The 72,089-nt window shown below is 34.3% G+C and overlaps 3 protein-coding genes across 5 annotated transcripts; 1 reads left to right on the top strand and 2 right to left on the bottom strand.

Annotated features, from left to right (window-relative positions):
- Nucleotides 1-19,308: 19,308 nt before the first annotated feature.
- On the bottom strand, nucleotides 19,309-22,551 carry LOC136210564 (flavin-containing monooxygenase FMO GS-OX-like 4). Its single transcript, XM_066001886.1, has 7 exons — nucleotides 21,863-22,551; nucleotides 21,228-21,298; nucleotides 20,569-20,721; nucleotides 20,366-20,448; nucleotides 20,122-20,257; nucleotides 19,856-20,023; nucleotides 19,309-19,744 (listed from the first exon to the last, which is right to left on the bottom strand). The coding sequence occupies exons 1-7, from the start codon at nucleotides 22,419-22,421 to the stop codon at nucleotides 19,538-19,540; spliced, it is 1,377 nt and encodes a 458-aa protein (XP_065857958.1). The 5' UTR covers nucleotides 22,422-22,551; the 3' UTR covers nucleotides 19,309-19,537.
- Nucleotides 22,552-29,449: 6,898 nt separating this feature from the next.
- On the bottom strand, nucleotides 29,450-32,636 carry LOC136210562 (flavin-containing monooxygenase FMO GS-OX-like 4). Of its 2 annotated transcripts, none has more exons than XM_066001885.1 (7): nucleotides 31,902-32,636; nucleotides 31,335-31,387; nucleotides 30,646-30,798; nucleotides 30,442-30,524; nucleotides 30,217-30,352; nucleotides 29,948-30,121; nucleotides 29,450-29,835 (listed from the first exon to the last, which is right to left on the bottom strand). In XM_066001885.1, exons 1-7 carry the CDS (start codon nucleotides 32,548-32,550, stop codon nucleotides 29,626-29,628), a joined length of 1,458 nt encoding a protein of 485 aa, XP_065857957.1. In that variant the 5' UTR covers nucleotides 32,551-32,636; the 3' UTR covers nucleotides 29,450-29,625. The 2 variants fall into 2 exon arrangements, with proteins under 2 accessions (XP_065857957.1, XP_065857956.1); XM_066001884.1 differs by having other exon boundaries at nucleotides 31,335-31,405; nucleotides 31,902-32,635.
- Nucleotides 32,637-57,429: 24,793 nt separating this feature from the next.
- Nucleotides 57,430-62,550, top strand: LOC136210561 (uncharacterized). Of its 2 annotated transcripts, none has more exons than XM_066001883.1 (4): nucleotides 57,430-57,612; nucleotides 58,656-58,835; nucleotides 59,330-59,849; nucleotides 59,991-62,550. In XM_066001883.1, the coding sequence occupies exons 2-4, from the start codon at nucleotides 58,701-58,703 to the stop codon at nucleotides 61,262-61,264; spliced, it is 1,929 nt and encodes a 642-aa protein (XP_065857955.1). In that variant the 5' UTR covers nucleotides 57,430-57,612; nucleotides 58,656-58,700; the 3' UTR covers nucleotides 61,265-62,550. The 2 variants fall into 2 exon arrangements, with proteins under 2 accessions (XP_065857955.1, XP_065857954.1); XM_066001882.1 differs by having other exon boundaries at nucleotides 59,988-62,550.
- The last annotated feature ends 9,539 nt before the right edge of the window (nucleotides 62,551-72,089 follow it).

Raw genomic sequence — 72,089 nt, 5'->3', positions numbered from 1 at the left:
GAACAAGACATAAATCTACCCAAGGAGATAAGAGTCCCAAGAGGGCATTCAGAAAATGCAATTCTTGACTCAGCTGGAAATACGCTGATGACAAGAAATCAACTAAGAAAGTATCTCGGCAATGTAGCTTTTGTCTCAGTACAGGAGCCGAAGAACTTTGCCGAAGCTGAGAATGACGAATTCTGGATGAATGCCATGCAAGACGAACTCAATCAATTCAGGAGGAATAATGTATGGGAGCTAGTACCACATCCTAGGAGCCAAAAGACCATTGGAACGAGATGGGTCTTCAGGAACAAGCTGGATGAACAAGGAAACGTAGTCAGAAACAAGGTAAGACTTGTAGCTCAGGGCTACAGTCAGCAAGAAGGTATTGACTACGGTGAGACCTTTGCCCCAGTGGCAAGGCTAGAAGCAATTAGGATTTTATGCGCATATGCATCATATATGAATTTTAAACTGTTTCAAATGGATGTTAAAAGTGCATTTCTTAATGGAGTAATAAACGAGGAGGTCTACGTCAATCAGCCTCCAGGGTTTGAGGATTCTAAGTTCCCAAACCACGTTTACAAACTCAAAAAGGCTCTGTATGGCCTCAAGCAAGCACCACGTGCTTGGTATGAGAGGCTGACCAACTTCTTACTGACTAGAAATTACGTCAGGGGTCAAGCTGATACAACCTTATTCATTAAGAGAAAGGGTAAAGATACCCTGCTGGCACAAATATATGTAGATGACATTATATTTGGTGCTACTAATGAATCAATGTGCAAGGAGTTTAGCAAACAAATGCAAACTGAGTTTGAAATGTCTATGATGGGAGAACTCAACTTCTTCCTCGGTCTTCAAATCAAACAAGGAAAGAATGGCATCTTCATCAGTCAAGCCAAATATGCCAAGGAGATCTTAAAGAAATATGACTTGGAAAATTGCAAGCCAATATCCACTCCTATGGGCACTGACACTGTCCTTTGTGTTGATGAAAATGGTAAGTCAGTAGACAGCAAGTTATACCAAGGTATGATTGGCTCTTTACTTTACTTAACAGCAAGTAGGCCGGACATTCAGTTCTCAGTATGTTATTGTGCTAGATATCAAGCTAACCCTAAGGTATCCCATTACATAGCCGTAAAAAGGATCCTTAGATATTTGCAAAGCTCAGTAAATGTAGGTTTGTGGTATCCAAATACTCATGACTTTACACTCATTGGATACACTGACGCTGACTATGGACGAGACAAGCTGGAAAGAAAAAGCACCTCTGGAGGATGCCATTTCCTAGGAAGCTGTCTTGTATCTTGGTTCAGCAAGAAGCAGGCGTCAGTAGCCCTATCCACAAATGAAGCTGAGTACATTGCTGCTGGAAACTGTGTTGTTCAAGTCCTATGGATTAAGCAACAGCTTGAAGATTATGGTGTTCAAGCAAAGACAATTGAAGTTAAATGCGACAACAAAAGTGCAATTGACCTCTCAAAGAACCCAATCCAGCACAGCAGGATGAAGCATGTCAGCATAAGACATCACTTCATCAGAGATCATGTACTCAAGAAAGAAGTTAAGCTGACTTATGTACCAACAGATGAGCAGCTCGCTGATATCTTTACAAAGCCTCTAGCACGAGAGCAATTCAGCATACTGAGAGAAGCCATTGGTATGTTTAATCCACTGTCTTAAATTCCTAAGTAAAAATATGATATGATGCACTATGAATGAGTGATACCATGCTGTGTGTCTAAAGATTGTATTCAAAATCACATGCCTAGAAATAAATGCACACTGAGTGAGTTATCTCATGTCGAGTAACTAACCTCTATGACTATCCATTGAACAAAACTGACTACTCAGAATATGAAACGGTTATATCAACAAACGCTGAGTAAAAGCACTTATTAGCATTCAATGCCACTACACGTGAAATGACACCTGTACTGCGCATGTGCCGAATACGTCTTAAAAGTGTCATAAGTGTCAGGGTTTCTGCCGATTGGACAACCCAAGGGCAAAAACGGCTTAAATTCAAACGGAACCCTAAACTAAAAATCCATAAATAGTGAATATTAACCCACTACCCTCTCTTCATGCGCACTGAACTTTAGAAAGCTTCAGAATTTTCCTTAAGCACTTAACAGCTTCAGAACTTCAAAAACGTCCTTCAACAAAAGTACCTTCTCTCCAAACCTAAAATCCACTGATCAGGATATTCGTACTGTCCCCAGAAAGGTAAGGCTAATGGAAAGAAACAAGAAGAAAGCTGATCAGGACCTAGCTGAGTCAGCTCAGAAGAAAATGAGAACAGAAGAAGAAACTGTCGCTGAGCCCAACATTACTCAAGGGAGGTCTCCACAAAAACAAGCCTCTGTTCCTCAAAGTGAGAAACAAGCCAAAACCCCTGCTAGTCCAAAAGAAGCTCAACTCCCACCTCACAGCAACTCAGCACCTGAAGTCAACACACCCCGTAGTCCTGTTGCTAATCAAGGCACTCAGTGCGAGCCCACTCCTGCCAAATTTGCACACCTAGGTGCTACTGAATCAGGACGGCATGTCATTGCCTCAGCTAACAACCTGCTTCAAGAACAAGCTCATCCCCCACCAAATCATGACCAGTCCTCTCATCCACCTGTAACTCACCAAATTCTCCGTGAAATTCATGACCTGATCACCCACTTCTCTTCGGTTCAGACGCAGCAACCAACACAAGCTCAGATGACCAAGATGACCGCACTCATGTTGACTATGGTCAATCACATGAATTCGTTGGAGGGTCAAATTCGTCTGCTGCAAGAACAATCCAAGTCTCCTGCCCCTACCGTCAATTTGCCTACTGCTGATGCTGGCAAAACGGGGGATAAAAGTGGCAACTAAGGAGAAGGAACTCTAAGTTAGAAACTAGAGAGTTAGAAGATAGAAGTTAGGAAGAAGAATTTTTTTATTTGCCTTGTCCTTATTCTTTTCTGTTTTAAAAAATTCAATATGCCTAGCTTCTGTTACTTTTGGAATACTTGCATTACTATTTAACTATATGAATGCATGCTGCGTATAAATGTTTGAACTTGTCAAATATAAACCATTGAACAAATAATTTACTCAGCGCTCTGTCACTATACATTACTTCCGCTGAATACTGAGTAAAATAGAATATGTCCCATAAGCTGACCTATATCTGAAAACTGACCTTAGACTTATTCAATTAAACCTTAGAATGTTTAGAATAAAACTAAGTCAGTAGCTCAGCCCTGACGGGGGAGTTCACTTAATCAAAAAGGTCAACTATCATGGGGGAGCTCAACGCTGAGTTCCTTACTGATTAGTTTTGCCAACATCAAAATGGGGGAGTTTGTTGAAACACCTTTCCACAGGATTTTGATTTGACAAAATTAATTAAGTGAAATTAAAATATTCTATAACATATTAAGTTTAAATGCTTTGATTTATTGTTACTAATGTGTTTGTTCAATGTTGAGTTTATAATTGTTATAAGACATAAAGATCATAAGGCCCAAGCCCTATATGGAAGTCAAGGCCCAAGTCAAACAAGCCCAAGATCACTCAGCCCGCGTATCTCCAAAACGCTGCCGTTGAAGTAATGAAACGCATGCTGAGCAAAGAAGGATCGAGAAGATCCACGTAGACAACTTCGGTATGAAGCTGCTGAGCTGTCTCGACAAAGCGTACAAGACAGCCGCTGACTACAAAGCAACTTCCAGACCAAGTATTTCCTCTGTTGGTAAAGAACAGAAGACGCAGAAAGCTGTCTGTTTGACATTACCCGATTTGGAGGAACATACTGCCACACTGACCGAAGAACAGAAGATGCTGGAATCTGATTGGCTAGGAGAACTGCTGAACAGACTGAGTGAAAGCGACATGAAGCCGTTTCCCTCCAACGGTTATTTCGAAATTCAAAATAACCAGAAGCTCTCACAGCTCTCTATAAATAGAGCATTCAGAATCCACATTCACAAGAGAGAACTTTGAGCAAAAGTCGTTACGCTGACCAAACGTGTACAAAAGTTCTCCATCAAAAGCAAAGCAAATTCTTACACTACAAGTTTATTCATTTGTGTAAAAGTCTAGAGTGATTGATCTTCAATCATCTAAGGTGTTCTAGCAATTGTTGTTTAGGACAAATCTTTATCATTTCTAGAAGTAGAAAGGAGAGGCTGAGTACTCGGTTTTAAGTACTCAGTGGAGAGATTAGGATTGAGTAGAAGTATAGAGGAAGGTACTCTTGTCATACTCAATTGCTGATATTGTAAAAGGTTTGAGGCTCTACCTTTAAAGAGCTCAGTAGAGGATTTGAAATCTTGGAAGTGTTCCGGGGACAGGACGTAGGCTTAGAAGAAGCCGAACCTGGATAAATCTGCTGAGTGAAGTATTTCTAAACCTTAACTCCTTATTTACATTGCTTGCTTAAAACAAACTAAAACTGACCAAGTAAAAGAGGTCAAGCTGAGTTGTGCACTACCAACGAGTTGGTTCAGGAATAGACTCTAAGTGCTATCTCCTGACCTAAGCAACGAAGCTGTCCTAGTCACTAGTTGACTAAGCCAGTGTCTTGCTGATTGCTAAGCGCAGCTGTTATATAATCTTTTCTCAAAGAAAAGAAATCTGCCCTAATTATTTTTTTTTGAAAAAGGTAAAATAGTTCCTAACCCCCCCCCATTGGAACTATATTTGCAACCTTACAAGGGACCAACACGTGTCCCATGGTGCACATCAAGATTGGCACAATCTCTCCTAACCAATCATTTCAAAATGAATGTGTCAATCTTGAGGGAAATTTCTCCCTATACAGGAAGGAAAGTCATCTCCCCTGCATCCGAGGACGCCGCCTTCCAGAAAGGGATGTTATGTAATCACACCTTCAGGAAAAATTAATCGTGTTAGGCAAAGAAAAAGACGATTTTGGCTTCGCGAAATGAGGATTAGTGAAGCATGCGAATGTAAATGTGCAGGAAAAGAGATGATTTTAATCCGCTAATCGATGTTTTAGCGAAATTTGCGAGGTCTGAAACGTGACGATCTACGTCGCATATTGATGCTTTCGCGAAGTCTACGAGTGAAATCATGAACTTTTCTACTCGCAGACTTCACGAACTAATCGATTTGCGAAGTAGATCGTCACATTTCAGGCTCTTTCTCTTCGCGAAATCATCGACTACGCGAAGTGTATTCATGGAAAAACACACAAAAAATAGCAGATACTTACATTTTTCGCGCCTTTCACCCTTAAAAGCGACAATAACAGTATGATAAACTGGAAAAAATGATGGAAATAACGTAGAATAACCATTTCTTTGATGGTAACAAGAAGAAAGAAACCAAGTAACGAGCAGGAACAGGAAGATGAAGAACCATGGCTTCATTTTCTAGGATTAGGAAGTTACAGAATCAAGAGGTGAAGAGAGGAAAAAGAGAAATACATTGTGATTTGGAGAAATGGTGCAGATTTCGTGCAATTTAAAGGAAGATAGGAAGATCAAAAGTCTTGGAATCATTAATGGAGGAGCCAACAACCGTTTCACGCACCCAAGGAGAAGATGGGAGAGAACGTTCGCGTAAGGGGGAAGTGGGAAGGTTAGGGGTATTATGGAAAAGTCACACAAAATCAGTCTAGATATGTAGTAGGTTGAGTAAATGGGTTAAATATGTAAATGGGTCTCCCATTTGACCCATTTTTTTTTAATTTACCCTATAATATAATCACAATTGTAATACAATTAAAATCGTAATGTAATGCAATAGAATAGTGATTTCATTATTATATTTCGCTGTCGATTTTTTTAAAAAAAATGGATGAATTGTAATTACTATTATCTTGATTCTTCGGTGATACGAAATTAAAAATGATAATGCATTGGAAAGGTGTTAAACATATCCTTCGCTATATTCGTGCATCACATGACTATGGAATTATATTTTCCAATATCTCGTTCGCGATGTCCATTGCTACTCAGATAGTGATTGAGATAAGTACCCAGACAATCATCATTTCAATTAGTGTCTTTTGTGTTTATCTCGATAAGGATTTGGTGTCTTGGCACACCCACAAACGGTTGATCATTGCTCGCTCATCCACTCGGAGTGAATATAAGCTCGTGGTTAATGTCATAGTAAAACTTATTTGGATACAGTCTTTTCTTCATGAGCTTCAGTTTCCTATTCTAAAGCCTATACAGTTTGTGGTGTGACAATGTGGTAGCTATCTATCTCATAGCTAAACCAGTTTTCCATGTTAGGACTAAGCATATTGAGCTTGATTACCATTTTGTATAGAAGCAAGTGACCAAAGAGTTTCTCTCTGTTCGGTTCATCCCTACCAAAGATCAGGTGGCGGATATACTTACCAAGCCGGTCTTGAGTGCCCGATTCTCAAGACTTTGCCAACACTTGTAGTTGTGGTCTCGATCTCGGTCTCGGCTTGTGGGGGCATGTTAGTGCTAATATTTTCCTCTTTTGTAATTATCTTGTTTTGTTTTGTATTTACCTTTCTCTACTTAGGATAATATTTGTATTTAGGATAATACTTTCTATCCTAATCACTTTTACTCTTAATCTCATTAGACTCTACTTTGTAAATCTATTTATACGTATTATTCTGTATTCCTAATTAAGAGGGTGTTTGTTTCAGCTTTTCGGATGAGCGTTTAACGTTTCACTCAAAACCGCAGGAAATATAACGTTTGGTTAGGTTTATATAACCTCAACGTTTAGCATTTTATCTGGAAACTGCAGCGTTCTGGAGCGTTTCACGAAAAGCTTCTATTTGGAGCTTTTCATAAATAGTTGTTTATAGTTATATGTTATTGACAAAATTATCCTTCTTATTTCCATAAAATATGTTTATTCTTTAACGTTATTTATATTTCTACAACATAATTACCGGAAGAACAAGGTTTTGTTGTGCTCAATAATTTTTTTATTTTATATATAGATTATTTTTATTAATTTACGTAACACATTTTTTATTTTATAATAAGATAGAGTGCAAAAATACTTCTAACATTTATAGCTAGGAGCAATTTTACCCTTAACGTCTAAAATGGTGCAATTATACCCCTAATATTGGCAGTCAAAAGCAATTTTAGCTCTAACATTGACAAATTGGGTCAATTTGAGAAATAATTTATCAAACTGTCTTTTTGGTCATGAATATTGTCATCTACACACTATTTTATCATCGTTAGTAACAGATCACATACATATGATTAGACGTGAATTTTTTTTAAGAAAATAAAAAAATATATTACCTTTTGTACGAGTTGGACCAAAAAAATTCAAATATTTCACCAAATTTATAAATATTAATTTTCAATTTTATTATTAAATCACAAAAAAAAGATATAAAGTCTCTTTTTTAGAACTACTGATACGTGCAATTGGTGTAGAATAAGAAATAAAATATCTATGTTTTCTAATAATATCTGAAATCGACCTAACTTGCCAATGTTAGGGGTAAAATTGCTTTTAGCTGCCAGTATTATGGGTAAAATTGTACCATTTTAGACGTTAAGAGTAAAAATATTCCTAGTTGTAAACGTTATGGGCATTTTTTCACATTTTCCCTTTTATAAGTTCATTATTGATTAATTTAAAACATGTCCATTTTAGACATTTTAAATCCGAACAACGACAGTTCAATATAATTTTAGCAAACACTAGTAATTAAACAGTTAATAACAGCAACAACTAACAGTTTACTGCAACTGCAAACAGCTAATAGCAACCGCAACAGCTATTAGCTAACAACTGTACCAAACAGTCCTATTACATTCTCTTCAATCAATTAACAAAAAAAATATACATATATATAAATATAAATAAAGATGAACCAAATAATAAATTAAAAAGACATATATAAATAAATGGCTTAAAAAGCTCAATTTAGCTCTTATTCAACTGAGTCTTCGATCTCTTGAAATCATTAATTAAGTCCTTATTTTAGGTTAAAAGTCGCAATTGGAGTATTTAGTTATTGGTAAGATTATAAAATCATGAAATATTTTCTGGAAAAAAAAACTAAAATATTTGAAGAGGTTAAAAATCATTCACCTCATATCTTTAGATTATGAACACCTTGCAAGTGTAACGGAGAAAAAGTTTAAACACTATTTGCATTTTCTCTCTTACCTATTATTTTTTTACATTCATTTTGTTGATCTTAACAAATATTTGTGTTTTTCTTCTGGATATATTATCTTACTAAATTAACTTCCCGATGTATAAAAACCAAACACATTTGATCGAGTTTAGTTAAAAAATAACGTGTTTGATGAAAGCTAATCGTGACATAATTGTTATAATATTTTATCAATTCTTCTCCACCCGATCACACGATTTATGAATCTTTTTATATGTATATACAATTTTCTATCTACATCAGATCAAATGTCATTGATTGTTATACTTAAAAGTCAATATCACATTTTTTTTTTTTTTAGGATAGAGACCAAATACTACTTAAACCCCCTATTAAAAACGACAAAGATGTTCTCTCTCAAAAAATCAGAACAAAGATGTGGTGTTTACCTTTTTGGTAGACTGGTTCCATTGTGTACAATAACCAACTACTATATCCAGCTATTAAACATATGCTTATGTAAAGGAAAAACTTGTAGTTATATATATTTATGGATTTCAAGAAAACCGTTGGCCAATATTTACTGCATAACTTAAGGACAAACCTATATTGGTAATACAGTTGGTGGGTTTCATCACATCATAATAATTGGACAACAACAATATTTATTAATTCGTTGCTTTTATTGTTGAAATAGTTTTTGTCCTTTTTAATTTCAATATTCTATCATATTCCAATAACAGCACCAGTGGTAGAATAGTACCCTGCCACGGTACAGACTTGTAAATTATGGTTTTTTTTTTGTGTAAATTGGAATTCAACAACTCCGCCTGTGAGGATCACTTGGTGGCCTTTACAGCCGGTCTCAAGCCCGGACAAAGGAGGAGGGTTGCGGTAGGTTTGTGGCGGCCAGCGTAAAACTTAGCCACATCTTATGACATGAACCATAATATAAATACCGTTGGGGCGTTCCATACTCAGCGACGCGCTGCACTTCCTAGACCCGGGTGTAGTGATAAATGTGCAAGGTGATGTGATATCAAAAGCACAAGAGCATGGAACAAAGGAGCTTGGAGTTAAGGAGCCTAGTAGAAGCATGAGGGATCCATTGGAGCTGTCAATTGGACCTATGACGAAGAATCGTGCAAAGAAAGACCAACAAATGCTTAATGGACTCATCTTGAGCTTCTTTAAACAAGGAATGAATTCTAACGAAGTCATTAAAGATGGTGTGTTTTTGTGTTGTATCCAAGCCCAAGCCCATAATGGTGATATGTAAAAAGGTTGATCATATTTTAAGAGAAGCTTTGGACTTGCATGTGTTTGGCATGTGCAAAACCCATTGGGACTCATTAAAATTAATGCTATAACCTTATAGGTTTGATTGGGCTTATTTCTAGCTAATTAAAAGGCCCAAATAATGTTAATTAATGGGCTGAAATTGGGCTCTAAAGGACAAAAACGAATTTAATGTTTTTCCTTGTCTAATTAGGATTTCTTTTACCTTGATGCACTAGGATTCAACTTTCTTTTTAGTTTAGGTTTAGGTTTATTTTGTAGCCTATATAAAGGCTTGTATTCTTCATTATTTTCATCAATCAGAAATCAATATTTTTATGAACAAAAGTTCTTTTTTTTCCTTTGGGAATTATTTTCAATCCGGGATTGAATTCTTTATTGTGAGCTTGAGAGACCGGGTCATCATTCTTGCAATATTATCTTGATCGTGAACAAGTATTTTGGTAAGGTACTTGTGAATCGTCAAACACTCAGGTTCCAATTTAATTATTCGAAGGTGTAAGGTCAGATCTCCTTTCATTGTCTTTAATTCTTTGGGATTGGTTTGTTATCACCAATTTATGTTTGTTATTTGATTCTATTAATTCCTTAAGATAGATCGGGAAAACTTGTTGATTTGGTTATTATCTCTTTTTCATAACCAATATCACATCAATTGGTATCAGAGCTTTGGCTCTTAAGGAATTTGTTGTTTTTGTTTTGTTTGTCGAAATTAAAAAAAAAAAAAAAAAATTACCCCAATCTAGAGTCTTTAATTATTGATCGAGTTCCTCATATCTTTGCATCTAGTTATTTAGGTTCTTAGTTGTAGCGAACTGATTATTTTTGGATTCTATTCTTACTAGCCAAACCCATTTATGTGTGTGAATTTCTTCAATTTTTTTTTGCATGCTAAATCATTAGTGCAAGTTTAATTTGTTAATCAATTCCAATCTAGTTTAAAAAAAAAAAGGGAAAAAAAAAAGAAAAAAAAAGGAAAAAAAAAAAAAAAATTCGGCTCATTGTTTGTACTAAAGTTACAAGTTTTCTAGAATTTGCATGCTAAACACACATTCTTAAAATTTCTTTCAAACATTTGTCTCTTCTTCGAAAATCGTCTTTTATTCTATTCTTAGTGTGCTAAACTTTGGTTATCGTTACAATATTAGTCTTCTTTGCTTCTAGTTTCTGCTCTACTTTATTTTGTCATTCTTTTGCTTCATTGGCATTTATATTACCCGAGATAATCCTTGTGATCTATCAAGATAATATAAAAGAGTGATTGAACCGGTTGTGAGGTACTTCTTTTACTTTCTTTTTCTTCTTTTCTTGCTTTAGACTAGATTTCACTTTTCTTTCATTCTTTATATATTTTGTCATGTCTAACGAACCTAAAAAGGACAACGTTAACGATGTTGATTCTAAAGAATGGCAACAAGCTATTGTAGGTGAGATGAAGAGGTTAGGGGCTATTGTGGCTGATTTGGTTTCAAACCAAAAGAAATCAAGCCAAAAGAAAGGAGGACGCGGGAGATTGAATTTTGATGATGAACTATCCGAGTCTGAAGAGGAGGAGCAGTTTGGATACCGAAAAAGGGGTAACGATCGAAAAGATAGTAATCTTAATGCTATCAAACTTAAAATGCCTACTTTTCGAGGAGCTAGTGACCCAGAGGCGTATCTTGATTGGGTACGAAAGGTTGAAACAATCTTTGACATACATGAGTATTCCGAGGAGAAGAAGGTGAAACTTGTAGTATCCGAACTAACTGAATATGCGGCTGTTTGGTGGGACCAATTAAAGCGCACAAGAAAAAGAGATGGTGATGAACCCATAAGAACATGGGGTGAATTGAAGAAGGTCATGAAAAAGAGATTTGTGCCGGCTCACTATTATAAGGAGTTGTTGAAAGAACTCCAATCCATGTCTCAAGGTAACCAATCTGTTGAAGATTATCACAAACAATTGGAGATGACACTAATCCGAGCTGATATACAAGAAGATGAGGAAGCTACCATGGTTAGATTTCTCATGGGAATGAAGAGGGAGATTCGCAACCCTCTTGAGCTACAAACTTATTTCCACATGGACGAGATGCTCCATAAAGCGATAAAAATTGAGAGACAACTTCAAGAGGTTGAGAAAGGGAGATCAAAGTTCAAAGGCACTACTTCCACTCCATGGAAGTCAGATCCAAGAGGTAATTTCAAAACTAAATCTGAATTTAGCTCTAAAAGTGACCAAACGCCTCAGGTTGATTCAAAAGCATTTGGGAAGTTGCAAATTGGTGGAACTACTCCAAAATACAAAACTACTGAAAAACCCACAAGAACTCGTGAAATTGTGTGTTTTAAGTGCCAAGGGAGAGGGCACTATGCAAGAGAGTGTTCGAATCAAAAGGCGATGGTTATGAAGCATGGTGAGTTAATATCCGAAAGTGAGTCCGAACATGAATCAGATGATATGCCCACCTTAGAAGATTGTAGTGATATAGAAGAGGTGGATAGTAAAGGAGGACATGGAGTTAACTTAGTCACTCGTAGAACATTGAAGATGGGAGTGAGTGGTGACATTGAGCAACGAAAGCACATCTTTCATGCTCATTGCAACATACTTGGAAAAACATGCTTACTAATTATTGATGGAGGAAGTTGTTGCAACGTGGTAAGCAATGTGTTAGCAAGCCGATTAGGGATATCAACAATTCCACATCCCAATCCTTATCGGTTACAATGGTTGAATGATAGTAACGAACTCAAAGTTACTAAACAGGTGCTTCTGAACTTTTCTATTGGTTCTTTTTCTGATGAGGTATTATGTGATGTAGTACCTATGCAAGCATGTCATGTGTTATTGGGGAGGCCTTGGCAATTCGATCGATCAGCACTACATCATGGTCGAACAAATAAATTTACTATTGCTAAGGATGGGAAGAAGTATATTTTGCCACCTTTATCACCTGCTGAAGTGTTTGAAGATCAGCTCTACATGCAAAGAATGTTACAAGAACAATCTGTGAGAAGGGAAAAGGTTAAGGCGAGAGAAAATAAGAGTGATAAAATCAGTGAGGGTGTGAAGAGAGAAGAGGTGAGTGAAAAGGCATTAGTGAGGTCGAGAAATGAGGGTGAGAGGAGAGAAAAAGAGAGGAGCATTAACAAAAGCCAAAATCTATCTTTATATGCTAAATTGAGGGATGTAAAGCAAGCTGATTTTGAAAACAAAAATTTATTATTATTTTATTGTAAGAGTTTTTGTTTATCTTCTGTAAGTCAGTCTAACCTTCCTTCTAGTATTTCCCCTCTTTTGCAGGAATTCAAGGATTTATTCCCCGAAGAGATGCCTAATAAGTTACCCCCGATTCGAGGAATTGAGCATCAAATTGACTTTGTTCCCGGAGCACAAATTCCAAATCGACCAGCCTATAGAAGTAACCCTGAGGAGACAAAAGAACTACAAAGGCAAGTCGAGGAACTAATGGCAAAAGGGTTGATTCGTGAATCTATGAGTCCGTGTGCTGTACCAGTCATCCTAGTACCAAAGAAAGATGGAACTTGGCGGATGTGCATCGATTGTAGAGCCGTCAATAAAATCACGGTAAAGTATCGTCATCCTATCCCTAGGTTAGATGATATGTTGGATGAATTAAATGGGGCTGTTATTTTCACTAAAATAGATCTTAAGAGTGGGTACCATCAGATTCGCATGTCATTAGGAGATGAATGGAAAACGGCTTTTAAGACTAAGCATGGTTTATATGAGTGGTTAGTTATGCCTTTCGGTTTAACAAATGCACCTAGTACTTTCATGAGATTAATGAATCATGTTTTGAGAGAGTTTATAGGTAAATTTGTTGTTGTTTATTTTGATGACATTCTTATCTATTCTAAATCTGAGGCAGAACACATAGAACATGTTAATGTTGTATTAGATGTTTTGAGAGAACAGAAATTATACGCTAACCTTTCTAAGTGCTCATTTTGCATGGAGAAAGTTGTGTTTTTGGGTTTTATTGTTTCAGCACAAGGAGTTTCTGTTGATATTGAAAAGGTGAAAGCCATTCAAGAGTGGCCAACGCCAAATTCAGTTACCGAGGTGAGGAGCTTTCATGGCTTGGCGAGTTTCTATAGGAGGTTTGTGAAGAACTTCAGTACCATTGCCGCACCACTAACCGAGGTAATAAAAAAGAATGTTGGCTTTAAGTGGGGCAAAGCACAAGAGGATGCTTTTGAGATGCTTAAGGCAAGACTAACTTCTGCCCCCGTTTTAGCACTTCCAAACTTTGATAAATCGTTTGAAATTGAGTGTGATGCGTCGGGAGTAGGGATTGGTGCTGTTTTAATGCAAGAGGGTCGACCTATAGCCTTCTTTAGTGAAAAACTTAGTGGTGCAACCTTAAACTATCCCACTTATGATAAAGAACTCTATGCATTAGTTAGGGCTTTGCAAATGTGGCAACATTATTTATGGCCTAAAGAGTTTGTGATCCACACCGATCATGAATCCTTGAAACATCTTAAGGGTCAACAAAAATTGAACCGAAGACATGCCAAGTGGGTGGAATTTATAGAGACGTTTCCTTATGTGATTAAGTATAAGCAAGGGAAGGAAAACGTAGTTGCTGATGCATTAAGTAGGAGAGTTAGCTTATTGAATGTGATGCATGCTAAGTGTTTAGGATTTGAGTATATCAAAGAATTATATGTTGATGATCTAGACTTTGCATCTATTTATAAAGCTTGTGAACTTACTGCTTTTGGAAAATTTTATAGACATGAGGGCTACTTATTTAGAGATAATCGATTATGCATGCCTAAATGTTCACATAGAGAATTTCTTGTGAGGGAAGCCCACGGTGGAGGCTTGATGGGGCATTTTGGGGTTGCTAAGACTTTGGACATGATTTCTGAACATTTCTTTTGGCCTCATATGAAACGTGATGTGGAAAGAATATGTGCTAGTTGTATTAATTGTAAGAAAGCTAAGTCTAGAGTTATGCCTCATGGTTTATACACTCCATTACCTGTGCCGAATGAACCTTGGACTGCTATATCCATGGATTTTGTGATGGCTTTACCTAGGTCTAAGAGAGGTAATGATTCCATATTTGTGGTTGTAGATCGCTTTTCTAAGATGGCACATTTCATACCATGCCATAAAACTGATGATGCTATTAATATTGCTAACTTGTTCTTTAGAGAGGTTGTTCGTCTGCATGGGATGCCAAAGAGTATAGTTAGTGATAGAGATCCTAAGTTTTTAAGCTATTTTTGGAAGACTTTGTGGAATAAATTGGGGACTAAACTGTTGTTTTCTACTTCTTGTCACCCTCAAACTGATGGTCAAACCGAAGTAGTAAATAGAACTTTAGGACAACTTCTTAGGGCAGTTATTCAAAAGAATCTTAAGTCATGGGAAGAATGCCTACCATTTATTGAGTTCGCTTATAATAGGGCTATACATTCATCTACTAACTTCTCACCATTTGAAATTGTTTATGGTTTTAATCCTTTGACACCATTAGACTTGATCCCTTTGCCTGTTGATGAAAGGAAAAGTTTAGATGGAAAGAAAAAGGCAGAAATGGTGCTTAAGTTACATGAACAAGTGAAACAACAACTGGAGAAGAAGAATGAGCATTATGCAAAGCAAGCTAACAAGGGTCGACAATGTGTTCTATTTGAACCCGGTGATTGGGTGTGGTTGCATATGCGCAAGGAAAGGTTCCCCGCTCAGAGAAAATCAAAGCTACATCCTAGAGGCGATGGTCCATTTCAAGTAGTCGCACGAATTGGGGATAATGCCTACAAGCTCGACTTGCCAGGTGAGTATAGTGTGCATGCAACTTTTAATGTGGCTGATTTATCTTTGTTTGATGTAGGAGATGAAGATTTGAGGACAAATCCTTTTCAAGAGAGAGGGAATGATGTGATATCAAAAGCACAAGAGCATGGAACAAAGGAGCTTGGAGTTAAGGAGCCTAGTAGAAGCATGAGGGATCCATTGGAGCTGTCAATTGGACCTATGACGAAGAATCGTGCAAAGAAAGACCAACAAATGCTTAATGGACTCATCTTGAGCTTCTTTAAACAAGGAATGAATTCTAGCGAAGTCATTAAAGATGGTGTGTTTTTGTGTTGTATCCAAGCCCAAGCCCATAATAGTGATATGTAAAAAGGTTGATCATATTTTAAGAGAAGCTTTGGACTTGCATGTGTTTGGCATGTGCAAAACCCATTGGGACTCATTAAAATTAATGCTATAACCTTATAGGTTTGATTGGGCTTATTTCTAGCTAATTAAAAGGCCCAAATAATGTTAATTAATGGGCTGAAATTGGGCTCTAAAGGACAAAAACGAATTTAATGTTTTTCCTTGTCTAATTAGGATTTCTTTTACCTTGATGCACTAGGATTCAACTTTCTTTTTAGTTTAGGTTTAGGTTTATTTTGTAGCCTATATAAAGGCTTGTATTCTTCATTATTTTCATCAATCAGAAATCAATATTTTTATGAACAAAAGTTCTTTTTTTTCCTTTGGGAATTATTTTCAATCCGGGATTGAATTCTTTATTGTGAGCTTGAGAGACCGGGTCATCATTCTTGCAATATTATCTTGATCGTGAACAAGTATTTTGGTAAGGTACTTGTGAATCGTCAAACACTCAGGTTCCAATTTAATTATTCGAAGGTGTAAGGTCAGATCTCCTTTCATTGTCTTTAATTCTTTGGGATTGGTTTGTTATCACCAATTTATGTTTGTTATTTGATTCTATTAATTCCTTAAGATAGATCGGGAAAACTTGTTGATTTGGTTATTATCTCTTTTTCATAACCAATATCACATCACAAGGGTTGCTAGGTCGTCGCCCCGAAGCGGCGCGCCACCCCAGGACCCGGGGGTGGTGTCAAATATGCAAGGGTTGCGGGTAAATAAGCTAGTCCACGGTAATGGTAGGGGTAGGGGTAAGGGTAGTAGGTTACGCTTTGGGACATGGAACATAGGTTCTTTGACAGGAAGATTAGCTGAAATTATAGATGTTATGAAGAGGAGGAGAATAAATATATTATGCCTACAAGAAACCAAGTGGGTTGGAGCCAAGGCTAGAGAGATAGCTCCTTGGGGTTATAAGCTTTGGTACTCAGGAAAGGATAAGGGTAGAAATGGAGTAGGTATTCTTATTGATAGGGAGTATATTGATGAGGTAGTAGCGGTGTCTAGGAAGAGCGATAGAATTATGAGTGTTAAGCTAGTGATAGGGGATGAGGTTGTGAATGTCATTAGTGCATATGCGCCACAAATAGGATTAGATGTGTCTATAAGACAAGCTTTTTGGGATGACTTAGAGGAAGTGGTGCAACAGGTTCCTAGGGATGAAAAAATGGTACTAGGGGGTGATCTCAATGGACACGTGAGTTCTAAGCGAGATGGGTTTGAGAGTGTTCATGGAGGGTATGGTTTTGGAGATAAGAATGAAGCAGGAAATGATATTTTGGAATTCGCATCAGCCTATGACTTGAGTATCATGAACACATGGTTTATGAAGAGAACATCCCACTTAGTGACTTATCGGAGTGGCGGTAATGCGAGCCAAATTGACTTCTTCTTAGTAAGGAGTGCTTGGAGAAAGAGTTATATTGATTGTAAGGTGATCCCTGGTGAGAGTACGACAACCCAACATAGAGTAGTGGTGCTAGATTTTCGAAGTAGGAAATGTATAAGAAAACAAACACCTCAAGTAGAGACTAAGATTAAGTGGTGGAAATTGCAAGGGGAGAATCAACAAAAATTTGTGGATGAGATGACCAAAAAAGATATTTGGACTTGCAATATGGATTCAGATATAGATTCGATATGGAATAAGATGGAGCATAGTATAAGGGAAGTAGCGAAGGAAGTTCTAGGGGAATCTAAAGGTAGCATGCCACCGGGTAAGGACACATCTTGGTGGACAGAAGAAGTACGACAAGCAGTAAAGAGTAAGAGAGAATCCTATAAACTATTGGGGAAATGTAGGAGTGACGAGAACTACGAAAAATACAAAGAGGCTAAAAGGGAAGTAAAGAAGGTCATACGAGATGCTAGAGCAAAGGTGAATCGGGATCTGTATACAAGATTGGATACGAAAGAAGGGGAAAGAGACATATATAGAATTGCTCGGATGAGAGATAGGAAGACGCGAGATCTCGGAAAAGTTAAATGTGTGAAGGATGTGGACCAGAAAGTCCTAGTTGGAGATAAGGATATCAAGGAACGATGGAGGTCCTATTTTGATAACTTATTTAATGGAGATCGCCAACAAGATGTTGGAGATATAAGTATCCATCACGATATGATAAATCATGAATGCCTGCGGAGAATTCAAAAGGGTGAAGTCAAAATGGCATTAAGTAAGATGAAGTTGAAGAAAGCAGTAGGACCTGATGGCATCCCTATTGAGATTTGGAGATGTTTGGGAGAAAGAGGAATCGAATGGTTGACGACGTTCTTCAACAAAATTTGGAGAAACAATAAGATGCCATCAGAATGGAGGAAAAGTACCTTAATCCCTTTGTATAAGAACAAAGGCGATGTCCAAGATTGTGCCAACTATCGGGGAATCAAATTAATGAGTCACACTATGAAACTTTGGGAGCGAGTGATTGAACAAAGGCTAAGGAGGACGGTGAAGATCTCGGAAAACCAGTTTGGCTTTATGCCGGGAAGATCAACTATGGAAGCCATCCATCTAATGAGACAATTAATGGAGCACTATCGAAATAAGAAGAAAGACTTGCATATGGTTTTCATTGACTTGGAGAAAGCATATGATAAGGTACCAAGGGAAGTACTTTGGTGGGCCTTGATAAGGAAAGGCATTTCGCGGAAATATATTGACATCATAAAGGACATGTATGAGGGAGTATGCACGAGTGTACGTACTAGTGTTGGGAAGACTGAAGAGTTTCCTATTACGATTGGAGTGCATCAAGGTTCCGCACTAAACCCATTTCTTTTTGCCATCGTTATGGATGAAATAACAAGTTCACTTCAAGATGGTATACCATGGTGCATGCTGTTTGCAGATGATATTGTGTTGGTTGATGAGACGAAAGAAGGAGTGGAGATGAAGTTGGAACTATGGAGGCAAACTCTAGAATCTAGAGGCTTTAAGTTGAGTCGAAGTAAGACAGAATATTTGGAATGTAAGTTTAGCGGCCGTAGGAGTAGGGAGGCAGGGACAATCACCCTAGATGGGAGAGCTGTTCAGGCCTCGGATTGCTTCCGGTATTTAGGATCTATTATCCAAACGGATGGAGAAGTAGATGGAGATGTTGCTCATAGGATTAAAGCTGGTTGGTCGAAGTGGAAGAGTGCTACGGGTTTCCTTTGTGATCCCGGCATGCCTAATAGATTGAAGGGAAAATTCTACCGGACGGCAATTAGACCAGCATTGTTATATGGTACGGAGTGTTGGGCAGTGAAACACTGCCACATCCATAAGATGTCGGTGGCGGAGATGCGTATGTTGAGATGGATGTGTGGTCACACGAGAAAGGACCGGGTGCGTAATGAAATAATTAGGACAAAAGTAGGGGTCACATCTATTGAGAATAAAATGAGAGAAAACCGACTAAGGTGGTTTGGCCATATGAGACGTAGAGCGCTTGATGCGCCGGTTAGGAGAACCGAAGAGTGGCAAAGGGATGTAGTGGTGAGGGGTAGGGGAAGACCTAAGCAAACTTGGAGGAGGGTGATCGAGAGTGATATGAGTTTATTGGGAATTGAGGAAAATATGGTAGTGGATAGGACGGAGTGGAGGGAGCGAATCTGTGTCGCTGACACGACTTGATTTTCACGGTTTTATATGATGGTTCATGTTAGCCGACCCCGAATCATTTCGGAACTAAGGTTTTGTTGTTGTTGTTGTTGTAAATTGGAATTCAACATGGTTTCACATACATAACATGAGTTAAAGAAGATAGAGAAATTAAAGGTATGTTAATTTAGACCATTGACCCGTCCAAGCCCGCCCTTCATGGGATGGGCCTGAACATACATTATCAATAATAAAACTTCAAAAGAAGAAAAGATGCAAAGACAATCCAGTTCATTCACTTAACATAAATTTAACAGTCCAATGGAGCAATGTAGCATGAGTAGTAGCAGATGAATTGGAAGCAAAGCCAAGAATAGTGTTACTATTTGTTGAGCGATTGAAAAGCAATGGATATGTATTTGGAGAAGTCCTGGTAGGCTTCCGCAATGAGGCCATCATCTCCCCATTCATCACGGTAGGTATCTGGCATTTGGAGAAATCCTGGTAGGCTGACGCAGAACATTTTCTTTCTCCATTCTTCATATCCTCCACACCCGCACTGAGCACCAAGCCAGTCGTTATACTCAGACTGCAAAAATTATAGGACATTGAATGAACAGTTCAGAACTTCTCTGTTGTTGCCAGATGATATGGAGATATGTTAACTTTGTTATGTAAGGAACTACCAAATAAGGCTTACCAGATCCACTACATGTGTGTATCTTTTGGGAACGTTTGAAGCTTCGAGTGACAGGTAAAAGGCTTCGGTATCCTCCATCATCTCCTCTTGTAATGGAAGCAGAAGTCTACCGGATAAAACACCAGCAATCCACTTGCTTTGGAGTTCAAACATTGGGAAAGGGGCAACCTTGAATTGATTACAGCCAACATTTATGTAATTAATTTTTACCAAGAAACAGAATGTTAAATTAGATCAATGCACTACTACATCAAATAGAGTAGAACCTTCATTGGCACCCCCACAAATGAAAGACAGGGGGCCAAAGCTGGTGGGAAAACATGTTTGTATAATGGTCCTACACGGTTATCATCGACAGTCACAATGCCACTGGTCTCGAGAAAAGGGAAGTTATATTGGTACCTTAAAATAAGAAGAATAAGTACATTTTCAGTCCCATTTCTTCTGGGAAAACCTGATCTGCAGCTGTGAATGTGTAAATTATTTCAACATAAACGAAATCAAAGTTACCCAGTGCAGTGTAGAATGACATCGGCGAGGACAATTCTCCCGTTTTGAAAAACCACAGAACCATCTTGATGTACGCTTTCTATCTGCATTATTCAAATATTATCGATTTGGATCAAGTAATTCTCGCAGCATCAGGTCAAATAATACCTGCACTGCACAAACATCTAATGAGAAGTCACTCACTCTTATGCTGGATGATTTACCATAGAATGAAGCCACATATTATTATATCCAGGCTTTTCTTCATATGTTTCAGCTGCAACTGATCTCGACGCCATATGGACCTCTTTCGCAACCCCAGCAATTTCCACAGATATATCAGTAGCACTTACTGAACTGCCAATCAATACTACCACCTAATCATTGAAACAACCACGCATGCAGGTAATAAATATAAATATAATTGACATCGAAAAAAGAATGAAACTGGCTTAAATCCTAAGCAAAAGGAGAACATCATGAGCATATCATATCTACTCAATAGAACAAGACACATGCTTGGAAATTTTGTAAGCAGGAAGGAGATGAAATAGGAAAAGAGTTCGGGCATCTTCACACAGAGTGTCAATACATTTATCAAGAAAAAAAGCATGAACTTGATAATTATGATCTTTTTTTTCCCGAGTTCCATGGGGCGTGATGCATCATTTGCATTTCCTGAATGTTTTTGAAGACTGTTCTACATTCTGATAGGATAACATCCTTGTTCACGCGGATAGCTAAACTAAATTGACTATGTAAAGCAAAATGAATCACATGGATAAAAAAAAACAGAAGGTTTTACAAAGCTGGTGCCTGAATGCAGCAAATACATCAAAATGTAGAGAATTAAAGAAGAGGAAAGGTGGAATTTGGCACATACTTGATCTCGGAATGGCTCAGGAACACGGTAGTTGTGGCTATGGATTTGCTTCCCTGGCCAAGCACTGATGCCTGAATCATAATTATGTTATCATCATATCTTCCAGAACCAAAATAGTGACTATTCATGATTTAACATAAAATCTGAAACAACTGACAAAAACATCCTTTCAAAGTAGATTCCAGTTTCCAATCCAACATTTTACCTCAAATGTGAAGCAAAAAACAAAAAAAGTAAAAAGAAGATAAAAAGCAGGTCAGACCCAAGGAACAAAGCTGAATGTTCCTAAAAAAGCTGACCCAAATTCAATGGGAACAAAAAGTGAAAGCCTAAAATTCCGTAGAGGAAAATGCTATATATGCCAGCGACACCAGGTTCAGTTAAAATTTTGCTCATTGTAAACAATGAAAGCATCATAAATTTCATCACCAGAAAAGCAATGCCTGAAAGATCAACTTAACATAGTTATTTAGCAAAAATCTAAATCAAATAACAAAAACTGAAACTAGTTCATCCTTTACTTGTTTCAATTGCAAGTAAAAGAAAGAGGAATTGCAAACGGTACTAAACAAATCAACCAAAATTGAGAGTTCTCAAATAGAATTGAAAAAGTAATTGCACAATCAATCGAGTACCTGGAATTTCAGCAACGCGAGTGTCAGTATAATGCCCCTTGCAAATAACCACAGCATCATAAAGTTCATCATCAAAATCAAATTCACAATCATCACCACCTCTCTTCTTCTTCTTCGATTTAACATTCCATTTTTTACAGTCCTCCACCAACCCAACATAGATCACTTCAGTCTCAAACCTCACCATATCCACGAGCTCAAACTCCCTGGCAAAATCTTGCAAGTAAAGTAAAACCTCTTTGTGACCCGGATACCGTCTCGAATCTCTCGTTTCATCGTTCGTAGGAACAAACGGGTAATCGCGGAAACCCATGACTTCTCTAGGGAGATTGGTGCGGAGGGAGCTATAGAGACTGGTGTGTATGATGGATCGGGTTGGATTGAGGCTCAATGGGTCTCCTTCAACTCGGTGATCATAAACCCAGGTACCTCCGATTTGGGATTGTCGTTCAAAGACTACGACCTCGTGACCCTCGCGACGGAGCTCACGTGCGGCGACGAGACCGGCGGCTCCTGCCCCGATGACGGCGACATGACGAGAGTGGAGAGGTGTGGACATTGTCGTGAAGCAATTGAGTACAGCCGGGAGAATCGTTGGAAGTATTGAAGAGAGAGAGATGGATTGAATCGATAATCGGTGACTGACATTTTGTACAGTTGACTTTTTGTATAACTGATAAATTTCCCTCCAAAAAAACGGAAGTCCAGATATAATTTCCCCTCTAATAAAGGAAATGTTTCCAAACAAAGATGAATTTTATCCGTGTATATAATAAATAATTTAAATATTATCGGTTTACTGTAAATTTTGAAAACTTACTTGTAATGAAATTTGATTATGGCAATGTCTTTTTAATGTAAATTTGTTGTAAAAGGTAAATGATTCCAACTTTCATTATGAGAATGACTTTCTAAAATGTAAAAGTAAGGCAAAATAAAAATTTGATTCAATGAATAATGTGGAAATGAAGAAAATAATATAAGATTAGTAATTAACTAGCATGAACACCCGTGCAATGCATGAGATGTTTGAAAATTTTCTTCATTGATTCAGATATAAATATATTTAAATAAATAATAAAAAATTTAAATTTAATATGTTGATAATTATCATGAATGATTAACAAATAACATTATCCCAATAAACTTGATGATGTCAAAGTAAGACAGAACGAAAATTGTGTTTATTATTAAAATGAATATTTATTTCAGTTTATATTTCACCATTTAAGTTATTATTATTCAATCCAAAAAAACTTGATTTATATTTAGAAATAACAATATATGTACACAAATATTTCTCATGGTTACGATAAAACTTGTGCATCACAAACTCCAATAACTTCTCATGGTTATGATAATTTTTATGTATGAATTAATTTTTTTTATTAATTTGAAAGAAAGATATGCCATTTGTGAGATAATGGTTTTATTAGTTTAAGAAGCTTACAATCTAAGCAATGTCATGTAGCAAAAGATTTAGCAAACATCTTGAAATCATAATAGACATGCTTGAAATCATAATAGTCTAAAAGACATGATTTAGTTGTCTTAAAATCATAATATTCTAAAGTGTTCCAATAGACTGATGTTGTTATATTGAAATAGTAATATTTGTTTTTTCACTTAAAACATATTCTAATGAAATTACACAAGATGGATTACGGAAAAAGAGTAGAGATGTGAATTGAAAGGCGTCTAAGAAGGAATGCAAAAGATAGTTAACAACATAAGTAGAGTTTCAAGATTAAAAAACAATGACAAAATTATTACCAGGCACTTAAAGTATGAATAAGAGGTAAGCACCATCACTTAATCAACATCTCATAATCTCATAGAACTCACCACCACCACCACTACCACCACCAAGGATCCTAATTTCATATCATCCACGGAAAAATGAAACATTAATAGCAAGGATCCTGATCTTCATTTGTTTTCTTTGAAATGGTTTCTCTATTTGATCAAGTTTCTCCAGTTTCTGTTATTAGCAACGTTTCAAAAAGAAAAAAAAGGAAAGGTTTAGTAACCAATTGAAGTGGAAAAAAAAATAAAGGGAAGATGCCAAACCATGGCTACAACATAAAATTTCAATTGATAAAGTTACAAAATTCATACTTTAACTTAGACAAAGATAACAACACCTAATTGCAAAGATCGTCAGAAAATTGAAATATTTTCACTCTAGCGTGAAATGTTTGAACAGACAGACAGACGAAGGAACTGAAGATGCGGAACAGATGGACGGATGAACAGAACATGGACAATGGAGCCAGGAGTTAGAGATGAATATAAGAATCAGATTAGAGAAGCAGCAGTTGAAAAGCAGTAATTGAGAGTGGCGAAGATTGAGGAAGAAGTGGGAATGAGAAGTTGAGTTAAGCGTAATCTGTAGATTTGAATTATGCTGGAGATAGAAATATAAAAAAGTTTAAAATTTTATAGAGACGCCACATCAGCTTCAGTGTATACATATAAGGACACATCAGCATTTGTTCTACTGATTTAGTATTATTTATAGATTCCGTTTTTTGGTATGAGATTTAATTAGAAGTGGGTTAAAAATGTTAAAATAAAAACTTTGTATTGATAAATGTGTAAATACTAATAAAGCTAAAACAGAAGATTGATTTTGAGAATATTTTTCCAAGCGAATATAAAGTAAAAGCAAATGTCATACTTAACACGATGCTGGATCGATGTTGAATCAAGATAAATGATAGCTACTTAAAGTTAATCAGGGATTGAAGATCTTTGGATCTGTCAAGAGCATGGTTGTAAAAAACGCTAGTACTAGTTGGGAAGACAGGCCAGAGATTAGCATGAGATATGTCGTAAATTAATCGGATTTGTATTTTTTATTTTTATTTTATGTAAATGCAATTAAAATATTTATTATACTATTTAAAAATAATAATATGAAATGGTTTAATATTTAAAAATATGTATATTTGTAACATACGTTAAAAAAGCAATTCAACTAAAATATCAACTGAAACAACTAAAAAATAATGTCAATAAGTAATACTAATTAACTGAAAACTGAAACAATGTCATTAAATTCTTCAATTATATCATGAAAACAAGTATTGGACGCAATTAAGCAAAAATATTTGAAAATAATAAACGTAATTTGCCAAAAATAAAAAATCAAGGGAAATGAATTATAATAAAATAAAAAATCAAAATAATAATGAAAAGAAAGTATTTTTTGTTTTGCTCGCCATCCTGACAGTCCTTGGGTTGCTTCCAAAGTGTCTAAAGGCGACTTAGGCTTTGATTGGATGAGAGGTTTTGAATAGGGATGGCAACGGGTAGTGTACCCGCGGGTACCCGGCACTACCCGACCCTAATGGGACTACTCGTATCCTGTATAAAAGGGTATGGGACGGGTATGGGAATACTCCCTAGGGTACCCGGTACCCGTTACCCGTCATAAAAAAATTTATATTAATAAATATCATTGTTTTTTAGATGTAAGACGTGAAATTTAAACCCCAACCATTTATTTTTCAACAATTGAGTGATACCACTAAGCTACTTTATTCTTATCAATTAAGGTTCAATTTATTCAAATTTTAGATTGATGATTTATTAAATTTATAGTTTGTTAAATTTGTAATAATTTTTTTATTTATTGATTCTTAACGGGTAAGGATACCCGCGGGTACCCGCGAATTAAATGGGAAGGGTATAAGATGCAAAAAGTATACCCGTTAGGGTAATGGGACGGGTACGGGTAATTAAAAAATAAAAGGGTAAGGGTTTGGGAATGACATTACCCGCGGGTACCCTACACGTTGCCATCCCTAGTTTTGAAGGGTAATTAAAGGGAGGGTAGGGAATGGTAAGGAAGGGGAAGGAGGGGGAGAAAGGGTATTACCCTTACCCTTATTTAGGAGAAAGGGAAATGTTCATCAAAACCCTTCCAAACCCACCGATTTGGTGGGTTGAAATTCTATTAAAAATTTATTGATTTTGAACCCTTCAAAACCCTTTATTAATCTTTCAAAACCTTTATCCTCATATTTTTTTAATCTTTCAAACAAGGGTTTCCACTAACTCTTCCATACTCTCCCTTTAATTGCCTTCAAAACCTTTCATCCAATCAAAGCCTTAAACGACATAAAAAAGAAGGTAGAATAGAACTATTATATGCTTTGATATATCTTGAATTGAGAGAAATAAAAAGAAGGGAAAAGTATAAAAATAAACCTTGTGGTTTGGCCCATTTTCGAACTGCACTCATGTGGTTTAAAAGTTTGCAAAGTGGTACCATGTACTTCATTCCGTTAGCAAACACATACAAAATTGACTTACGGTGTTAAAAGTCAAAGGGAAAAGAGTTAATTTGGTCCTTATATTTATTTATTTTATAAATTAACACCCGTTATTATCTAATTATCACAAAAAAACCCCAAAATTAAAAATAAAAATCAAATACACATTCTTCTCCATCTCTCTAATTTTTTTATTTTTCTTCTTCTTTCTCCTTCTAAGAATACAAAATTAATCAATCTTCAATCTCCAATCTCCAATCTAATTTGATTTTTATAAATTAATCTCACTTATTATCTAATTATCACCCTTATATTTAATTATCACCCTTATATTGAATCCCCATCTCTGGATTAATCAAAATCACTTCCGTACTGTTTACCCTCTGATTTCTCCATTTTCGCATCCATGACCAGTTCACCCTGTTGGAAAATAGGCTAACGTATAGCAGCGGAAATATAAAAATTTTAACCTATTTCCATAAACCACATGATCCGTTAATCGTTATTTCATATAAAGAGGGATAAAAGAAATACATTTCTGAAGTTCTATCTACCGTTGTAAGTGAAGTGCCCACAACTCTTACTTCGAGTTCCCGAGCATAGAACAAAACAAATATAAGATCAAGTTAGAATCAACCGTTGAATAGCAACCAAAATAGATTGCCTCTAATTAATCAACACAAGATCAAGGATAAAGAAAGAAAGATGAAATCAATTGAATCGGTAGGAAGCGGTGGATTGTTTCGTCCTCAACAAGGGGTGTCGAAATTCTCTCTCCCGGTTGCACTGTGTATTTCAAAAATTACACTAGGGTTTTTGCTTGGTGGATTTCGAAAATCCTATAAGGGGGTTATTTATAATCTCTTGTATCTAATCCCTAGTTAGATAGAATTAGGTTATTGAAATAAGAATTCTATTCTGAATAGAATTCATAATCATTATCCATTAATATATCTAATATATAAAGGATAATAATAATAACCTTATTGGATAATAATAGGAGTAATTTAATCTAATTAAAACTCCTAACTCATTTATCCTTTAATTAATTTAATTCATAATCCTAATCTAATTAGAATAGATAAAATCAAATTAATTATTTATGTATTTATATACATAAATTTCGACCCCCTCTATTACTGGGCCTTACTGGGCTCAGTTGGGCTTCCGTCAATTAATTAACATCTGTCTCTCTTTTAGGTTCCAAGTCTTATGTATGACCCATTAGGTTCTTATTGCTTCTAGCCGTATGCAACTATTAAAATTAACTTTCAAAGAATTATATTTAATCTTTGCATAACGGAATGATGTACAGAGTATGTGATTAGCAAGTCCGTAATCATTCCCCTAGAGCTATAAGAAGACATGTAGATTCTATCGTTGACCTTTCAGTATTAGTTACGGTATAATTCGATCCTTTATCAACTACGTCATTGAACTGAATCTTATGACTATGGGTAATGTCAAGTCACATATAGCGAGACGTTCGTTTTACTTGTACAGGCCGAGTCAACTCAAAATAGATATGTTAAGTGAAATCTGTATTTCAAGTCTTAAGCTATCACCTTGCAAGGATTTAGAGTCGAGTCTTCCACAAGCGATCCATGGACATATCTCCCATTTATCGGGAGTGATAAATGCTCAATCCAATATATAACGATCCTGCAATCACTTCCTGTGATACCCAACGTCTGCTGTTCACACCCCAGAGTCATCTTTGTTAAGGATCGTGTTACACCAGAGTCAAAGCGTCACATTCCGTAATCCAGAATACCAATTAACATTCCTTTGAGTCTGAGGATTATTTACACCTATTAATACCAATGAGATGAACAGGTGACAAGGATGAATCTACCCATCCTGTTATCTCAAGTCGGGTCCCCAATCCTAATGAACTACTTTTCATCGGATCCATGTAACTGTCCAGAAATCTGTATATATGAAGCTTGTGAGATCAGCTTTCTGTCGGACATAAGACATTGTTACATGCAAGTCTCAACAGTGATATATCAATCCTAAACATATCACTTGACTTGGAGTGGTTTTAAGTTTATTAGTTTATTATAAAGTTTTGTCTCACTTCATGTTTGTATGAACACTTTATAATCACTTTAAAACAAACTTACGGATTTCCTTTTATTAGACTTTATTTAGTGCTTAAAAGGGATTGTCTTTATATAGTTATAAAACATATATCTCATTAAAACAAATGATATAAAGAACAATTCATTTACATTAAGTTTGTATCCTAGAACAATTGTCTATAGGACACTAAACCCCAATACACCCCTTCCAAAAACTCGAGAACTAGGAGCAACAAAAGTCGTACGGAACTTCAAAAATATATGCAGCACGAAGAACACATCAGCGATCAACCTGAAATAGGTGATCAAAACAACAAGGTGGTTGTCGTTTGTCAAACAAACACCATCCGAATTCATGTACGGAAGGAAGAAGAACATAGGATCGATGAAAAGAGCAATAATGGAGGTAATGAGGAAGACGTAATTCCAATACGTAACGATATCATTGTCTGGATCGAGGATTTGGTACTGCTATAGAATGTGGAGAGGGTTAGCATCGCCGATGGTGGTAGAAGAAGCGGTGATGTGTTGATGGAGCTGTTGTTGGAGGCATTGATGGAAGCGGCTGAATGGGATAAATCTGGGGTTCCGGTAAGGGATAAAGCTACCCATCATCTCCCATGGTGGAGTTTGATGAGATTTTGTTTTATTGATGGAAAAATTGATCAATGAACAATAAAATCGAAATCGCTGGAAAATTAGGAATCAGAGAAAGTAAAGATTGATGGAAATGGAGATGGAGTGGATTATGGTTGAGAGAAGAAGTGATTGGAAACCAGAGAAAGGACTGAAAAAAAGGAGAGAGAAAGGAAAAAAAAAAAAAGAAATAGAGAAGATAGTGTAATTGATTTTTATTTTTTATTTTAAAAAAATCATCTTAGAAAACTGTCAAAATTGCAAAGTAAAAGACAAAGGATCAATATAAAACTCTTCGCACCTCCATTAACTATGAAAAATTATAAAGATAAAGAGACTTAAATTTAATTTTTGCCCTTAATCTTTAATTTTCACATGCATTGAAACGTTCACTAATAGTTTAGCTAATAAAACCCTTAGTGAATGACTCAATGTGTATAAAAAGTAAAAATCAAAAGCTCATTCCTTAAAACCGTGAAAGTTCAAAAACTTAATTTGATAATAAATGATTAGGACTCAATCCTTAAAATACTAAAACTTCAATGGTTTGTAATTATATGTTTAACCATAAAATTTCAAGAAGAAAAAATGCAAAGAGTACATATATTCCAGTCCATTCCGTTTACATAAATTTAGCAGTCCAATGTAGCAGATGAATTGGAAGCAAAGCCAAGAATAATGTTACAATTTGTTGTGCTTTATTCCTTTTACATAAATTTAGCAGTCCAATGTAGCAGAATCGGAAGCAAAGCCAAGAATAATGTTACAATTTGTTGAGCGATTGAAAAGGAGTGGATGTGTATTTGGAGAAGTCCCGGTAAGCTTCCGCGGTGAGGCTATCATCTTCCCATTCATCACGGTAGGTAGATGGTCGGAGGTGCCTGCCATCGCTGCTCACGCAGTACATTTGCTTTCTCCATTCTTCAAATCCTTCACACCCGCACTGAGCAGCAAGCCAGTTGTCATACTCATACTGCAAAAATTATACAACATTGAATGAACAGTTCAAAACTTCTCTGATGATAAATGGAGGTATGTGATATGTCAAGTATGTTTTGTAGGGAACTACCAAAAATAAGGCTTACCTGAGATTCACCCACTCTATGAGTGTATCTCTTCGGAATGTTCGAAACTTCGAGTGACAAGTAAAAGGCTTCAATGTCATCCTTCATCTCCTCTTGTAATGGAAGCGGAACTCTACCAGATAAAACACCAGCAATCCACTTGCTTTGGAATTCAAACATTGGGAAAGGGACAACCTAGAATCAATTACAGGCAAAATATATAACTAATTTTATCAAGAACCAGAATGTTAAGTCAGATCAATGCACTACTACATCAAATAGAGTAGAACCTTCCACGGCAACCCGACAAATGAAAGATGAGGGGCCAAAACTGGTGGGAAAACATGTTTGTATAATGGTCCTACACGGTTATCATCAACGGTCACAATGCCATTGGTCTCGAGAAAAGGAAAGCTATACTTGTACCTTAAAGATAAGAAGAAGTACAATTTCAGTCCAACTTCTGCAACTATGAATGTGCAAATTATTTCTAAAACAAACAAAATCCAAGTTACCCAGTGCAGTGTAAAATGACATCGGCGAGGACAATTCTCCCGTTTCGAAAAACCACAGAACCATCTTGATGTAAGCTTTCTATCTGCAATGTTCAAATACTATCGATTTGGATCAAGTAATTCTCGCAGCTTCAGGTCGAATAATATAGTATACCTGAACAAACATCTAATGAGAAGCCACTCACTCTATGCTGGATGATTTACCATAGAATTAAGCCACATGTTATCATATCCAGGTCGTTCTTCATATGTTTCAGCTGCAACTGATCTCGATGCAATATGGACCTCTTTTGCAACCCCAGCAATTTCCATGGATATATCAGTAGCACTTGCTGCACTGCCAATCAACACTACCACCTAATCATTCAAAAAACGCACGAACGCAGATAATAAATATAAATATAATTGACATCGAAAAAAGAATAGGTGATAATGCATTAGAAAGAAAGTCGCTTAACTCTTACGCAAGAGGAGAACATTATGAGCACATAGCATATCTACTCAATAGAACAAGACACAAGCTTGGAAATTTTGTAAGTTGGAAGGAGATGAAATAGGAAAAGAGTTCGGGTATCTTCACACAAGGTTTCGATACATTTATCAAGAAAAAAGGCATGAACTTGATGAATATGATCTTTGTTTTCCTTACGAATTCCATGGGGCGTGATGCATCATTTACATTTCCTGAATACTTTTTAGGGCTGTTCTAGATTCTGATAGGATAACATCCTGGATAGCTAAACTAAGTTGACTATGTAAAGCAAAATAAATCCAATTTGTATTGCTTCACATTAATGCAAAAACAGAAGGTTTACAAAGCTGGTGCCTGAATGCAGCAAATACATCAAAATGTAGAGAATTGAAGACAAGGAAAGGTGGGATTCAATACATACTTGATCACGGAATGACTCAGGAACACGGTAATTGTGGCTATGGATTTGCTTCCCTGGCCAAGAACAGATGCCTAAATCATAATTTTGTTATCATCATCATATCTTCCAGGACCAAAATAGTGACTATTCATTATTTAACATAAAATCTGAAACCAATAACAAAAAGTAAAAATAAACATCCTTCCAACATTTTACCACAAATATGAAGCAAAAAACGAAAAAAGTAAAAAGAAGATAAAAAGCAGGTCAGACCCCAAGGAACAAAGCTGAATGTTCCTAAAAAAGCTGACCAAATTCAATGGAAAAAAAAAAGAGAAAGAAAGTAAAAGCCTAAAATTCAGCAGAGGAAAAGGCTATCTGATATGTCAGCAAAACCAGGTTCAGTAAATCAATGCCTGAAAGATCATCTTAGCATCTCATTTAGCAAAAATCTAAATCAAATAACAAAAATTGAAACTAGTTCATCCTTCACTTGTTTCAATTGTAAAACGGTGTTAAACAAATCAACTAAAATCGAGTGTTCTCAAATAGAATAAAAAGAGTAAGTCAGCACAATCAATCGAGTACCTGGAATTTCAGCAACACGAGTCTCAGTGTAATGCCCGTTGCAGATAACCACAGCATCATAAATTTCATCATCAAAATCAAATTCACAATCATCACCACCTCTCTTCTTCTTCTTCGATTTAACACTCCACTTTTTACAGTCCTCCACCAACCCAACATAGATCACGTCAGTCTCAAACCTCACCATATCCTCCAGCTCAAACTCCTTGGCAAAATCTTTCAAGTAAAGTAAAACCTCTCTGTGACCCGGATACCGTCTCGGATCTCTCGTTTCATCGTTCGTCGGAACAAACGGGTAATCGCGGAAACCCATGACTTCCCTGGGGAGATTGGTGCGGAGGGAGCTATAGAGACTGGTGTGTATGATGGATCGGGTTGGATTGAGGCTTAATGGGTCTGGTTCAACTTGGTGATCATAAACCCAGGTACCTCCGATTTGGGATTGTCGTTCAAAGACTACGACCTCGTGACCCTCGCGACGGAGCTCACGTGCAGCGGCGAGACCGGCGGCTCCTGCCCCGATCACGGCGACATGACGAGAGTGGAGAGGTGTGGACATTGTCGCGAAGGGATTGAGTACAGCCGGGAGGATCATTGGAAGTATTGAAGAGAGAGAGAATTGGATGATTTGATTTGTGTATTTTAGCATATGTTGTTGTGACTGACATTTTGTGGAGTTGGCTGAATATCTAGGACAGGACACACTGTTGATAAGATTCTACTTTGCATCTCCAATGTTGTTGATTTAACAAGGCTTAATTAATACATCATTTAAACTTTTAACAGTACAAAACGTTTCATTCATCTTCTAAACTTTTAAAATATTCTAGGCTCTTTCAACTTCTGCAGAATACTTGGATAATCCTTTAAATTTGGGTAAAATATAATCAATTAATCATTGACATGTAAAAAAGTAAGTTACATGCGGAAAGTATGTTGCACACATTTCGAAAAAGTAAAACGATCAAGGTCGGGTATGAGGTTCTAAGATGATCTCCAAAAAAAACTCTTAGGCCATGTTTGGTAAAGAGCGTTTTGGGATAAAAAGAGCGATTTTGACCAACTTTAGAGGTTTGACCACTGAAACCGCTAATTGGAGTGTTTGGTGGAGAGATGTTTGGAAGAGAGTTTTGGGATGAAAACGCTAATTTAGAAAAAGCTCTTAAAAGGAGCTTTTTCAATTAGCGTTTTGCAATATTAAAATTAATGGACTTCTTTAACCCTAATAAATAGACTTCCTCTTCTCCTGCGCCAAAATTAATGCATTTATTCGTCTTTTTGCACAAACCGCTATTATCAATCAGCTAATTTTTACCAAACAGATCTACACAAACAGCTAATCAAATAAGCTAGTCAAATCAGCTAATGTAATCAGCTAACATCAAACAGCTAATGTAATCAGCTAACAGCTAACAGCTAATTCCCAAACAGGGCCTTAATCTACTACTCTTAATAATTTGAAAAGTGGCTAATACATATTATCCAATAATAGTTCTCATGTTCGGTCCTTATTTATTATTTTATCATTAAAATTATTAAGTATTATATTTACTAATAGTTAGAGAAAAGAGTACTCAATAATAAATTATTAATAAAAAATGAAATAAAATGAAACAAAAAGAGACTGGGAGCTCCTCAATAATAGAAAGTATTTGTTTATATGAATTATAAGAGTAATAACCTGATAACATCTGCAATGTTATCGTTAGGACTTCGCTGGGAATATTCCCTGAAAGAATGATCGAAAGGAAGAAAAGTGATAACATCCGCCACAAAACATGGAGGATCAAGCTAAAAGTATTCCCTTGTGGAAAGGACTTGAAGAGAGAAAAGACAAAACGAAGATCTGCCTTCTTGGTATTTATGGCGTACAGCTGGAAATACGGTGTCGTGCCATAAATCTCTCCTACAATCCGCCCACAAATGCTTAGTTGGAAATACGGTGTCGTATCATGGGTCCATGTCGAGACCCGCCCTTTGAGAAGAATATGAGATCCGCCCGCATGGTGATCCGCCTCACATGGCGATCCTCCCTTAAAGAAAGCTAAGCAGGTATACGGCGGAACTCACCGTCATTAAGCCAGCATTTATGATACCTTAAAGACCGTAAAAGTTTGGAGGTTAGAAGCTAGAGTTAAGCTGCATTAAAAGGGCATTACACTTCATTAAAAGGGCATTAAGAGGGAGTTATTACGGTTAGCACTCAAACCTATATAAATACCCTTGTAACACGACGGCAAAGGTACACTTACACACTATTCTAAACCCTAATTTGTCATTATAGTTTATTCTTCCGAGAAGTTTACTGACTTAGGCATCGGAGTGTCCCCGGCCGATCCTAACGGCGCCTCACAGGGACGCTTTACGGTGTTGATTAATCTACAGAATATCAAAAAGCCATAAGGGGCCCGCTAGCTCAGGATATACAGCGTACGTCTAACGTAAGGGCGGATGAATAATACGTATACGGTGACACGCCCTTGGCCATCTGAGGTCCGCCACATAAAAGAATACGTCCTTACATGATCCGCCAAGACATGACAGTAAACTATTACACGGCGGAATCACCATCATTAATAAACATTAATGATGCCTTAAAGGCAATAACAACTCAGAGGTAAAGATTAGAGTTAAGTTGCATTAAAAGGGCATTACACTTCATTAAAAGGCATTAAAGGGGAGCCATTATGGTTATCACTTAATCCTATATAAATACCCCTGTAATAAGGCGTCGAGAGGTACACACTATCTAAACCCTACTTGTGATTACAGATTATTCTCTCAAGTACATTACTGATTTAGGCATCGGAGTGCCTCCGACCGAGTACAACGACACCCCACAGGGACATTATTCGGTGTAATGAAATCAACGTGATATCATAACCTATAGTTTCTTGTGGGTATCCAATGAATATACACTTATCAGACTTAGGTTATATTTCGTCTGATACAATATGGTTAACGTATGATGAACATCTCCATATCTCATAAATGCGAAACTTGGTTTCTTTTCTATGAATAATTCAAAGGGTGTAGCAGATGTTGATTTAGTTCGAACGCGATTGGAGATAAAAAGAGCAATTTCTAAGGCATAACCTCATAATGATTTAGGGAGAGTACTAGACCTCATCATGGATCACACCATATCTAATAAGATTCCTCCTTTCTTCAACACCATTATAATATGGTGTAAAAGGTGGAGTCCATTGTGAGAGAATTTCATTCTCTTTTAGATAATCTAAAGACTCTACTCACCAGATCGTAATGTTTTGACATTCTTCCTATTTGTTTTCTACTCCATTCTTAAAATGTTTGAACTTTTCAATTGCTTCAGACTTATGTTTCATCAAACACACATATCCAAACCTTGAATAGTCATCTATGAAACTAATAAAGTAGCTAAAGTTACCCTTAGCTTGTGTAGACATAAGACCACACACATCTGTATATATTAGTCATAATACTTCTATCACACATTCATCTTTTCTGTTAAAGGTGTCGTTATCATCTTGCCAATCAAGCAAGATTCACATATCCCTATTGATTTGATTCATAATCAAAAGAGTCTAAGAATCCATTTGCATGTAATTTAGACATGTATTTCTCACTAATGTGACCTAGACGATAGTACCACGAGTAGGTTGGACTATCTATATTATCTAACATAGGTCTTTTGGTATCTATGGTGAAACGGGAAAATTATTTTCTAGCATGTAAATACCATTATTTGAAATACCATAAATATAATAAATCACATCATTACGACAGGTTAAACAATTATCCTTAATCGAAAAAAACCCATCATTGTCCAAACAATTAACAGAAATAATATTCATGTACATGTCAGGAACAAATAAACAATGTTTTAAATTCAATATAAGCCCAAAAGGAAAAACAAGAGAGTAATCCCCAACGGCGAGACAACAACCTTTGCTCTATTTCCTACTCACATAATCATCTCATCCTTCCTCAAGCTATTAGTCCTTCTTGGTTCCTGCATATTTGTACAAATATGAGAATTACATCCAATGTCCAATGCCCAAGAATTAGACATTTGAACTAAATTCATTTCGATGGAGAATATACCTGAAGTAGAGGTTTCTTTTTAAGAGACTCTAGGTACTCTTTGCAGTTTCTCTTGTAGTGCCCCTCTTTGCCACAATGGTGGAATTCACTCTTAGGCTTCTTGACGTGTTTCCCTTTCCTCTGGTTAGGACAATCAACCTTGTTTTTCTTAAGGATCTTGGGAGAAGGAAACTTTCATTTCCTCTTCTTAGATCCTTTTACAACTATAACAAAATCTCTCTTTTGACATTGGGTTCAACAACTTTTAACATGTTTAAAAGCTCAGTCTTGGAGGTCCATAGGTTATTCATTTGGTAGTTCATGACGAACTGTGAATAATTGTTAGGTAGAGACTGAAGGACTAAGTTTATACTTAGCTCATTATCCATGACAAACCCAATATCAGAAAGCTTCTTGATATATCCTATCATCTTTATGGAGTGCGACATGACAGAGTTTCCCTCTTACATCTTAGAGCGAAAGATGAACTTTGATATCTGTTGTCCTCTGAACAGACTCTAGCAAGTGCACTAGATACAAGTAATAAAGTGATAAATAGAGTATCGTCTCCACAGGGATTGATGATCAAACTTTACTAGAAAAACCTTGCAGAACAAGGTGTTCGCGATGTGTGAATTCTTAATCTTGAGAAATATTGTGAAGTGGTAACTATGTGAATGATTCAGCGTATTGAAAAGAGTTTTTGATAATGATAAAAGGTGGAACAGGCTAGGCCACAGCGGAACTTGTTACTTTCAGTCTCTAAGCATCATATTTGTTCATGAATGATGCAAAGTGAAGTCAAGGTTTCTGCTTTAATGCTCACTTAAGTCAACTCTCGTGTGTTCTTAAGATTCCAAGATATACTACAACCGTAAGCGTCCCTAAGGTTGGTTCTTTCTTGCATTATGATCGAAACAGGATTTCTATGAAGAAAACCCTTGATACAACCTCCTAACATTCTTGCTTCGGGGTTGGACGTTTGATAAATAGTTCCGTGAAGATGAAAGCAGTTCCCTATCATTCATATAACACTAACATACATGCATACCGCAATGCAGTGAAAGCTTTATCAAACACATCATAATATATCAACATTCATTCATAAATAAGAAAATATAAGACTTATATAACAGGCCCTAACTGGCCGAACCCGTTCAAAACGACTACTCACTCATACTACTGAGTGAACAGCCTGCATAGCATCTATAAGACTCCATCAATGGAGTCATAATCTTCTTAGAGAGCTTCTCTCTCTACTATTGTTCACAAAAACTTCTATCTTCTGCTATAAAAAAGGTACCTTTCCTTTTCCTCCACTACGTCTATAAATAGGAGGAAAAAGGAATCGGTACACAAAATATTCTTAATATATTACAAAACAGAAAGATTGTTCAACCGATACTGGATTACTAAAAGTGGTTCAAATATTTTGACCCTTGAACACTCAAGGGTCGATCACTCTTGTCATCATGTTACTTTAGCTGCTCTTTCCTGCCGCTTCTGATGCTTGTCACGTCGCTATCCGTCATCAGGCACACAACATTTAACCGCTGGATCAAAGGTTGCACGTCTCCTCATGGCTGCTGCAAAACAGGCTGCTTAACAGCCTTTTTGACTTAATCTTTTCAAATCTGCATAAAACACTTATAAGTCCTTCTTTTAAGTAATATTACGCCTAAAACACCCTTAATTCATCACAAATAGTATGTTTAATTGTAGTCATTTTCATGCCTAACAATATCTCATATATATTTTTCGGTCCTTGTATGTTTCTCAAAAAGTTCCTTAAGATGCACAACCATGGAGTTCACATCCATATTCTCATACTGCTTCTGTAGTTCAGGAATCATATATGCTAACGTGATACAAGCTACCATGTCATCGTCATCTTTATGTTTCTTGTACTCAGTGATGACCTCTAGAGGTGCACCATCAACAAGGTTTTCAGGCAAGGGGGTATTAAGCACGTAGGCAATTTTATCAACCTTCAAAATAATTCTGAGACTTTAAAACCAGTCGATGAAGTTAGATCCATTAAGTTTATTATCAGATAGAATGGTGCAGAGATCCATTTTAAATATGATAATAGTAAATTGAGCTTTATGACCTGAGAGATAAAACAGATCTTATGTTATTTATTTGATTTAGTCCAATTTATTACATATGACTTTAATGTAAAATTGCTCTCATTATTTTAAACAAATTAATAACCCGGAATTTCACAAACCCTTTAGTGAGCCATGATCCCATATAGGTAAGTTTCACCTTGAGTGACTCAACAAGCTACACCTACTTTAATTAGGTAGATTCTTATAATTGCTCATATCCCTATACGATTCCTAGATCGGCAGGTTATTAACCAATGGTGGAAGTTCACTATCAATCTGAAACGATTGTACCAACCGTAATTATGGCCTCGTAAATCAAGACACAAGACCCGAGTAGAATGTGCATGACCCCGGGATATTCCTTGAGTGGTCCACATGGCATTTGGCAATTACTCTTTAGAGTGAAAAGGAATACCTCATTGGACCACATGTAATATGATTAATTGTGTATGGTATTTAGTAAATAAATAAATAAATAAAGCCGAAAGTTTTTAAAATATTCAGCAAATATTTCAAATGCTTTAGGCAATGTTATTGTTTGTTTTACAGATATTTAGATATATTTTTTTGTTATTATTCATATTTTGTTTATTCTTTTAAATAAAGAAAAATAATGATTTATACAATGTAATGAAGAAGAGAGGTTTAATACATTTGCAACCACATTAAAACTTCCGTTTTTTCAATCTGCCTCCTCAACTTATGGAACAACCTATTAGCCCCATCAACTCTACAAATGTAACACTTTATGCCCCTTTATATGTGTACATGACATCGATTATCCCCCCCAACTCACTTTGTGCATCCTATTAGCCCCCTCAACTCACTAAATATAACACTTCATGCCCTTTAGATTTATATGCCTATTTCAAAGAAATGAAGGAAGAGTTCACGCCAAGATGTAGAAGGTGTATTGGAATGAATGTAGAATGTGTCTTGGAAGAAGTACTCAATGTCATGTGGGCACATAAAAAGACCGAAGTGTTACGATTGTTAGGTTAAGGGGGCTAATAGGTTGTCCCCTAAATTGAGGGGGGAAATTAAAAAAAAAAGGACTATTTGAAGGGGATGTGAAGGTATTACGCGCAAAAGAGAATAGAAAGCACTCCATAAAATAATAAGATACATGTAAAAATAATATAAAACGTAATTAAAAATATTACAAAATTAAGTTTTGTCGTGGTTTCAAATAGTTATAATACAAGGCAAGAAAATAAGTAGAGGTATTTAAAATATTGAGAAAGAAGTATTTATTAAAATTTGGAGATAATGTATAAAAATATTTGTATAGTTGATAACCAGTTGCTCATCCGGCTTAATGCCATAAATGGTACCATTAAATACCCAACATTAACAAGGTAAATCAATTTTAAATATCACTTCTTAAATCATTCATCTCGTTATTCTACTCTATATGTACGCTATGTTATCACCAATTAGTAAAATATAAAAGACATGTACACCCATGACATCATGTAGATCTCGTCTTATTTGGATTCTTACCATATGTTTTGCACGTATTGGTTAATTTAAAAAGAAATAAAGAATCTATCAAAGTCATTCCATCCACTTTATTATTAAATCGCAAAAAAAAAAAAAAAAAACACATGATCGTTGCTTTTTTGAACCAACTTATATGCAACTAGTGTAAAACCATGAATAAAAATATTTGAGTTTTATTAGGAATTGAATCTATTATTGGTTATAATAAGCTTGATATGCGGAACATGAAATTAGACATGTAATTAAAAGAACTAGAAATTAGATGGTTCGACTATTTTTATCTACATCTATAGATGATGACCATAGTTCATTAGTAAATAACAAGTTAGTATAAATAACCGTGAGAAAATCATTTACATAAATCTCTAATCTCAAATCCTATAAAATCCAATATATTCAACGCTAATAAATATACATATCACAAAAGTATAATCTCAAAATCTTATAAAATCTAATATATTCGATGTTCATAAATATACATATCCTAAAAGTATAATTTTCAAAACTTTAGTGTAATTAAATAAGCAAATTTCTACCAAAAAAAAAAATAAGCAAATAATATTTACTTATTTATTTATATACATCGAAAAAGTATATGTTTTTTCTAATAGAATTCACTTAAGATGCAGTTTTAAATTTCTATTCTAATTAGAAAACTAAATTAAATATGATTTTAAACATACTTTAACGGAAAAAAAAATCGCTATTAATGTTATGAACAAAATTGATTTTGGTTTATAACTTGATTTTTTTAGAACATAACTTGAATTTTTAAATGTGATTATCAATTGATGTTTAAAAAAACAAAAGAAATGAAATTATTTTGTTTATGGAAAAAAAAATGAAAATTGGACAATGAATAAAGAAAAGTCATAATTAGTTAGTAGTAATAGAGGTAGTGGTGGTGATAAATAACAATGAGAAAATCATTTACCTAAATCTCTGAGCTCAAATACTATAAAATCTAATATAATTAATGCTCATAAATATACATATTCCAAAAGTATAATCTAAAATCTTATAAAATCTAACTTATTCAACACTCACAAATATATTATCAAAAAAAAAAAACACACACACACACTCACAAATATAATATCCCAAAAGTATAATTTTCAAAAATTTAGTGGAAATAAATAAGCAAATAATATTTACTTATTTGTTTATATACAACGAAAAAAATATATATTTTTTTCTAATAAAATTCAATAAGATGAAGTTTTGAATTTCTATTCTAATTAGAAAAACTAAATTAAATACAATTTTAAATATACTTTAACAAAAACTAATAATGCATGAACAAAATTGATTTTGGCTCATAACTTGATTTTTTTAGAAACATATCTTGAATGTTTAAATGTGATTATCAGTTGATGTTTTAAGAAAAAAAAAAAGAAGAAATGAAATGATTTTTTTATGGAAAAAAGAAATGAAAGTTGGACGATGAATAAAGAAAAGTAATTCATAGTTAATTAGTAGTAATAGAGGGTAATGGTGGTGATAAATAATAGTGAGAAAATCATTTACCTAAAAATGGCAGAAATTTCGCTCAAATTCATTCCAATTACTCATTGTACCCGGTTTTTCAATATGGATTGCAAAATTGGCTTTGGAAAAACTTAACGTATACAGCTGTGTATGATAGTATCCCCTGGTCGTGTCTGTTCTCAATGTGCTTGTGGTGGATTTGGAACTGGAGTTGTCAATTGGTGTTTGGAGATGCGGAGTGGGTACGAGATAAGGCGGTATTCGTCATGGCTCGAACAAAGGAAGTCATAAATGCACAACTTTTGCTAGTTAATGCTGCATGTGCAAAAAGTAGGGATATTTGGATTCGATGGTACCCTCCGAATCCGTTTTGGATTAAGGTAAATACTGATGGTGCTAGTAAAGGGAACCCAAGCCAAGCATCTGCTGGAGGCTTAATCAGGGATGAGCAGGGACGCTGGAGATGTGGATTCATGGTTAATCTCGACGTTTGTACGACAGTATTAGCTGAGCTCTGGGGTCTTTATTTTGGGCTTAAAATGGTTTGGGATAGAGGTTACAGAAGGGTCCAAGTGGAGCTTGATTCACAGACTGTCCTGACAATGATACATGAGGACACTGGAAGGCACCACCGATTAGCATGGTTGTTGACGAGATGCAGGGAGTACAGGAGTCAAGATTGGGAGCTGAGTCTGATTCATACGTTTCGTGAAGGTAATCAGGCTACTGACTGGATGACAAATTTCGCAGGGTCATTTTCTTTGGGTCATCACGAGTGTGATGTGCCTCCTATAGGCCACCAAGCTATTCTTTATGAGGATCGGCTTGACCGACACTCACATAGGATAGGTCGTTAATTAGTTTCTTTTCCTTGTTTTGTTTGGGTTTTCACCCTCCTCCAATTACCAAAAATAATAATCTCTAATCTCAATTCATAAAACCCAATTTATTCAATCCCCGTAAGTATAAATATTCCAAAAGTATAATCTTCAAAACTTCAGTGCAAATAAATAAGCAAATAATATTTACTTATTTGTTTATATACAACGAAAAAGTAGGATAATTCCTTTAAAAAATATCTGTTTTGAAAATAATTTTAATAAAAAGGTCCAGTTAAAAAAATTTCTCCCTGTAATGCTATATAAAAGTCTGATATGGTTAATGAAATCGGTGAATAAATCACCAGTTTCATTTTTGTGAAGAAGTTGGTGTATTATTCACCGGCTTCACCAACTTTGGACTGCTGCAGCACTAAAAGCTGCAGCAGCCCAACAACTCTCATATATCCAAATAAAAAATAAAATATAAGTACATTTGTTTTCTATAGTTAATTTGTATAATTTTTTTTTCTCCAAAAACTTGATTTTATAAGGTTATATGTAAATAATTTATGGATAAAATTAATCATTTCTTATATATTAGATTGGGTAAATAATTTATTAGTCCCTTGTTATTTACCTAATACATTGTTTAGTCTTCCTATTTTAAAAAACACATTATAAGTTTTTAATCTTTTGTTAATATTAACCATTTAGTCATTTTGTCTAGTTTTTTCGATTTTTAACCGAACATATCTTAACTTTAACAACATCTATAGTAGATACAAAAATAACCATGTTATTCTGTTATTTTCTGTCTACCTGTTTATGTCAAATATAACGGCTAATTCTAAACTAAAATAGACAGAATGACCAAATGATTAATATTGACAAAAGATATAGATCTTCTAATGTGTTTTTCAAAATAGGGGAACTAAACAGTGTGTTAAGTAAAAGTAAGAGACTAATCAATTATTTATCCTATTAGATTTAGTCCCTGTATTTTTAAAAAATACATATTATAAAGTCTTAATCATTTATCTCTATTAATTTTTTGATCATCTTTTCTTTTTTAGATTTTTAACCGTTATATTCGGTATAAACATTCAGACAAATAATAACAAAGTAACGTTGTCATTTTGTGTCGCATTATGGTTGTCCTAAAAGTTATGTCATAACTTTTAGGACAACCATAATGCGATACAAAATGACAATGTTACTTTGTTATTTTCTGTAACATGGTCATTTTCTGTACAATGTTACTTTATCTTTTTTAGATTTTTAACCGTTATATTTGACATAAACAGACAAACAGAAAATAACAGAGTAACGTGGTCATTTTTGTATCTACTATGGATGTCGTAAAAGCAGATATGTTCGGTTAAAAATCGAAAAAACTAGACAAAGTGACTAAATGGTTAATATTAACAAAAGATAAAGATCTTATAATGTGTTTTTCAAAATAGAAGGACTAAACAGTGTGTTAAGTAAATAACAGGGACTAATAAATCATTTACCCAATCTAATATAAAAGAAATATCCATAAATTATTTACCTATAACCTTATAAAATCAACTCTTTGGAGAATAAAAAAAAAAATTATACAAAAATATAGAAGACATGTGTATTTATATTATATTTTTTTTATTTTGATATATGGGAGTTGTTGGCTGCTGCAGCAGTCCAAAGTTGGTGAAGTCGGTGAATAGCACACCGGATTCTTCACAAAAATGAAACCGATGATTTATTCACCGGTTTCAATAACCATATCAGAGTTTTATATAGCATTACATGAAGAATTTTTTTTAACCGGACCTTTTTATTAAAATTATTTTCAAAATAGACATTTTTTTTAAGGAATTATCCGAAAAAGCATATAAGTGTGTATATATATATATTTAAGTTCAACTTTTAAAGCCTCTTATCAAGTATCCATATCATCAAAAGATGATGTGTCATGATTTTTGTAATTTTTTTCCCTTTTCCAACTCTTAGAGCCCTTTATCAAGCATCTATGTCATCAAAAGATGAGGTGTCAAGCTAAAAAAAATCACAAATAATACTTTACATTAACACAATATTTATTATTTATTATCAATTACTAGCTCAATAAGTGTTACAAAAAAAAATGAAAAGACAAAAGAAAGAAAATGAAATCCAAAAGTCACAAATAAACATTTATATAAAACATGATATATAATATTCCACTATTATATTCACTGGTACCGAAAATCAATTATTAAAAAAAATCAAAGTCTTCATTGACCTTTAATTTTAATAATGTATTAATTTTGTTCTTCATACTCTTAAACAATCTCTAGTGGAGGGTTACTTTGTTGTTACTACAAATTTGGTTGTAACCAAACATTACGGGGGTTATTACTATTTTTTTAAAGCAGGATTATTACTAATTTTATTTTGTTACTACATTTTGTAACAAGTTTTTCTCTCTGCTACTTTTCTTCAAACAATTAGTTTAGTCCCTAAAAGTATGTTTGTTGTTCCTCAAAAGTGTGTCTTAATGCCTCAAAAGTCTATTTTAGTCCTTCAATCTGTTATTAATTGTATATTAATTGAATGAATGTATATTGTTTTATGACAAGTGGTTCTTACTAAAAGTAGAAGTAACAAACCTTTTTAGTAATGTGTTATTTAAAGGTGTTACTTTTGCTTAGGTGGAAGTGGTAAGTAACAAATTTTTTTTAATAGTTTATCTGATTTCTCGGTTTGAGGCTCGACATGTCACACCCGACCCTAAACGGCACCGGGTATGAACGGAAAATAGGGTAACCAACTTCTAACAGTTCAAAAACTAAACTGATTGTTAATAGATAACAATTTATGTGGACTACCTCAAGTTTATTTAATTATTTAGCTTGAACTCGATAATTCTATCAAGCTTCCTACGTATCCCGAGTCATCTTGCAATCTTTAAATCGGGAATCAAAGCCACGTAGTTCTAACAATTTTAGAGCAATTGATAAACTTATTAATGCCATTTATATATTCAATTACAATTCTCATATATATATATATATATATAATTTTATACTGTTTTTATTTTATTTATAATACTTGCTATTCTCAAGTGATTAAACAGACAATTCAACGTAAGATCCATTTATTCAATTACTCTATAGACAATTCTCGATCCAATTCAACGTAAGATCCAAATGATTCTTTTTACCATCCACATTCAATTCAAGTCCAATCGTCTCTTTAACACAAAAAAAATTTAAGTCTAAACTGCTCGTTCTAACGAACAAACTGGATGATTTTCGTAAGTCTTAAAAATGATGGCAAACGAGTCAAACTATAAGTCTAACCCGACTATTTTTATTACTCGAGTCATTTTTACCAACAAATTAACCCAAAGTCTAACACGAGTCTTTTACCAAACAAACCGAGTTAAACGCCTAACACAACAATGAATCCATTTTTATCAATTTTATCAAATTTAAACCAATTTAAACATCTAAGTCTCAAAGGGCTCTTATTCAAAATTACTCCAAGTCTAAGTCTGAAACGACTATCTCTACCGAAAAGTCAGATTAAAAACCCGCTCAAAGTCTACTTCTGAAATGATTCTTTCTACTGACCAAATCAGATTCAGAACCCGTCGACTCCTCCTACCAAACAGAACCAACTAGAGAAAATAATATCGTTAAAACCACGCTCAGCAAACCCGTATAGGAGGTCATCTTCCTCCTTCCTATTTGATCCGAACCCCAAACGGAACAGTCACTAACCTGCACTCTCAGGTAAAAATTCCAGAGAATAACAGTACCCATACGCAACTATAAGCAAAAATTCGTAAAAGGAGAAATCATGCACAGAAACATACCGACAAGGTGATTTACTGGAAGAGATAGAATACGAACCACTAACCGAAAACAAAGATAGAGAGCTCGTCTCTTCGGTGATCGAGGATAAGAACGAAAGAATTAAACCCATGGGAGCTTTTCTATTTTTCCAACCGAGAAAGAGAGAAAAGTAAGGATTATCTGGAAGAGAGAGAAAGAGAGGCCGCTGAAAGATTTTGTTTCACCGCCAAAAAGAAAATGAATAAAAGCCCAAGCTGGTTAATTAAAACTTAGGTATATGCTCAAGATGATAAGGTTTTGAGTGATCAGCTTTAATCAAGGGTTTTTGTTTACCCAAACTCATCAGATGTTCATAACTAAATGAACGAGAAATTTTATGATACGCCCGGCATGACGTGGTATGCCTCAGCCAATCAAAATGAAACATTTGTAAAAAAAAATTAATTTAATTATTAATAAGAAATACAACTTTTCAGATCTGCTTTTTCCACTATCTTCCCCGACCATCTCACCTTCAGCAGTTCTCTTCCGCCGACCACCACCAACTCCGTTCGATTTCTAACTTTTATTTTTAATTATCCTTTGGATTAATGGAATTGAAGAAGCAGGTCTCTTGTTTTTTTCAATTAGCCAATTATTTTGTTCCATCCTTTCAACTGCTAATAACAACGGCGTAAATCAAAACTCAGATTTGAACCCAGAAAAAAAAAATCAACACTCAGATGGCTTGAATTTAAAGGAAAATGAATCAGAGTTTAAACATTTGAGTTCAAATCCAGACGACAAATTTAGTTGATTTGTTTGATTCCCTTCTAATCACAGGACTTCTAGCAATTTCCTTGATAATTTTGTCCAGTCCCAATCACTATATCTGACCGAACGCAGCAGGCTCTGTCTCTACCTTATTCGACTCCGCCACCTCCTTAATCTCCTCCTCCACTACTGGGACCTACATCATCCCCCTCTTTTTTATATATCTGACTAAATAATAATTAATTTGCTTGCTTTATATACCCAATTAATTAATTTGCTTGCTCCATATACCAAATTATAACTAACTCATACATGCAAATATGATGGTGGTTGGACGGAGGAAAAAGGTCGGAAGCGGTGGTGGTCGGTACAGCAATTAGAGAAAGCTAAATGTTTTATGGGGAAGGTGAAAACAGAAAAGGACACGACTAGATTTTTAAGAGTAAACCAAATCTGCAATTAATTAATATAGTTATAATAAAATTATTACATGCCAGGTTTGGCATACCACATCAGTGGTATGCGGGACGTATACTAAATTTACTCCTAAATGAACTTAGTTTTTGTTTTATATTTTTTTTATTTACTTATACTTCCATGAAACTTTAGAATTGGTTCATACCAACATTATTTAGGAAGTATTAATTCACTTTATATTGATATTGATGCATACTAAGTCTCCATTATTTATAAGTCTAAATAACCAATTAATACTTGTTAACAATTCCGATACTTAAATTTTCATTATTTATATTTGTGTATCATTTTCCGTTCCTTTGTCGAAACGTCACTACTAATCGGTATCCAAATTGAACCTTTATTTATTATCCCGACTACAAAAAATGCATCATATATAACCAAAGATGTTATCTCGGGTCTAAATTTCAAATAATGAATTCAAGATTTTATATAATCTAATATCAACTTATAAAAATTCGAAAATTTTGGACACAGACGTGACACGACAGATACCCTTTGGGTGGATCCTCTCACAATTAAAGCTTTCTGCGTATGCTATGACTCGAACTCGAGAACTAGCTTAAATGATTTGAGACCCTTAACCACTTAAACCAACCTTAATTAGTACAAAATTTGTTACTTACCACCATATATGCTCTTATAATATACTAATATAGTTTTATTTTTACTTACAATAAAGATCGATGTTGATTGGTAGAGTGTGAGAATACTATTGTTTGAAATGCTAACTAGCAAAGTACTATGTTTGGTTAATGCTCTCAACATAACTCTAGCTATAAATGCATTTTTTTCCTACAACGAGATAATGAGAAGGATTTGTTCCATCAACTTTTTTTCCATTTCATAAACGAGATGCAATGTTATATATGAATAAAGTGTCGACATTAGTTTTTGAGTTGATTTATATATGCATATATTTGCAGCCACCATTTACATTGACACATAAAAATACATAATATACTCTACTAATTTTGATATTTCTCCTTTTTTATATGTCTTCATTGATTCCCTCTTCTCATCCTCCTCCATTTTCTCAGTGCCTATTCCTTTTCTCCTTGATCTTTTTACTTTCAAAGTTATACAAAATATTTTCTCCTTTTAGCTATATAAGCATCCTCATGAAGAGATCTAATTTTTTTTTTTGGAGCGGATTCAATTGATAATCGTATTAGTAGCATTTTCTTTAAGAATTCAGACTTTCATATCTCCAATTGAATAAATCTGATGGAAATAAGAGATGTGGACAACTGAAATCGGGAAACGCAGAGGTGTCAAAAAATGGTAGGAAATCGTTATATTTTTTAAGGTAATTATTCAATATTTTTTCATATGTAGTGTAGTAGTTATTTTGTTCTCAATTTTGTTGTTGCTTTATTTTTATAAAACAATAGTTGTTATAGTTCAATCTTTGAGAGATGAAATTCTCTTTCTTTCATTACACAGGTTCCACACATCTCGCTACCTTATCCATATTTTCTTTTTTATTTGTCTTTTTTTATTCAAAACGACTAAAATAAAGATTTTTTTACATTTGCATTCTTTTTTAGTATATGTTTCTAGGTGTAATCGTTTCGATTGTTAGCTCTAACTAAAATTTAGATTTTTGGCTTTATATGAATTCAATTGTTATGTTTAACTGAAGTTAGATAAATTTTCTAAATTCAAATTCTGGTGACGTCAATTAAATTTTAAATTGGGTTAATACACATATTTGCCCCTGTGTTTTCGCGGAAAAACAGATTTACCCTTAAATCAAATAAACCCACAAAACTATCCCTGAATTTTCTATAAACCTGCAATTATACCCTAATCTGACGGAACTGCTAAACGGCGATGACATCAAACCTTCTTGTCTCCAAAAAAAATTGGATGACGACAATCAAAATTCATTTGATTTCTTATTGTTTTCTATTGCTATTGCTTTTGGATTAATTAGGAGGTTTAGACGCCATTTTATTAGGTTGATTGAGATTTTATGAAAATGAATTTTGACCAATCTATTCTTCTAACTTGCTTTTAATCGAAATTAAATGTGCATAATTTTTTCTGTTTGTGATTGGTTGTTCTTTTCTGAAGTTTTTCTGGAGATAAGAAGGTTTGATGTCATCGCCGTTTAGCAGCTCCGTCAGATTAGGGTATAATTGCAAGTTTATGAAAAATTCAGAGATAGTTTTGTGGGTTTATTTGATTTAAGGGTAAATCTGTTTTTTCGAGAAAACACAAGGGCAAATATGTGTATTAACCCTTTTAAATTTGAATTTATCTAACTAATATGGATTGGATTTTTTATTTTTATGTATTTTGGTACGAATAGATATAAAGTTTTACACAATAGTTATTCATTGAAGTTGGAGATATATTGAACAAAATAATTAAAAAGGTATTGAAAAGTAAACCTTACAATGAAGTTTATTTCAATTATAAATTATGTTTTGTTATGATTATCATTCTAAGTTCTTTTCTCATTTTTTAGTCATGGATTCTATATTATTATTATCACAAGAAGTTAAGTCATTTGCCCAATCTTTTGGACAGAGAGATTGTAAGTGTACAATACACTTGAAGAAGAACAGAAAGACTTTCTCACGTTAGTAAATTAATGGTTTAATAATTAATTTTTTAGAACAGTTTAATGTGTATCATAAATGAGAATAACTTAAATTGTAACATCTTCATATATTCACTTATATCTTCAATTCTCTAAATTTATTAATTGTAATTTTTATTTATTTCAAATGAAAACTATTTAATTGGATCATCATATCCATTTCATTTATTGTCTTTTAATATAAGTGATGTTGTTGAGAGATGGTTTGAAGTTTATTTTATGTTTAGGCCCTGTTTGTTTGACGAACAAAAACATTGTGTAGAAAAATATTTTCCTGATTTTTCGGTGTTTGTTTGCTTAGAAAAATAAATCAATATAAACTTTTAAGTTAGTCAACAGAAAAATATATGAAGAACGTGAGGAAAATGTATGTTTTACCATTTTAGAAAGAGTAAAATATTTCCTTATCTTTTTGGAACCATACTCCATTTCATCTTATCATTTTTTAAAACAATAACCACTCACCGCTTCTTATCGTTTTCTGGTGTTGTAGCCAAACACCGAAAAATATTTCATTTTCCAACAAAAAATTTCCTTACCCAATAATTTTCTGTAATCAAACATGGCCTTAATTTTTTAATTTCAATTTCAATCATATATGTCCGCTCTACACAACTAGGTACAAAATTCCGAATAGAACAAGTAGTGTTGACATTTTATATTTTGATATTTTAGTTTGAAAATTACAAATGAAACAAATGAGGTACAATAAGTATGTTGATATTGGTGTGCGTGTATAGAGACATATCGTATGTAGTCTCATATTACTTTTAGAATCAGATTATAATCATTCGTTTTACTTTTTTTTATTAATGTATTTGATACTTCTCCCGATAAAAAATAAGAATTTTTAACAATTGGTGATTTTGTTGTTTTTAAGTCAAATTGCGTACATGTAAAGTTTTATATGTGCGATTTGTGCACATTTTTGTGTATGTACAAGTTTAATGTCATATATAAAGGTTATTTATATATTATTTGCATTATGTTGGGATTGCACTTTGGTTATATATACAGGTTTATGAAAGAGGTAAAAAAATAGAAAAACGGTATATATGACATAAAATTGGTACTAAAACTGTCATGTGACATTCCTTAACTTGACAGATATGTCTAGATATATTGTCATTTGAACGTTAATATTTGACATAATTTAATAGAATTTATGTCATGTGAATTATGTTATGATGACAGTCTGAAAACAAAAACTGTCATAACAACCTCATTTTAACTTAATATTTTGACAGATTATTTAAAAATGATGTCATGAGAACATATATTCAGTGACAGTTGTTATTAGATAATTCGTCATATAATTAGTGGCCAGATGACAAGTCGCTATTTAGTCGCTTTCATGTGAGGCTATTACGGATGACAGAACGTGACCGTCATCTAAAGCATCAATAGACGGCAGCGAGCCCTGTGACAGTTTTATATCTTGCGTGATGACGGTTTTTAACCGTCATCTGAAGGGTTTTTGGCATAGTGGTTGTTCATTTGATCTTGGGTTTTACAGAACTGCGACTGTATTCACTTGCTCAATTGATTTACTGTTAATTCAAACATATTGACATTATGAAAGATCTATTCATGGTAGTATATGTTTATATGAATAAACATGATTCATAGATCTTATAAGTTTTTTTTAATGTAAAATATGATTATTTTATTATTGTTTTATTGTTATAAATATATTTATTTTATTACATATTTATTTTTTTTATGTGTACTTTGTATTTTTTATATATATAATATTGAAAATAATGTTAAATAATAATAATTTTTTATAATAATCCAGATATTATTATTAAATAAAATAATAATAAAAATCACAAAAAATATAATATGCTAATATAACTCATTATCAAAATAGTTAAACAATGTAATATGATATGAGCAACACGAGAGTGTTTGACTAGTATATATATAATAGCTGAAATAAGAAAACCTATTATTATGCTTCCAAATCAGCTTAATTTCACGTGACAAAGCTACAAAATTCTCAAAAAAAAAACCTCCCTTAGTGATTCTCCCACATTGTCTCTTCATCCGACATTTGTTATTTCAATTTCAGGTTTACAAACCCTTCATCTTCCCTTCCATTTATGAATGTAATATATGCATAAATAACATTCTTAACCTTGAGGTTTGTTTCATCATTTTCCCTCTTTCGATCCCCCAACATTCTGCCTAGTTGAACGATGCTGAGATGGAGGACGTTACAACGAATACCACCACTTATTATGCCATGCGTCAATATCTCCAAGATCCATGACCAGTTGGTAAAGCTTCCCCTTTCAATCCTATAACTTTCTGCCTAACCAACCGATGCTAAGATGAGGGATGTCACTGTGACTATCACCACTTATTCTACCATACGTCAACAACTCCAAGATCCCTGATCAGTTAGTAAAGTTTCCATTTTCTATCCTGTAAATTAGGACTTCAGAGGTTGGAAATTCACTAAATAGTCCTATTCGAGGGACTCCACCAAAAGGTTTTTTCTCTCACGCCTGCTCGTTCTGTCGGGTCGCACCATTTGCCAGACGATTTACAGATTGTAAAATAAAAGAGTCTTGTATGAATGGGACATATGAAATGAAAATGCAAGTTGTAAGGTACATGATAAACAAAGTAGGTTCTTTCAATTTCACAATAAGTTTTGTTTTGATTTCTCAGAATCCATATTCACTATTAACCCCGGGATTCAATCCTGACACACATAAGTCCACGTCTACACAAGTATGGGTAAGATTATATAATTTGCCTTGGGAATTTTGGGATACTCAAATTATTGCTAGTATTGCTCGGGTGATTGGGGTTCCGATTCACTTTGATCATAATACTGTCAATGGGGAATTTGGGCATTATAGTAGGGTGTTGGTTGATGTTGACCTTTCCTGTGATATTCAATCAAAGCTTAGAGTTGATACTGACAGTCAGAAGCAATGGGTTTATCTTGAGTATGAGCGATTGTCAGTGCTTTATGGAACTTGTTCATCAATTGGACACACCTCGGCTCAATGCAGGAGAAATCTCAGGGAACCTAGGCCAAAGACTCAGAGGTCATTTCATTCAGGAAAGGGGAAGGGGGGTGACCTGGCCTAATCCTGAGTAGGATAAGGTTCAGATGGCTCCTCAAACATTTGTTCAGGATCGGGTGGAAGTTGAGGAGGGCGAAATTGCTGCTCCTCTGCAACTCATTCTGAACCATTCGGCTAACAACGAAAGTTTGGGACACGAGGAAGAAAAGAAAAGTTGGGGTGAGTGTAATGAGGAAGATGCCAGTTCTGTATCAAGCTCTGATGGATCCCCAGTGCCAGTTACACCAATGGTTGATATCAATTGCATCCATGAGGTGAATACCGAATGGACTGCCACTAGGAAGAAAGCTAAGTCCAAGGCAAAACATGTTAGTGCAGACTCCCGTTCTAAAGGGCAGGGCAGTTCTTCACCGCCTAAATGATCATTCTTTATTGGAATTACAGGGGTATTAATAACCCTGGTATACAGAGGGCTCTGAAACTCATTTGTTCTGTCAATCATCCGGATCTGGTATGTATCTCTGAACCTATGGTTGCTTTGAATATGATTCACTCTTCTTTTTGGAATTCTATTGCCTTGCAATTTGTTGCGGAGAATTCTTGTAATTCTCTTTGGCTTTTTTGTAAAATTGGTACTCTTCATCTCTGCTCTCTAATTCTTTATCAAGATCAACACATCTCGATCAATTATGGTAATGCCACGGTTTACACTCAACTCTTTTTTGTCTATGGCAGTAATTTTTTTGGCAGAAGACGTATGCTTTGGAATTCAATCAGTGCTATTGTAGGCAGCGAGAAAAAGTTGGTTATCGGTGATTTCAATGCGGTCATCGGTGCTCATGAAAAGACGGGTCGTAGCCCTTCTGCCATTAGTTGTAGGGAGTTTTGCGGATTTATTAATAATAACGGCCTCTCGGAAATTGATAGTTCTGGTATGAAATTTACATGGTCTAATGGTCGTATTGGCTTTGATCATGTTGAATGTAAACTTGACAGTGCTCTTGTATCTGATGATTTTGTTTATTCCTGGGGTTCAATCAGCTGTTTTGTTCTCCCTCATCATCAATTTGATCACAGTCCATTACTTTAGGTATGCAAAAATGGCTTGGATCGGCAGGTCCGGTTCCGATTTCTCTCTATGTGGACTACTCATGACTCCCTAAGGGGTTTGGTTGCTGAACATTGGAGTAGCAGCCATATTTCACTTCCCCCGGCGCAGCTGCTTTGTCATAAACTTAAAACATTGAAGCCTAAATTGCGTATCTGGAATAGAGAAGTGTTTGTAAGGGTGGAAGTGAATATTGCTGCTGCTCAGTCAAGGCTTACTGATATCCAAAGAGACATCTCATTACATGGTCTGAATGAAAATTGGCGAACACTTGAGACGGAAGCTCAGCGCGATCTCGATCTTCAACTTTACCGGCAAGAACTGCTTCTCTGAGATAAAAGCAGAGAAAAATGGCTTGAGGCGGGGGATCGGAATTCAAACTTTTTTCACCGTTCGGTTAAAGGTAGAAAAATTCAATCATCAATGGACTCTCTTCTCATTAACGGAGCTCTGGTTGATGATGAGAATATCATTTCTCAACATGTTGTGGAATACTTCTCCACTCTTTTTACAAGCAATAGGCTATCTATCAATCAAGCTTTTACTGTTGCGGTTATTCTGGACTCGATTACCGTTGTGGATAATGATCAGCGCACGCGTTGGCCCGCGATAGAAGAGATCCGTGCTGCGGTTTTCAGTCTTAGCCGTGATAGCTCACCGGGTCCAGATGGCTATGGGGGGGGGTTCTTTTACCAGCACTTCTGGGATGTAATTCGTTTAGATGTCTGTAAGATGGTTCAGAGTTGCTTTGATTCTGGCTGTATGCTTCCAGGTATGAATTCTAGTATTACGACTCTTCTCCCCAAAGTTGCTGAAGCCAATGAAATTCACCATTTTCAGCCTATCGCCATGAGCAATTTTAATTATAAGATCATTTCAAAGATCCTTGCTGATAGGCTGGTTCCTGTTGCCACACGCATTGTCTCGGATAACCAATTCAGGTTCATTTCTGGCATAAGCATTCATCATTGCATTGCAGCGGCCTCTAAATGGGTAAATATGTTAAATAAAATTGCTTTGGCGGAAATATGGCTCTAAAGATTGATATCATGAAAGCTTTTGACACCATTGACTGGTATTTTCTTTTGGCTGTTCTTGATTCTTTTGGTTTCTCTTTGCAATTTAGAGGTTGGATCTTGGAGATTCTTCGGTCTGCTCGTATGTCAATTGCTTTTAAAGGTGGTAGTAAGGGTTATTTTAGCTGCTCATGTAGGGTTCGTCAGGGGGATCCTCTTTCTCCAATTCTATTTGGTATTGCAGAGGACTTTTTAGTCGTTGGCTGGCTAAGTTGGTGGATGAAGGAAAATTTCAACCCATAGTTTATCACAATTCTTCTCATTTTCCTTCTCACCTATTATATGCAGATGATATGTTAATTTTCGGCAGGGCAACTCTCAAAAACATGAAATGTGTCAAGGAACTTTTCAACTTTCAATATGCAGGTGATATCTCTCTAAATCTTTCAATATGCTGTCACATCAAGAGTCGATGACATGTCAAACCACATATTTTCACTATTTTTTCACCACCCTCCCTTAATAAAAGCTAGATGATTAAATCTCATTAATAAAATTAACGAATATTATTAATTTTCTGAAATGTTTTAGTAGTTACATTTTTTTTTGAACCATACACTCATATGAATTAATTTAGTAAGATTAACATTCATTATTAATTATATAAAGCTTTTTAGTGGTTATAATATTTTTAAGTATCATTAATGTGAGTTAATTCAGGAAGATTAATTATTAAATAAGTGAACTAATTGAGAAAAAAATATTTCAACAATATGATCATAGTGATTGTTTGCTCATTCGTTCAACTTCCAAAACCTTTATTTCAATCCATTCATCATATTTCTTGGTTTCTTGTGATAATTCGACACACACATTTAGAATTTGATTCACGCTTTTGTTACAGCATGGAAGACGATTGTGGACTGCGGTAAAATCTCTGTCTTCTGTTCACTCAGTTCATCGAAATGTTTATTATATCAAATTTATTGTAATTTATTATATCCGCTCTTCAATTTAATAAAATTATTATTTTGTTCTTCAATTAATGGTGAATTTAAAATTACTTTTTTTAGAAATTAGATTATAAAAATTGTCACGAAAATTTTGTACGCATAGTCAAAATATTAAAATTTGATAATCTTGATAATTATATTATATACAAAATAAATATAAAATAGTACATGATTAATGTATTATCCATTTATGTTAAATAAAAAAAACCTTAATTGGTACAATTTAAAATTTTAAAATTTTATTAACTAAAATTAAATATATATGTTTCAAGAAAAGCGGAGTATTATATATGTTTCAAGAAAAGCAGAGTATTATATATACTATACAACATGGTGACTTAATTAAATTATAAAATGATCTAATTATTTATTATTTTTAAAAATGACATGGGGGAATTCGACTAGTTTTTTTTTAATAGAATTTAAGTTTTGAATTTCTATTCTAATTAAAAAAACAAAATTAAATATGATTTTAAATATACAGTAAAACCTCTATATAGGAATATTCTATATATGAATAACCTCTATTTTGTTATAAAAAAACTCAGTCTCAACTTGGGCCAGTTATAAATAGGAATAACCTCTCAAACGTTATTTGTTATGCACTTTTTAAGTCTCACATTTAGAAATTGTGTCTTTATATAGTAATAATTATATATATATATATATATATATATATATATATATTAAGAATTCAAACTAAATTATAAAATATTAAAAAAACTATTGAAATTATTTATGAGTTGGAAACACAAACTACAACTTGAAATTATAAATATTTAGTATTCTCATTGATGTTTATATTTTTCCCATAAAACTCTTCCAATTATCTATATATTGAAAACCTAAACTCTAAATTGAAATTCTAAATATTTAATTTGTTCTATTAATGTCTATTGTTATACATTGTCTATAAACCATCCATGCCTATGATAATAATTAGAGAGTTCTTGTTATTGTTACAAATTTAAAATTTTATATATTGAGAAATTTTATTATACCAAACTCTATTTAGTAATAACATCCCAATTGTTATATAAATAGTCCGGTTCCAAGTGTATTCCTATATAGAGGTTTTATGTACTTTAAAAAATTAATGTTGTATTATTTTTTTTTTTGATAAAAATGCATACATCATTTTATAGATACGAAAATATCAAGTACAACAAGAAAAGTAAGGAATAAAACCTTACATAAGTACATGCTATGCCTATTACAAAATTTATAAAGGTAAAAAAATTTAATGTTGTATTAATGTTATGAAAAAAATTGATTTTGGCCCAATTTTTTTTTTGTTTGAAGGGGTTGATTTTTTAGAAACATAGTATGAATTTTTAAATGTGATTATAAATTGATGTTTTCTTTTTGAAGAAATAAATTGATGTTTTAAGGGGAAAAAAGAAGAAATGGAATGATTTTTTTTATGGAAAAAGGAAATGAAAATGGGCTGACGAATAAAGAAAAGTAATTGGTAATTAGTTAGTAGTAATAGGGGTAGTGGTGGCGATAGTGAAGGGGGACCAGAGTGAGTGATAGGACAGAAGAGAAAAAACGTAGAAAAAGTAAGGACAGAATAGTAAATAAATAGAAGAAAAGGACATATTAAATAACCACCATTGTGCTTTTGCAGTTGAAACTGTCATCTCTTTTTAAAGCCCAAAAATATCTATTTATTTAAATTAAAAAAACAGAGAAAATACAGTAGAGAGAACCGCATAAAAAGGAAATTATGATCTCACAACACATTACATAACATATATCATCGCCTCCTCTTCCTCTCCCTCTTCTCAGATAGAGAGAGACAGAGAAATCTTCTATCTTCTGCTCTTTCACTCATCTGATGCATAAGAATATTGAGATTCTGGGTTCTTCGCCTCTCGGTATTGCTTCTCTCTCTATTTTTCTTGGGATTCGAGTTTTTTCTTTTAGTTTTACTCGTGTTTTTGTTTTATATATAGTTGTTTTCATTTCTGTCGCTCTTTATATATTAGTATCTCTTACGTATGAACTGGAACTGGAATTCGATGATCCGATTGAATGAATTGTATCGTATTTGGAGTTTAGAACTCATTATTTCCTGAATAACAAGTTCAGATTTATGTTGCCGTATTACTAGGCTTTTCCTTTTTATTTTTTTTATATATTTCTTTTGTTGTCGTTTTCAAAGTTCTTTATCCTTTTGGCTTTTTGTTCATCATATATAATATACTGTAATGTACTATCTTTCAGATAATCTCTCTGTTCACTGTAGTTTTTTTTTTTTTTTTTTTTTGGCTTTGTTTATTAGTATCTTGGAAGATATTTTATGAATATATTGTCTGAGTAAGCATACAAGTTAGATTCAATGCTTGAAGTTATTAAATCTATAAGAATCTGTATGGAATGTAGTTGCATTTATAAGAAGAAACATGTTCGAATTCACTTAGGGGAATGTGGAATGGGCATCAAGAGGTTTAGATTATGCCTTTTCACGCTATAGAAACTGGTTTAGAAATTAGAAGTAATAAGAATTGTATGAATTTATATGGAAAACTGTGGTGGTCATGTTACGTGGTGCTGGTAGCAATTTGATGAGGAAGCACAATGTAGTGGAGAATGTGGTATATAACTGTCAAATTTTGAGGTTTGGAATTGTACATCTTTTTCAATTGTAAGTGTAAATGGTATTCCTCATGCTTTCTGCGTGCATGATTTATTGTATTTTGATTAAGTGCTTCATATGGTAAGGAAAAACTTACTAGGTTCATTAATGTTATGCAGTGATAATTGTTTAGTAGTTAATTGCTTTTTTTTTTTTTGAAGTAATGTTGAGTATAGTTGTCAAACAAGACATTAGATTTTCTTGAGGCATTGGCTTTTGGACAACAAACATATGAGGCCTCTGTTTTAAGGATTTATTTTACGGTTGCTGATATTTTTTCAGGTCCATAAACTCCATCGGCTGTACGGCATTCAAGAATCACTAACCATGAATTTTGGGTGGGAAGAGAGTAATAGATACAATCCATGGAACCAGAATGTCCAATCTTCTCTTTTTCGTGTTACACATCCTACAAGATATGAACCACTGGCAAAAGAAACTAGGTTCCAATCGAATGCCAACGTAAGTCAAAAATCGTTTTTGAGAATACCATTCAGAATGTCCAATCATCTCTTTTTCATGTGTCCGTGATGATGTTTAAATTAGAAAGTGTTTGATGAACAATTGGAGAAAAGACTTGATGAGTTCAAAATATGCTTACATGGCTTTGAAACCCCTATTTTTTTAAGTTACCTTAATCTATATAGAAAGAATATTTTGGTAGAATGCTTGCTTGTATTTATATGCTTGAGCTGGGGTGAGTGTATGTGCAACCTGAATCTACGATTATACGTGATTTGTGTTGTTATTAAAGAACACCTTGTCAATGCCATTAGCAGAGACCTTGTTATGGAGGTTATTTTGTCCTTAAGAGAACATATGCAACTTGTACATAGTCAAAGAACAGAGGCATTAGATTTTGTGTTTATCCTCCTTTCATGACTTAAATAAATGACATAAAAATGATTATTCATTTCACTTTTCGTAGTTTTGATGGGGATAAGCTTGTCTTTCAGGTGAACTTTACACATTTAATGAGCCATAAGTTGTCAAGAGATTGCCCGGGTAAACATTATAAGCTTCAGAAGAGGCCCCTTGATCTTCAACTTTCCGCTGATGAATTTATTAACCATGTTGAGGAGCTTCCAAAAAACGGAAATGCTTGGAATTGCTTAGAAGATCCTAGAGGTCTAGAGGACCTGAAGCTTTCCCTCAGCATTGGTGGGGATGGCAATAAGGTGGGAGGTTCAACGAGGAATTTTTTGATGAAGAAAACTTATTCCTACTCTCATAATGTGATCGATTTGGAAGAATCAGATGACAGGATATCGGGTTATGCAAAATCTGGACCTTCTCTTGACTCTGCTTTTCTAGAAATTTGTCCCAAAGGTGAGCATGAAATGCAAGAGTTGGCCATCTCGGAACCATTTCTTCCAACTGGCGTGAAGAAAATTCCATCAGTTGATATTGCAGAAAGTAATTCTTTTCAAGAATACAGTGAATGTTGTCAAGAGCAGACAAACTCTTCGAATGAAGGTACCTTATCACTCATCTGCACTAAAGTAATTGCAGCTTGAATATTTTCTTCAGATTTTGCTAATGTAATTTAAGCGTTTAAGCATATGCTTAAATATAGTGATTTAGTTCTTCTGTTTTATTCGATCTTTTATGCAGCAGTTAGAGATGAGGTTCCATCTAATGATCATTCGTCCAAAATGCACCAGTTGGTTTCATGCCAAGGTCTATTGGACCTTAACAAAGTTCACCAGGATGACTCTTCTTGTTGTTCGGATGATCGTGTGTGTGCCTATCCATCATTAAAAAGCTCAGAAGGTGGAGTAAATGGAAGCATCACGGATGGAACTTGTCCAACCATGTTCCAGAAAAGGGAAGTCAGTGAGCCTCGAAATGGAACTTCTCCCCTACTTGAAAAAGGTAAGACTGTAAATCTTGCTCTTCTGGATTTGAACTGCGAATATATGGACGAAGACATAAGGACCCAAAATTCTGAGAACAATAGTGCGTGCAATAGCGTGGTGACCCTTGTAGGTCCAGAGCCCACTCTCAGGTTCTCAGCAGGCATGCGTGAAGATCTTGGTAGCTTCAGTGATGGTCACAAGAATGACACTGTTGGATTAAAGCCAAAACGAGCTAGAGAAGTCAGTTGCGAGAGGAGTGAGGAGGATGCACCTTTTTCATGTGCGGATCAAAGTCAAAATTCATTGCAAGTAGGACAAGGAAACAGTTCTCCGGCCTCATGCAGGTCCTATTGCATCTCTGATAATGATTCGACCAATGGGAAGACGCTGCAGTCTGGCATTACATCTGATGTTTCCGATAAATATACAAAAACCAACTTAGGATCTCAAGTTGCTGATGGCGTCAATGGTGAGCATGATCAAAGAACTTCAGACAGCAGTCACTTGCAAAATGAATGCTACAACAGCAAAGGAGAAGCAGCTGAATTAGAATTTTCGATCCAGCAAGCAGCTGAATTGCTCATCCATATGTCATTGGTGGATTCAGCATGTGGTCAAGATTCCAACGCCAAGTTGGGATCCAAGGAGGCGGAAAATAAGAAGAGAGAGAGACCACAGTATTCTTTTGATTCGTTTGAATTAAATACTTTAAATCTAACTGAAAGCAGTCTGGATGACGATGCTGTTTCATCAAAGCCGTTCGAAGTGGACAACACTGAGGCAAAAAAGTTTGGACTTAAGTTGAGACGGGGAAGAAGAATGAAAGATTTCCAGAAGGAGATATTGCCAAGTCTTGCATCTCTTTCTAGACAAGAAATTCTTGAGGATATAAACGTCATGGACGGAGTTTTAAGATCAAGAGAATATCGAAAGAACCGAGCGAAGATGGTAACTTGTGGAGAAAACTGGTCTCCACCAATAAGAAGTAGAAGGTCAAGGGTTAACTATGGCGGAAGAAGAAATTATTCATGAAAGCTGAAAGTAGCATTCTAACAGAATCATTCGTCCATTCTGGTTACCTTCTTTTGCATATTAGTTTCGGTTTGATCTCACTTTAACCCTTATAAATTTAAAATAAACTAGTTCAGAAATATAATTGATCTTCCCTTGCTTAATTTCCATCCTTGTGAAGGATCCATGGATGCTTCATTAACAAACTAACCATAACCATAGTTGTTAAAGGCGCGCCAAACTCAAGGCACATAGGTTAGTGCCTCATTAGGTCTCAGGTAGGCGATGTCAGCAAGGCGTGCGCCTTGAGTCAAGGCTCTCTAGGCATTGTTTTAAGGGACTTTGAGGGGTTTTTAGGATTTTTTCAACTTTTAATTATAGCCATGAGAAATCTTTAGGATTAAGGGCTAAGATAAATTAGAAAAAAAAAGAAAAAAAAAAAGAGTAGCAACGGCGACTCTTAAGGAAAAAACGCAAAGGTAGCATCTTCTTCTCCTTTGAAGCTCTAAGATAAATTAGAAAAAAAAAAGAAAAAAAAAAAAAGTAGCAACTGCGACTCTTAAGGAAAAAACGCAAAGGTAGCATCTTCTTCTCCTTTGAAGCTCGTGACACACTATTGATCCCATTTCTTTACAAGATACATATAATACCAATGGATGGTTGATGGATGGATTGGATGGAGAGGGATCGGGTGAAGATGAGCTAGTGTTTCCAAATGAATTTAACATGGGCTGATATAAGTAGGGTTGTTAGAGTTGAAGATAATAATTAAAAATGTTTTGAATGCCTTTAGTTCAAGTGCTAGGCCTAGGTCAAAGATAAGGGTAAATCACCATTAGTTAGGGATAAAGAGGGAACTGACTTTGTAGATGATGAGTACCTTCTTCAAGAAGATGATGACGAGATGAGATTGAGAATCTTGAAGAAGAATATGTTGATGGAGGAGATGACAGTGATGATGGTGATGACTTTAGTGTTGAATAGGGACTACAAAAACTAAAGAGTTTACAAATCTTGGTTGAGTTTACTTAGTGTTTAGTTGAAGTTGAATTTTCAATTTTAGTTTAGATTTAAATTTTATTTTGAATTCTATCTTAGATTTAAATCTCATGCTTTTTATGATTAAAATTATATTATTTGACTATTTGTGTCATTTTAGAAATGTTAAATCTTATTATTTATAATTTTATATGTTTTTCTTGTGCATTTTGTGTGCGCGTCTAAGGGGTTTCAAAACTCTGAATCTTTACATGTAATACAGAGTTGTTATATAAATGAATTTGTTGTAAGATGGTAATAATGTTAAATGAAGCTGTTTATGGCAGGCATTTGTGGATCTGTGAAAAGTGACAAGTTAGAAGAAAATGCACAAACTTTGAGATAATTTAGTCATTTATATGAAAAGCATGTCATGATCTTTTCTGTCAGAAAAACCATGGGGTTCGCATTTGGTAAAGCATCAAATGGCAATAAATCTAATTTTTAATAGCATGTATTCATTTGGTAGTTTCGGTTAAGGCATCAGTTTTTTTCTTTGCTGGAATTGAAAGAATTCATGGTGAAAGTGGTCCATTAACATCTGATTTTGTCTCAGGGCATTTATTACATGTTGGATATCTTTTTCTTTATTACAGTATTATTTTAAATATGATATTATGAAACTTTAATCATCAAATTCTCACATGGTCCTTTCATTTCAAATTTGGTCTATCTACCTTTTTGAGTCCAAGTATCTTAGTGTTGTTATGGTTCTAGATCACCCTTAGTCAAACCGAGAATCATTCTTTGTTGTATTAAATGAAGAATATTACTCTCTTTGAAACGGGTTAGTTTTGAATTGAGTTTTGAAAATTGAGGTAGAAAAGTTTACTTATGTTGAATTATTTGTCAAATTTTGCTCTTAATATGAAATTGTTTACAAGTAACACCATTGTATCATCTTTAATCTAATGAAGTGATAGAGTTTAACAAATCGTACTTTGAAGGAAATGTTGGGTTACTATAGAGTTGTTTTATCAATTAATTACCATTCAAATAAAGTTAACAATAAAAAATTAGACAAGACATCACATGAATTATGGAAATGAATAAAACCTTTTTATATTTACTTAAAAGTGTAGGGTGTATCTTATTAAAGCAATGACTTCCTTGCAAAAAAAAAAAAAAAAAAAGTCTAAAGGCGGTTATATTTTCATAGGCTGTGTACTTGATTCTTGTGTATGAATATAAAAATTCTGGGATTCATAAGAGCATATCTAGTGGTCTGGGACTGATTTGTAATTATAAAAAATTGCTGATCAGTTACCAACCACTAGAGATACCATCAAAGAAGTCCTTAGAAGCTAGCGAGTCCGAGTCGCTAGAATTGGAGACTCGCTGGGATTATTTCTTGCAATTGAAGAAATCATGCATCGAAGAAACTATGAGAACGACGCGCATGAGATGGATGAATAGCACATAAGTGTTTTCTACAAATGCCAAAGACGTGCGTCTCACACTTGAAGATGTGTGTTTATGGGACAGTTTTGTGGGGTCCAATAACCACAAAAACAGTTGCTTTGCCAATTAACTACTCTCAATTAAAAATCAACTGTCATATTTATATAGCAATAGTTGAAATTTTTTTAGTTTTGATAAATATAACCAAATTATTAATATTTATCTAATAATAATAATTGTTAACCACTATAGAGCATTGTCTCTAGAATGGAGAGTGGCTAGAAAGGATGAGGTAGCTTTTTTAGCCACCCCAACCACTAGACATGCTTTAAGAACACCATAATGGAGTTAAGAAATGCCTCATTTTTTAAAAACATATTTCCATACAAGGAAAACGATGGTGGTTCCAAACCTAAACGAATTTTAGAAAATATTGATGAAAACAGTCAACACCTTCAACAAAAAGTTGAGGTTAAGTTGAAGAAGAGGTATATGCTAGAAGGAGTGAAAGAGAAATGGTGGAAAAATCTGCAGGACAATATTTTCTAATCCATGTGGTAGAGGTTGAGCCTTACACCTTCAAAGAAGTTGAAAGCTTAACGGAAAGCCTTTTGTAGAAAGATGTTATAAGGAGTGAAATTGATTCCATCTTGAATAACCAGATAAACTATGGAATCTGAGTTTGTAGCCTTGGATAAAACTAGAGAAGAATCTGAGTGACTATGAAACTTCTCGGAGGATATTCCTTTATGACCAAAGCATGTACCCACAATTTTTATACATTGTGTTAAACAAGCAATGATTAATAGAGTACATAATGCAATATATAATGGTAAATATTGACACATGCGTTGTTAATACAACGTGTTAGACAATTGATCTCAACATGCGTTATCTCTATTGATTTTATTGGATCAAAGGATAATACCGCGGATCCGCTAACCAAATGGTTAAACCGAGATCAAGTTGAAAGATATCGAAAGGAATTAGACTAAAGTCTATTAGAATTTAAGGTTTATGTGAAGGAAAATCTAATATTGTTAACTTGAGATCCTAAGATCTAGGTAAGGAATAACCTAATTGGGTAAACATTGTAAGGTCATTGTGGGGTCAACCCTAACCCGTTCGTATGATGTAAACAATGATATGAAATGGGAAAAATTAAGCTACGCTTTTAATGATTCTTTGTGCATCATAATTTTGAGCAAAAGAAATCACCTACATGAGAGTGAATTGAGATCGCTTGAAATGAGACTAATAAGACTTAGTTCTCTGAACCGGGAGATATTTACGACCATAACGAATATAACCATAAGAATTAAAAAAATGTGCTATGTTGGTATTTAAGTGAAGTATTCATCGTTTAAACAACCAACAAAATAGTTCAAAGACTGCGTCTATTAATTAGTCAATAAAATAAATATATTTTCACACGATAGCGTTTAAAGGTCGTTGCATACCTATTTTATATAGATATATGTTGAATTTTTTTGCTTTTAATTTTATTCAAGCGAGAATTATTGGATAAATATAATGAGTATGATAATAATGAAACTTTTTGAATTCATTAAATCCAAACAGTTGCAACCTAAATTTTTACTATATATTCATTAAACTCCCTCATAGAGGCGTTACTTGTGTATTTCTGGATAACCTTTCATTCAAAAGGGTCATAGAACCTTCTTACCGTGTATACTTTTGTCTTAAGAGATGTGCAATTTCATGAACTAGTTTCTTCTTTTCATATAATGGTTTCATGAATTGCCACATATTTTCCACCCCATAAAACAAGAATTGGCTAAGACAAAATACCATGACTAATCATAACAATTTATTATTAACGATAACTTCTACTATATACAAGGATAATACATCCGACCAATCAAAAGAGTGATTGATATCCTCATAAAAGATGATTGATGTTAAGAAATAAACATGTACACGTGACATTATTTGATTGGACGAGTGTATAACATCAAGAGTACAGTAGAGTTTCCTCCATTAACTAATTATAACGGAATGACTAATAGGAAAATTATATTTTGATCCTTAATAACAAAATTTAACATTTTGAAAGTGTTTAGAAACACTAATCAAATTAGTTATGGGATATTGTATGTCATATTTTCACTCAATGAAATTGGCTCACTTAACCAAATGACATGTTTTCAAGTATGGAGATTGAGGTAGTGTTAAAGTAACAACCCAGTCCGAACTCGATCGTGAGTGGGTGGTGTTAGATAAAAAGGTTAAACAATGTGCACTCTTAAAAGATAGTGATGAGAGAAGAAGTGAACTAAATCCCACATAAAAAAACGGTTTTGATATATGCAGCCCTTAGGGCTGCATATAAGCATTAAATACAATGGAATATTCTTTTGTATTTTTTAGATGTATATTTATTATGCATTGAACTTCTAAATACACCAAAAATCATTTAATGCAATCATAAATTCTTTTATATTTTCTATATCTGCATTAAATTTTTATTTTTTATTTTTTGAAAAGATATCTGCATTTATTATTTCGACAGGTTATTTGTAACTGTGTTAGTAACAGAATAAAAGTTACAAATAACCTGTCGAAATAACACAATTACGAATAACCTGTCGAAATAATAATATTTTTTGAAAATATATTTAAATTTATTATACATTGAACTTCTAACGTTTTCTAAAAAGTGCAGATTTACTCGTAATTATGAATTTGTGCAATTTTACCCCTAACAATGTCAAGTAAATTCAATTTTATCCTTACACAACAGAAAATTTGAACTTACTGATTTGACAGTTATTTGACTATCACATCAGATATTCCAAAGAAGTTCGTCGATAAAATAAAGCAGTTAATTGTATTTTGACGGGTTGTATGCAGTTTTTTGTGTGTAACTTTTATTTGTCAGACTTAAACATTATCATTTCGACAGGTTATTCGTAACTGTGTTATTTCGACGAGTTATTTGTAACTTTTATTCTGTTACTAACACAGTTACAAATAACATGTCGAAATAATAAATGCAGATATCTTTTCAAAAAATAAAAAATAAAAAATAAATGCAGATATAGAAAATATAAAAGAATTTACGATTGCATTAAATGATTTTTGGTGTATTTAGAAGTTTAATGCATAATAAATATACATCTTGAAAATACAAAAGAATATCCTATTGTATTTAATGCTTATATGCAGCCCTAAGGGCTGCATATATCAAAACCGTAAAAAAAATAGAGAGGAATTGACATGTGTCTATTTGTAAGATAGATTTCTAATACATGTAGATATTTTTTAAAACTGTGATTTTAAAATGTTGGATTTAGAAGAAAACGTAAAATATCTACTTAGTATCCAACCAAATTCTTACAATTAAAATACCAATTGAGAAGTCTGAGCATCTATTGGTAATAGGAAAATGCCGAAAATTGAATGGAAAGTTATTTATTGAATTTTAATTTTTCTATAAAAATAGCTAAAAATATCAATTAATTAAGTACCATAACTTAAATAAGGAAAACGATATAAAAAATATATATATATAGCGACTGCCTACGAACATTTGCATTCTTTAACTAGTTAGACACACTTCCATTATAAATTGGGAAAATTACAAAACTAGATCAAATGGGAGGAGGCCCATTTACATATTTAACTCATTTACTTAAGCTATTACATGTCTAGACTGATTTTGTGTGACTTTTCCATAATACCCATAACCTTCCCACTTTCCCAAATGCGAACGGTCTCTCCCCTCTTCTCCTTGGTTGCGTGAAACGATTGGCAACTCATCCATTAATGATTCCAAGACTTTTGATCTTCCTATCTTCCTTTAAATTACACGAAATATGCACCATTTCTCCAAATCACAATGTATTTCTCTTCCTCTCTTCATCTCTTGATTCTGCAACTTCCTAATCCTAGAAAACGAAGCCATGGTTCTTCATCTTCCATTTCCTGCTCGTTCGAAGAAATGGTGATTCTACGTTATTTTCATCGTTTTTCCCAGTTTATCATATTGGTTTCGTCGAAAAATGTAAGTATATACTGTTTTTTCTGCGTTTTCCCCATAAATCCACTTAGCATATGCGGTTTTCGCGAGGTCTGTGGAGAGAAATTTATCGATTTCACTTCGCGAAACGATGATTACGCGAAGTTTGCAAGGTAATTCGATAAATTTCTCTCGCAGACTCCATGAAATCATCGTTTCGCAAAGTCAGAACGTCACATTTCTCCTCACAGACTCCGCGAAATCATCGTTTCGCAAAGTCAGAGCGTCACATTCCTCCTCGCAGACGTCGCGAAATCATTGTTTCGCTAAGTAAAATCACCATCTTCCTTGCACATTTATGTTCGCATACTTAGCGAATCATCGTTTCGCGAAGCCAAATCTTCTTTTTTTCTGACTAACACGATTAAATTTTTCTGAAGGTGGTTGAATACATAATATTCATTCCTGGAAGCCGGCGTGTTAGGGTGCCATGAGAGACATCCATTCCAAAAGGCCTGGACTTCCTACCATCGGTCGTGAATAAGAGCTTACACCGTGGGACACGTCCATCCCTGTGGTGAATAAGAGCCTCTGTATCATGAGACATCCATCCATCGGTGGTGAATAATAGTTTATGTATAATGAAGTGATTTGTTAGGAGTTTATTGTGGTAATTGTTGAAACATATTTCCACATGATTTTGATTTGACAAAATTATTTAGATTATATTTAAAATGCCATGATAAAATATTCCAACACATTAAATTTAAATGCTTTGAAATATTCATACTAATGTGTTTGTTCAATGTTGAGTTAATTGATTTATAAGAAATAGAGACATTAAAAGATCAAGGCCCAAAAGCCCACAAGAGAAGGTCAGAAGCCCAGTCAACATATTCAAGCCTTGCGGCCCAGCAGAAGGAAAAATTGAGAAGGAATTTCTCAATTGCTTCATGCCGAAGCTGCTGAGTCAAGCAGACAAGGAAGTCAGGTCAGCAGCTGGCCTGAACAACTTGGAGACAAAGTCTTTCCACTTAAGGAAATATTCAGACAAAGCAAAAAGCTATCTGGAAGACTTTTCCGTAAATGTGGAGACACTCTGACGAGCCTGAGCAAAAGCAACTGATCCCTGACGAGGACAGACGATGCAACGTTCTTATTGGCCGAAGACGCTGAGCACTGACCAAGCGAAAGCGACAGAAAGCCGTTTTCTTCCAACGGTTATTTCGAAATTCGAAATGACAGAAGTCTCAGCTGTCACTATAAATAGGCCTCTCAGATGCTTCATTCGATGTAGATCTTCACCAAGTCGAAATGCTGACCAAATAGCAACTTGAAGTTTCTGTCTTGAAAATCAAAGCAATTCTTACACCAATTCTCATTTTTGAGTAAAAGCCTAGATTGATTTATTCATCTAAAGTGTTCTTCATTTTGTTAGAACAAACACTTTATCATTTTTAGAGATTAGAAAGGAGAAGCTGAGTTGCTCGGTTATAGCACTCAGCAGTAGATATAGTATTGAGTAGAAAAATAGAGGAAGGTACTCTTGTATACTCAGTAGCTATTGTAAAAGGTATGTGCTCTACCTGAAAGAGCTCAGTAGTGGATTCAAAAAGCTCGGAAGGATTCCGGGGATTGGACGTAGGCAAAGAGGTCGAACCAGGATAAGTCTGCTGAGTAATATCTTTCTAACCCTTTACTCATTTATATTGCTTGCTGTGTATTGCCTAGTAAAACGCTAAAAAGAAGATACACTGAGTTGAGTGATCTGAGAGCTGAGTTGAGGAATAGACTTAAGTGCTATCTCCTGACTCACGATAGAAGCAGTTTTAGTCAGCAGTTGACTAAGCTTGCCCCTGATCTTACCCATCATCACTGTGCTAAAGGACTTGACCAAGTCTTAGTTAAAAATATAAGTCAGCCTTAACGTGAAAATTCTAAATAGTTCCTAACCCCCCTTGAAACTAACTTTATCACGTTACACGGGACCAACAACAATCTTGTTCTATACCGTGTGACACATTCATCCATCGGTAGTGAATATGAGCCTATGTATTATGAAGTGATTTGTTAGGAGTTTATTGTGGCAATCTTGTTCTATACCGTGAGACACATCCATCCATCGGTAGTGAATATGAGCCTATGTATTATGAAGTGATTTGTTAGGAGTTTATTGTGGCAATCTTGTTGTAAATTTTGATAATGTTATGATTTTAATGTTAGAATCCGTTGTTGTTTGGCATTTTTTGTTATATACCACTTCGCGAATTAGCTTCAAAACACATCCAGACTTCGCATATGCTAATTAAATTCATCAACTAAACCAAGCATTAGCTTCGCAGGCTTCGCATATGCTAATTAAATTCATCAAGTAAACCCAAACATTAGCTTCGTAGGTTTCGCATAAGATAGAATCTGCGAAGTCAGACGGGAGGGAGACAAACGCGCGTAAATATTGAGGGTATTATGGGAAAGTCACACAAAATCAGTCTAAATATGGAGTAGGTTGAGTAAATGGGTTAAATATGTAAATGAGCCTCCCATTTGACCCATTTTTATAATTTACCCTTATAAATCTTGTACTTGATTAAAATGTAATAGAATCGTTTTCTTAATAAGGGATTGAGCCTAATAGTCCGATATATCAGGAGGAAGAATTGTTACAACTGGAGTAAGAGACGTAAATTCATTTTCGGGGTGTTTGTTAGAAGGGACATAGGAGGTGAGATGGGGATAAAAAAAATACGAGATAACTTATCTCGTGTTTGTTTGGGACATAGAAGAGTGAGACAGATGAGGGATAAGCCTCTTATCCCTCAAATCCTATACCCAAGAGGGGGTGGTATAAGGAGATGAGATAAGCTCATGCGATTTTAATAGGATGAAAAAGTCTATCTTATCCCTCAAATTAATGTTATGTAGTTTAAATAAGGTTAAAATGGTAAAATGTATTAATTTATCCCTATCCCGTATACCAAACATTGATAATAATTCTCGACTATCATATTTTTATCCTTATCCCAATCATTTATTTTTATCTCTATCCCAACATTGATCCTTATCTCTATCCCAATAGAATACCAAACGCTGCGTTTGTACAAGTAACATGAGATATTAGAGTTTCCGTATCAATCCAAGTTCCATATGTTGTTTCTTTATCAATTTATTTGACTTTTTCAAAACAATCGCAATATACCTTCATCATGATTGATTACGCTTTAAATAAATTGAGACATTTTAAACAAATTTAAGAAGATTATCAGGGTCATTTGAAAATTCAAAAGACTAATCAACTTTAATTTAATAACGTAAAATTTATTGACTAAAAAAATGAATGAAAAATATTTCAAAAATTATTAAAATAGGAGTAAAACTATCATTGTAAAAAGTTTTTACGAATGAAGAAAAAATATATAATTTTTAAAAAATTATAATAATATTTAATGTTAGTTTAAAGATATTATATTAAAAAATAAAGAAAAAAATAATTATAATTTAAGAAAATTAATAATATATATTTTTTCTAGTATTAATTTTGGTGCATATAAAATTAATTAGATTAAATTTGAAACTAAAAGATAAATTTTTTATGTATATAACTAGGGCAATTTGAACTTTCATTTACAAAAACAAATAGAAAGACTGAAAAATTGATTAAGATAAAACTTAAGAACCTTATAATAATATGATGGACTTACTAGTTTGTTAAGTAAAAATATAAGGACCTTATAATTATTTACCTACCGAACGTTTAGATTAAGCTGCGAAAATTGAATGTGAACATTGGACATGACATTTTCCACATTATGTAAATGTATTTCTGAACTCTTGTGCTTGCAATTGCAAACCGTCTTTAATTTCTTCTTCAAAATTTATCCTGTATTTAAATCAAATTTTAGGTAAATGTGAATCCATTAATGGAGAAAAGCAACAAAAACTGGGCCGTTCATGGGATGGGTACAAAGGAATATAAAAAGTGAGCTATAAGGAAAAAGCCCATTTTCGGAAAAATGACCTAAATCAAACTAATTACTGAATTATATATAATCGACAAGTTTATATAACTTTTTAATTTAAATATATATCAAGTTCTATATAAATTGCCTTCTATGGTTACTTTGTTTTTGACAAAATACTATTACTTGATGTGTTTTTACCATTGAATGATGGAATATAAAATTAATCTAATGGTAAAAATACACAAAGTAAGACTTATTTTATAAAAAACAAAATAAGCATATCCTTTACCAAATTTTTAATATATATGCGAAAAGTAATATTAGTAATAAAAATTATATTATTATTATATTTATTTTTAATTAAAAATAATTATTCCATATTATAATAATATAATATGTTAATTTGACTAATAATGAATCAATCATTCTTTTTCAGTGTTTGTAATTTATATACAATAATAATATA

This window comes from Euphorbia lathyris, chromosome 1 (genome assembly GCF_963576675.1).
Source record: "Euphorbia lathyris chromosome 1, ddEupLath1.1, whole genome shotgun sequence".
Lineage (NCBI taxonomy): Eukaryota > Viridiplantae > Streptophyta > Magnoliopsida > Malpighiales > Euphorbiaceae > Euphorbia > Euphorbia lathyris.
Note: the sequence above shows the minus strand (reverse complement) of the source record. Positions and strands in the feature narration are given on the sequence as shown.

What these genes read in the sequence shown, in the direction of transcription:
- LOC136210564 (XM_066001886.1), bottom strand. Translation starts at nt 22,421, where the DNA reads ATGTCCACACCTCTCCACTCTCGTCATGTCGCCGTCATCGGGGCAGGA. An exon ending in GTCATTCTACACTGCACTGG is followed by an intron (nt 20,258 to 20,365) that starts GTAACTTTGATT and finishes TCTTATTTTAAG; the next exon opens with GTACCAATATAACTTCCCTT. An exon ending in ACACACATGTAGTGGATCTG is followed by an intron (nt 19,745 to 19,855) that starts GTAAGCCTTATT and finishes TAATTTTTGCAG; the next exon opens with TCTGAGTATAACGACTGGCT.
- LOC136210562 (XM_066001884.1), bottom strand. Translation starts at nt 32,550, where the DNA reads ATGCTAAAATACACAAATCAAATCATCCAATTCTCTCTCTCTTCAATA. An exon ending in ACATGTGGCTTAATTCTATG is followed by an intron (nt 30,525 to 30,645) that starts GTAAATCATCCA and finishes TGAACATTGCAG; the next exon opens with ATAGAAAGCTTACATCAAGA. An exon ending in GTCATTTTACACTGCACTGG is followed by an intron (nt 30,353 to 30,441) that starts GTAACTTGGATT and finishes CTTATCTTTAAG; the next exon opens with GTACAAGTATAGCTTTCCTT.
- LOC136210561 (XM_066001882.1), top strand. Translation starts at nt 58,701, where the DNA reads ATGAATTTTGGGTGGGAAGAGAGTAATAGATACAATCCATGGAACCAG. An exon ending in GGTTCCAATCGAATGCCAAC is followed by an intron (nt 58,836 to 59,329) that starts GTAAGTCAAAAA and finishes CTTGTCTTTCAG; the next exon opens with GTGAACTTTACACATTTAAT. An exon ending in GACAAACTCTTCGAATGAAG is followed by an intron (nt 59,850 to 59,987) that starts GTACCTTATCAC and finishes TCTTTTATGCAG; the next exon opens with CAGTTAGAGATGAGGTTCCA.